The sequence below is a fragment of the Oxyura jamaicensis genome, chromosome 12 (assembly GCF_011077185.1).
Source record: "Oxyura jamaicensis isolate SHBP4307 breed ruddy duck chromosome 12, BPBGC_Ojam_1.0, whole genome shotgun sequence".
NCBI lineage: Eukaryota > Metazoa > Chordata > Aves > Anseriformes > Anatidae > Oxyura > Oxyura jamaicensis.
In genome coordinates this window covers 9,275,371-9,344,647 of record NC_048904.1, presented here as the reverse complement: position 1 = coordinate 9,344,647, position 69,277 = coordinate 9,275,371, and the positions used below count along the sequence as shown (strand labels likewise).

The 69,277-nt window shown below is 51.7% G+C and overlaps 4 protein-coding genes and 1 long non-coding RNA gene across 5 annotated transcripts in view; 3 read left to right on the top strand and 2 right to left on the bottom strand.

The window, feature by feature from the left end:
- Positions 1 to 10,632: 10,632 nt before the first annotated feature.
- On the top strand, positions 10,633 to 11,475 carry LOC118173168. The gene is made up of 2 exons (XR_004754068.1): positions 10,633 to 10,883; positions 11,321 to 11,475. It is a non-coding gene; the product is annotated as an uncharacterized LOC118173168 (long non-coding RNA).
- A 3,855-nt stretch (positions 11,476 to 15,330) lies between these two features.
- On the top strand, positions 15,331 to 22,578 carry ALAS1 (5'-aminolevulinate synthase 1). Its single transcript, XM_035337476.1, has 10 exons — positions 15,331 to 15,616; positions 16,241 to 16,447; positions 17,386 to 17,541; positions 17,621 to 17,843; positions 18,303 to 18,487; positions 19,100 to 19,279; positions 19,453 to 19,617; positions 20,719 to 20,987; positions 21,472 to 21,634; positions 22,195 to 22,578. Exons 1-10 carry the CDS (start codon positions 15,418 to 15,420, stop codon positions 22,353 to 22,355), a joined length of 1,908 nt encoding a protein of 635 aa, XP_035193367.1. The 5' UTR covers positions 15,331 to 15,417; the 3' UTR covers positions 22,356 to 22,578.
- A 4,427-nt stretch (positions 22,579 to 27,005) lies between these two features.
- TWF2 (twinfilin actin binding protein 2) lies at positions 27,006 to 54,570 on the bottom strand. The gene is given in 14 exon segments (XM_035337246.1): positions 27,006 to 29,187; positions 29,898 to 30,019; positions 30,453 to 30,603; positions 30,688 to 30,813; positions 31,807 to 31,863; positions 32,677 to 32,715; positions 32,717 to 32,761; positions 32,764 to 32,856; positions 35,503 to 35,517; positions 36,812 to 36,916; positions 37,744 to 37,839; positions 39,790 to 39,968; positions 44,448 to 44,525; positions 54,432 to 54,570. Coding segments are annotated over 14 exon segments (1,299 nt in total). The 5' UTR covers positions 54,457 to 54,570; the 3' UTR covers positions 27,006 to 29,019.
- A 2,246-nt stretch (positions 54,571 to 56,816) lies between these two features.
- On the top strand, positions 56,817 to 65,189 carry PPM1M (protein phosphatase, Mg2+/Mn2+ dependent 1M). The gene is made up of 10 exons (XM_035337244.1): positions 56,817 to 57,072; positions 58,356 to 58,479; positions 59,461 to 59,715; positions 60,100 to 60,212; positions 60,814 to 60,898; positions 61,226 to 61,344; positions 61,835 to 61,898; positions 62,794 to 62,901; positions 63,420 to 63,568; positions 63,847 to 65,189. Exons 1-10 carry the CDS (start codon positions 56,861 to 56,863, stop codon positions 63,992 to 63,994), a joined length of 1,377 nt encoding a protein of 458 aa, XP_035193135.1. The 5' UTR covers positions 56,817 to 56,860; the 3' UTR covers positions 63,995 to 65,189.
- A 556-nt stretch (positions 65,190 to 65,745) lies between these two features.
- WDR82 (WD repeat domain 82) overlaps positions 65,746 to 69,277 on the bottom strand; it is a 21,776-nt gene continuing 18,244 nt past the window's right edge. Inside the window, exon 10 of the mRNA XM_035337245.1 lies at positions 65,746 to 69,277. Within this exon, the coding sequence (XP_035193136.1) occupies positions 69,248 to 69,277 (30 nt within the window). The 3' untranslated portion in view covers positions 65,746 to 69,247.

The window sequence follows — 69,277 nt, the reverse complement described above, 5'->3', positions numbered from 1 at the left end:
TGTCACAAGAGGAGAGCTGGTCCTTTATGCTTTCAGCCCGTCACCCTGCAGGACTATCTGATACCACCGGAGAAGCAAGTTGTATGTAAACAGATGGCTGATTCACGCTGGGACACTGGTCTGTTTTCCTGTCCCCATACACAATGTCACCCAGCACAGAGAGCTGGGGAGCCGCGTTTGCCTCTCTGCACCCTCAGGACTCCTCTGGCCTGGGCTGTTCCTCTGTGAGGGTGGTGGGCTGGAAGATGCTTTTATGAAAGATGCTTTCTGTGATGCTTTTAAAGCTGGGCCACCCCAAAATTATCATTTCAGGCAGAGAGACCACATCATCAGCCAACTTGAGCCTATCCGTTGGGGTTTTGGGACATGTCCAATGCTGGGCCTGGTGTTATGGCATTACCACCACCTCTATTTTTAATACCACAGAGTACAAGAAGCCACCAGCCAATAGCACACAGCACCCTTCCATACACATCAGAGGTCAGTGTCAGGATGTCAGAGGGAACAGGGGCACAGAAATCAGCACAGAACACCACCCAGGCTCGAAGTGGTATAGCAGGGGACCAAATCCACAGGTTCCAGGCCCACACAAGCCATGCCACAAAGGACAGCGAAGAATTTGAGCCTGGGATTCATCTAGAGCCATCTGAGGACACATTTGGGTAACTGGCTGATATAAATCAAGGCTTTTAGTCCCTGCTGAACTGCTTTCCTCTAGCATAGACCAAAGTAAAAGTGGTGATTTTCAGGTGGTGACAAAGGAGGTGTAGCTGCAAGCCGTGTACAAGCCCCTCCCTGCTTTAAGATGCAGTGGTTAAAAACAAACCAAACCAAAAAAAACCTTGCACAGATTTGTCCTCAAATATCATCCTTACCTACTCCCAGTTATTTTAGTTAATTATTCCCCGCAGCACAGCCAGTTCTGGACTAAGCAGACTAGCAAGCATTTATTTACATCCCTAAAGAAAGCAGCAGCACCAAGTACCAAAGGCTCTGATAACAGCCTGCAAGTGGGTCCCCTGCACAGGCACAAATGTATTTCTCTTGCCCTGCATGGTCCCACCCCAAGCTGCTGTGGCTGCACTGGGCTGAGCTCACAGAGAAGTCAGCGGCCAACAAGAGGCTGCCATCCTTATGGCTTTGTCTGGTTTTAATTAAGCCACGTCATTCTTCTTGAGGTAGGCTTGGCGGGGAAGGTGGCCTGCTTGCTTTGTTTGAAGGTGTCTGAAAATATCTTGTGAACAAGCAGGCAGTGCGTGGTCACTACAGTTTGGCAACACGTGGGGCTACAGAAGCCGTTAAACTGTTATCCTGTGGTTTGGGTGAAAACCTGCATTAGAAAACATCACAACTTATCTTGAGATGAGCTAACTGAAGATGAGCAAATACGTGATATGCTCTTGCAACAGAGAGCTGCACAGAGCCCCAGGCTACGCAGAACATTGCCAGCTCCTCCATCACAAGAAGCTGAGTCCAAGGGCCACCTAGCCTTGTCCCTTACCCTGAGCAGCCCCAGATGCTTCCCAAGAACGTGCAAGAACCCCAGCTTGCTTGCACAGATCTCAACCTGCCCTCCAACACCTTGGGACTGGTTTATGTCTGGACCACAGAACCTGTTAACCCCTTGGGAAAGCATCACCATTCATTACAACACCAGGTTGCCTCACTTAGCACTCAAGAACCTGAGTTAAGACACTCCATCTCATTGTATTTATGGCCTCACCAACTTGTGGACACAATGGGATAGACATAAGTAGGCTCAGTTAATCAATGGCTAAAATGATTTATTTCACAGCCCAGCCACCCTTTTGTTAAGTTCTCCAGTTTTGTGGAAACAAGCCCCAAACAGGCTGAAGATGTTGGGAACAGAAGGTTCTCCCCAGCTGCCATACAATACATACCATTCCTGGGTAGCTACTTGTTGCCATCAATTGTGCTAGAAGCATCACCGAACCCTGTGACACAGAGGATTTGAAGCTTGATTTAAAATAAAAACAAAAGGAGAAAAAAAAAACACTAAAGGCAGCCTTGACAAGATCTGCTTGACTCACCCTGGCTGCGGTATTTAATGTTGTTTGAGAATTGCTCCATGCAGGGAGTGATTCAGAAAAAAGCTCAATGAGGAAGAGCTTGTGACGAGAGAGGCTCATCTGTCTTCCTTCAGAGCAGCTGCCTGGCTGCTGAGGACAGATGCTCTTGGCACGTTTATGGAGATGGCTCATATATAGTAAGTGAGCAACACATTCAGTAACCACACATTTATGAGACAGTTCCTAATCAAATCCTTCCTCCAAGCAAAGATAAGAGCTATCCTCCGTGTTTTCACCATGAGCACATGACAGCTCCAGCTGTCTGCATTGTGCACAGCCACCGCATTGTGCAAGGATCCACCAGGCTGACGTGACAACCCCAGCTCCAGGGCACCGATCACTGCCTAACTGTGAAGGTCTTGTGCTAGGAACTTATCCTCATTCTGCTTCTCGAGTAAGACATCCCTGCTGTCTTTGGTCCACCAGCAGATCACATGTCAGTAGGACTGACAGAGCTGGGACACGCACTTGCTTTCTGGTTTCCTGATGTTCTGCTCCACGAGGGCATGCAAAGCGCAGGAAACTTCTTACTGCGGGTGAAAGACTATCCTTCTGCTGAAGCTGTTGTTGCTCTACTGCTTCCTCCATTGGCTTCTCTACACCACTGTGGTGTGATGAGACAAGGACTGCCTACCCTTGGGTGAGACAGCTACAAGAAACAGGAGCAGTCCTCAAGACTTTCTCCTCGAGCTACAGCTGCCTGCCTGAGCCAAGGGGAAGCATGCTGCATGTTAGTTGGGCCTGCTCAGATAGTGGGAGAAAGTGTGATTCACCTGTCAGACAAACAAGTACATTGGTGCTGCCCTTAGAGGAGTTGAAAATAGGAGGAGGAGGTTTCTTCACTGCTTCGCATTGCCAAGTTGGTGTCTCAGGAGTCAGAGACAACCCTCCGTGGTCTGGATCAACAAGGCAGAGGAACTGAGGTCTGGGGAGAGATCTGCATGAGCTAGAGACCACAAAAATCAAGATGCTGAAGAGGAAGGACAGTCCAGTCAGACAAGTGTGTGTTTTATCTAGACATCACAGCAGATGCCAGTACAAAATGAGGTGTAATGGCTGCAGGAGATGGCACGTGAAAGAAAACAGCTTCACAAGAACTTCTTCCCAGTGAAGAAGTAGCCAGGCTGCAGGGTGTCTCCAGCTTATATTTGGGGGATTTGTGAAGGAAAAGAGGATGGTGAGGGGTAGTAAGAGTTATTACATCACAGGTAAGTATGAGTCAAGTTGGACTTCACCAAACCTCCTCCCAGCCACACAGCAATTTGTCCCTTGCCTAGGTTCCAGTTCCTTCTAAGGGCTTTCTCTCTTCTCAGTGAGCACCACAAAGTGCCGGCTCTGCTGCAGGCAAAGCGGAGCAGCCCCAGACTAAAAGCACTGGGGCAATGCAGAGAGGAATTTTGGTCCAGGTCCCAGTTTTACTATTGGCATCCAGAGGCATCTGCTTATTCCATGTCCCCTTTTTGTAGTGGGACTGTCCTGTCTCCCAGCAGGGACTGCTCCCCCAGCACACATGGCAGAAGTCTCTGCTACGCAGACACATGACGGGCAGGACAGGCCTCCTAATTACTGAAACCAAGCTCAAGGAAGTCATTAAAGGGCAAAAATCCCAGACCACTGGACTCAAGTCCTTGTTGTCTGCCTTAACGCACTGTTCATTCGTACCAGGGGACACTGGATCCTGGGGAGTCTGCCTGCTTTCAGGGTATCACACATCCCTCCAGCTGCAGTTTTCCTCCTCCATCATCCTGAGCAGAGCAGGTGGAGAGGGAAGAGGCCGGGCTGCCTGCCACCACAACTCTCCGTGCTTTTGCAGAAAGAAGTGCTCAGTGGAGGAGCCCTGCTGGATTTCTCCTACTTCTGAAATTGTTTTTTTCCTTTCAGCTGATGATGACCCACATAATAAGCAGGTCACTGGAACATAAGAGATTTTTTTCCGAGGCAGAGGAGAAAAGCTAAACACAATTCCCCCGCTGTGCATGCTTCCAAGGACAAAGCAAAATGCTGCTTCCCAGGGATCCCATTCAGCTCGAGAGCCAGCTCTTCCCATCTGAAATCAGTGGGAGCTGCTGGGATCCCAGTGGGGAGACCACCAGACCCTGCTCAGAACAACAGGCTAGTGAAGGACCATCTCCATGGGGGGGGACGAGGAGAGTCTTGGGAACAAGAGCCATCTTCACATGGGCAGCAAATGTGCCACGTGCAGCCCCTGTGCACGTGTCTGCGAGCCCATGCAGTGGCCTTCCTGCTCGAGATTCAACCCGCTGTGCAAGGCAAACTCACTGAACAAGCAGCAAAGGGAGGGGAGGAGAGAGCAGGAAGATGTGGAGGGGACAGGTCGCCATAATGGTCCTCGTGGTGCAACCCATCCCCAGCTGGAAGAAGGGTCTCATAGCAGTAAACCACAGGAACACAGGACTGAGTCATTCCCAGATGGAACAGTGCCTTGTCTGAAATTCTAGCAGGCAACAAACAGTATTAGAAGAGCCTGAACTTAATTTGCTTCTCATTCTCTAGTCATTTCTGCTCCTTCACAGCAAACCTTTCCTACAGGGTTGCTGCAGTAAAGCATAAACTGGAAATGAGAAGGAACTGAGTAGCCTTGAGGAAGGAAGACCTTGGGATATCCCTTCAGCATGGTTTAAGGCTCGGTAGCACAGAACCGGACCATCCCAAGCCATTGTCTTCAGCACTGCTCTCCCTAGCCTTGCAGCTGATCTCTCCCCACTTTCAGCCCCCCCAAACAGGAGACAACACTGCAAGGTGTAGGCCAGCATCCCTAATCTCCCCTCCAAGCTGGTGCACTGCTAGCAGGAAGCTTGCAGCTCCCTACCCAGCAGTCAGGGGAGATTATCTGTTACAGAAACGGGTGCAACACGATCCCACCTGGGGCTCAGCAACGGTCCCAGAGGGACAGAGCAAGCGGGTAACCAGAACAGAGCGGGGTAAGGAGCTCCTGACAGCTCCAGGAGCTTCGGTAACAGTAGCACCAGCTTGGTAACTAGGTCACAGTTATGATCCTTAATTAATCCTGAGAGCCCCCGTCTGCCATGGGGAAGATGACAGATAAGTTAGCTCATTAAGCCCACAAACAGGCCGGGGGAACGTCATACCCTAGCCTAACCCACAGAGGCATGGGGACACAATCCCGTTTGGCAGCAGTGACTGCTTTGCCCAGCCTGTGCTCAGCCAGCAGACACGCCAGGCTCTCCCTCTTCCCCCTGAGGAAAGGAAGGCAGCCTCTTCACCAGCCACCACACAAACCACACTGATATAAGCCACGAAACAGGAGAGAGCTTGGATCAAAACAAGCCCAGGGGCAGGCAGAGATTGGCTCCAACAGAGGAGCCTTACCAAGTCCCGAGCCCCAGCTCCCTGTGCTGCACTTACCCTGCCACCCCACTCTTCTCCCCACACCTCTGGGTGCTGTGCACCTCCTGGAGCCCTTCTGCCTGCAGGTTGGCTGTGCACATAGGCACAGGTGGCTGATACCTGGGAGAACTGCCCAGGTGCCTGTGATCTGTTCTGCCTCCAGAGCCTGTGCTTTGCATCTACACATGCTTAACGTTAATGTCTTGATCTGCTTAAATCCCCCCCTGCACAAGCAGATAAGCTCAGATAATGCTGATTGAGTTTTCAAGCCCCACTTCTCCTACCTGGGCAATGAAAAAGCAGCCACCATCAGCAAAACATAACAGGGCTTCTGAGGACTCAGCACAGAGCAGGAGTATTAAAAACAGTGTTTTCAAAGAAGCAATGGGTGACTAATAAGCTGTAAACTAGCAAAAGGTGTTAGATGGGGGCAGCTCAGTACTGAAGCCATGTCTCCAGAGACCCTTATTAAGGTGTCACTTGTGCTCACCACCCTCAAAGGCACTGCGTGCAGCAACGTGCACATCTGACAGCACACCAGGGATGAGATGTAACTGCATATGATTAAACCAAAACACATAGCAGGTAGCAGAGTTGCCAAGTAAACATAAAACAGTATTTCTATCCAAAGAAACTTTGAATAGCAGAGCAACTGAGCTCCAGCTGTATGTACCATCCCTGTACACGTGCATTGCTCCCTCTGATCTAAGTGCAGCTCGGTGAGGGGCCACGCTGCTAAGGGGTCGATCCATGAAAACAAGGTCGCTGTCACATTGGGTCACTAGACCAAGAGCTAGTGCAAGGGCCTTAGGAAGGTTGTAAATCACTTCTTCCAATTATAAAGCACTTCTTCTGATTATAAAGCACACTCAGAAAGCAGTTCTAGTTCATTTCCTCTTGTAATTGGAGTTTTAAGTCTCATCATCCTTCATGGCAAATATATCTTAACCGGGAGGTTGCTCTGAAGGAGACACGCAGTTTTGGGAACCACACCAAACATACGAAAGGTTATCACCTTCCTGAGGCAGTCACACAGAGAGCACAGGTAGTGGGGAGCAAGCTGCAATCCCAAAGGCTCACAAGGGAACCAAGAGCTCACCCCCTTTGCTCACCTGCAGATGAGCAGCACACTCCTTTGGTGTGCCCAGCACCAACCTCCAGTCAAAGTGCAATTCCAGGCATTAGGCCAGCCCTGAGGACCTTCTGGATACCAACACACAAGGATCCAGAGGGCTGGCACATCTTTGCATGTTAGAACTGTGGGCTCCTGTTTCATGACTGAAGCCACGGCTGCTCCCTCCCCTCCCAAACACCCCACTTTTCACTACAGGTTCTCATTCCTGCTGCAGGTCAGACAGGATGACCACCAGCCTCATATCTTACAGCCTGGCCTGGTAAGGGCGTGTTGACAGCTGCCCCAAGCAACACCTCTCCCCACCATCCCCACCAGACACCCCAGTTCCCCACCTGAGATTTGCTGCAGCAGGAGGTTGGGCAGCTGCTGCCTTGGCAGGTAGGGAACACAACCGCCTCCACCAAGACATCATCCCCACACAAAATGCAGCTTGCAAGGAGACTCCCTACCTCATACCACCCCAGTAAGAATTAAATAGTGAGTGGCCTGGGAAAAAACTTGGTAATCACCTCCCTGCTTGTTAAACAATGAACTTCAGCTGTGCTGCATTTGTAGACTTCAAAATGTGAATCAATAGAACAGAACAGATCTCAGTTGGTAGGGTCCTACACAGATCATTGAGTCCAACTGTCAGACTGCTTTGAGGCTGACCCGAAGTTAAAACATATCATTAAGAACATTATCCAAAAGCCTCTTAAGCACTGACAGGCACAGGGCATCAACCATCTCACTAGGAAACCTGCTCCAGTGTCTGACCACCTTCATGGTAACAAATTTTTTTCTAAAGTCCAGGCTGAACCTCCCTGGCACAGCTGTGAGCCATTCCTGTGCATCCTGTCACTAGATACCAAGGAGAAGAGACCATCGCCTTTGTCTCCACTTCCCCTCCTCAGGAAGTTGTAGAGAGCAGTGGGGTCACCCCTCAACCTCCTTGTCTCCAAGCTCAACAAACTCAGTGTCCAAGGCCTACCAGCCCTCTAACCAGCATTGTTGCCCTCCTCTGCCTGCGTTCAATTATCTTACCCTCCTTTAAACTGTGGAGCCCAGAACTGTACACAACACTTCAAGTGAGGCTGCAAAAGAAATGCAAATTTTCATTGGGGCTTTTGGGGAAAGAGTTCAGGTGCTGCTTAAGCCCTAGCATCCCAGCACTATCATTGTGCAGTGGAGTTTGTCTGAAAACTTGCTGGTGAGGCTGTTGGCTGGAGAGAGACAGATACCCCTCACCCCAAATTCCTTCTCTGGGTAGGGGCATCAGCCCTCCCCACCACATTCTCTCACAGCTTGCTACTTTCTCCCTGTTTGAGCCAGGAGATAAACTTGGACTGATCAATCAGCCTTTATCAGTGTTGAGGCGGGAGTCTCAGGAGAGATTCCCTGTACTAACATTGATCTTAAAAAATAAATTAATTATAAAATTTCGCACTGGAAACAAGATGCTGCATTTTAAGAATGTAAACTCTGAACTGCTTTTTTAAGTTAAACTTTGAACCACAGACTTGCCAAGACTAGAGGTCAAGATTGGAAATATTTCAAAAAAACATCACAGCTACACTCCAGTTCACCTGGAAGCTCATGGGATGGTGCAGGAATCTTTGGGCAAAGTGCTGTAACCTGCAAGAGACTCTTCTCTCTGAAGAGAACAGATTTTCTAATGTATATTAAAGTTCCCTAGGGTAAACAGAGCTCTATATAAAACCACAGCACAAAGGTCGATCAAATGATCCGTCACTAATGCTAAGCCAGCAACACACAGCAACTCTCCACCCTCCCTTGGTTTGATCCTGCATTCAATTCAACATGAGAAACCGGGCATGGAAGTAAAGAAAATTACTTAACCCTGTGTTTTGATTTTCAACATTTCGGTCTTAATTGCATATCTGATCCCTTTTAACTTCTTTGTTTTACAGTCTTTGCATTTCCATCTCTTTCTAGGACATTTCCGAGAATCAGCTTTTATCTTCCTTGACAAGGGCTGGAGCAATGCACAGTTATAAGAAAAAACAGGTGAACCTCTCCCCATTAGGTGGAGAAATTCCTGAAAGACATTGGAGGCTCCAGTTTATTTACCATGTCCCCTGGAAATACAAGAACAACATGTTAAACCTTTTCCAACCATTACCACCACCCCAGGCCAATACCTGACGAGACTCAGCACACCAAGTCAGAGACTTCAAAAGTTTGTTCCTCTAAGCCACCTAACGTCATAGATCTAAGCTGAAATGGTGTTCAAATCTGCTGCAAAAACACCAAAACATGCAGAAGAGGCTTCCAGCTGGGTCACAGTACCCCAGGAAACTCCCATCCCCAGCTCTCCTGGCTGCTCTTCACTTATATTCCTCCTGGTACTGCCTCTGCTGTTTGGCAGGCAGATTGGCCCAGGAGCCTTGAAAGTAGAGCCCAGAGCTTTGCGTGACTTAGGGTGTTTGTGAGACAGTGCAAACAGAGCATTTGCCAGCTTTTTGAAGAGTTCAGGACAAAGTCAAATGAGGAATGGAAGCCTGCTGTACTCCAGTAACCCAAATACATTGTAGAGTTTTTCTGGTCTGCAGCTCACAATTTGGAGTTATAATACTAATTTCCTTCCTTGATATTCAGCACGGGCTCCTTCTCATCTATTGCTGACACTCTTACCACTTTAATAACTTATTGATGTCCTCTAACCTTATCTGTAATCTTTAGAGCAGGGGGAGGAAATATAAGTCTTGCACCTCAAAGGTTAAGCAACAAGAGCTATTGCAAAACAGCAGAGAAGCCTCATGGGCAGCAGGTACCAACACACTGGGAGATGAAAAGATTTGCAGAAGAAGGGGCTGGACACCAAGCTCATCCTTCCAGATTTCTGCAGGCTAGGGGATTACACAGACTTTTCTCCCACTCATAGGAGTGGGTTTGGCCCTGTGATGTTTTGTGCTCCCATATACATTTGTGCTATTTTTTGATCTCTGGAACATCTCCACTTAGTGAGGCATCCTTCTGCTCTTCTGCTTCGCCACTTTCTATCACCCTTTGGATTCTTTCTTTCAAGAAGCTAATTCAAATTAATTATACAACTATGACAACTTATATTAATAACAATTAAATATAACAACTAATTTTGTAATTATAAAGTTTTCCTGGCCATTGATGGAAACAATAAAAGATTGAAACTGCTTTACACTTCCCTTTGTTTATTGCTTGCTTTCTCCAAGACAGTTCTTCAGACAATTTCAAGACAAGCAATATCCAACACTGGATAAGAGGAAAAGCCATGCAGATAAGGGAGGAGTCCTGTTGCCTCAGTGTGTGCTTGTTCATGGGACAACCCACACTCAGGAACTCATGGTTTGGGTCTAGTCAGGAGGGGTTTTCCATCACTTTCTCATGTCATCAGCAGGTGTCCTGTTCTGATATGCTTCTACTCTTTCCTTCACTGAAATGTTGACTCTTGCAGAAGAAATTAAAATACCAGATGCATAAGAAAATATTGGACTTTTGCTGAAACAAACCTCAATAACTAGCCTTGCTGGTAGGTGAGAGAGGAGCAAACGAGAGTGAGGGCAAATGTGAGGCAAAGCTCACAGCAGATGGAAAGAGCTGTATACGAGTTCCTGCTGCATACTGCACAAAGCTAGACAAACTTGAGGATGCAAGATAAAAACAAGACTCAGATTTCCAAATCTGAAGCAACTTGAGGGAAGTCAAGGAGATATTCTAGAATCAAGATAAATTACCTGGGCTCTAAATTGCAGCAGCCCCCACGAGGGAGTGGTGCCCTGCAGCAGAAGGGCAGGGTACCTGTAAGAGGGAGGCATCAGCTTCTGCAGTCGCAGCTGAGCGTGAGTCATGCCCCTGTAATGGGACTTTGCCAAGTGACTGAACCCCTCCACATTCACGGAAAGCACCTGGGGCATGGCAAACGGGCAAAAATGCCCTGACCCGACACCCTGTGAGGACTCACAGGCCAATCATCAATTTTAAAAGGCATCCAGCACACGGGGGAGAAAAACAACTTGGTGCTTGTTTGCATGAGATGGGGTAAGAAGCTTGCCTCACCTGTGCCTATAAAGCAGGGGTGCTGCTCAGTTACTCGACAGATTGTGGTTACCTCAGCATTCAATAGCTCCTCCAGCCAGATTGAATTCTCTGGTGATCACAGGGTCCTAGAGAGAAATTAGATTTCCTCTGCCATCATGTGAGAAAGACATGGAAGGCACTGGATTCAAATGAGGAAAATCTGCTAAAGAAATTCAGCATGGGAGGAATTGTTACTATGCTACTCCTGCAACTCTAAAATTTTGCCTTAAAAGGTAAAGTAAGTTCTAAGAAATGCTGGTCTCAGCACTGGAGATGAAAATTCTCAGATCTAAGCCTGGAATTTGAGTCTGGATTAAATCCAGATGTCAAGTTCATATCCACTCCCTTAGAAGATTCAGCTCTCAATATAGACAGTGGCTTGTGCGTGGGGAGGGAGAATTGTTTTTCTGTCTTGCCCTCTCCTGACACTGACTGGGTGGGAAAAAAATAAGGAATGTGTGCATCTGAGTTGAGAAGTGGGCAAAATGTTGCATGCTTTCATTTGAATAAGCTGGGTATAGAGGGGCTTTGACTCTTGCTTTTCTCATGAAGTACCTAAATGCTCCCTTAAAAGCATAAAATCCATTAAAATTCCAAGAAAGGAGCTAGCTGCTGACAGATGTGAGACTGGGTGAAGGTTACACACCTGTGCATCACATTTTGCTTCCAGGAATACTTGGAGAACTTACCCAAGAGATGAGGAATGGGAGGGAAGTACTGAAGGTACCTTCCACCTGAGCCTCCCTGATAAACCAGTAGCATGAAAAGAGACCATCTTCCACAGCAACTATTCATGGGCAACTGCAGAAAACCCCTGTGGTAGGGGATTTTTTTTTTTTTTCCATTTAAATTTCAATATGAGAAACACTTTCTACAGCTTCTCATCCATCTTCCAAATCGCTGGAATTTAACCTTTTTTTTTTTCCCCTCTTGTAACAAATAAGAAATGGACAAATCATCAGAATGGAATGAGCTTAAAAAAGATAAAATCAGCAGAGACTCTCGGGGTGTCTGAGCCCTTCCCCTGACCTACACCACAGATCCATCTTCCTCTGCTGAAGCCAGCTGGTACGCAGCATCTCAGGGACTCTTCCCAGAAGGCTGCTCTGAAACATGCTTACAGCTAGGAACTACCCAGCTTCCAACCCAAACTTTTTGAAGGTCAGTTGAGTAAGCTTGTTCTCACACCAGTGCTATCCCTTCAGCCTAAATATTTTTCCTGCTCTATGACATGCTGTTCCATCCTTTCAGAGGCAGCCGTTCCACCTCCCCTGTCTGCCATACCTGCCAGCTCCCCCTGAGCAGGGTATATAAGCCCACCCCCTCACAGGATGGGCTCCCTGTTCTCCAGTCAGCCAAAATGGTGTTGCCCGTTTTGTGGCTCCTCTTTACTGGAGTATGGCAAAGGGTGTTTGTGTGGCAGTCCAAGCTAGTTTCTCCTTAGCCCTGTGGGATGACGGTAACATGTTGCAGCAATAAAATACCATTTAACTAATCCACTGAAAGCCTAAGAAATTCTACTTAATGGCAGCTCTATTAGTATTTACTTTACTTCCAACATATAAACTCTGGCAATACTTGGGGATTGTTGAGAAGACACCCTTTTCCCCTGATTTTCCCATTTTGTTGGTCCCAGAGCTCACAATTATCTCTGTGCGCTGACAACGACATGTTCCTTCGGCAACTCTCCAAGATCAGGGTCAAGTTAATGGCATTCCATTGCTGTTTAGCTCAGTGCAACTCCTGTCACGTACAAGGTTAAATAAATTCACCAAACCAAGCTCTAAAGAAGTGTTATTATGGCATCTGATTAATAGTGCAGATTGCAGGGAAGTCTGACAGGAAAGCCGAGAGCTCTGCTTCACTTGGAGATCCCAGTATTGTAGCCAAGGTCACTGTCTCAGCCTCCAACCTTGAATCAAGTTTGAGTAAAAAGCAGATGTTCTTCAGGCTTCCTACTTGATGTGTACACTTCTGAATACAAAACCAGAAGTTTCTGAATTCCAGCAACAGAACAGACTAATTTACTTCATCTCTCATCCTTGCAACATGCTAAGGTGCTGCTATTAAGATAATCAGGATAAAGAAGCATTATCAGATTTTTGTGGATTGAACCTGCTGTGGCAGGTGTCCACAAGCGATGAGCTCTGCGCTCTGCTGCAGTCCTCTGCCAGCGTACTTGCACAACACCTCTCTGGTGCATATTACAATGAAGCAAGTATTCCCTCTGCCCCTCCTAAGTCAAGCATCATGGTCACTGAATACGGGAGGAGTGGGAGGAGAAAGAAAAATACTGTCAACATACTGTAAATTAAGCTTATGTGACTTGATTTCCATTGTTAAAACCAAAATTAATCCATTGCACAAAAATAATCCCTTAGGTTCAGAGACATTAACTCTGTTCTAGGAATACTTGCCAGATATCTGCACGATAGAATTTTGTGATGTTTCCTCATTTTTAAAAATAACCGATGTGATTCAAAGGTTCGGGGTAGGGCGACAGATGTTGATGGTTGAACATGGAAGAGTTCATGGAACACAGGTTAGGTATCTTTAAATCTGAAGGTATCTTTAAATTTGAAGTGCTTAACTAATGTATTTTGCAAAATGCAAATAGCTAAGGCACGTAACACTAACTGAAAGCCAGTTACAAAAAGAGAGCACTCTCCTTGAGCAAGCTAAGCTAATAAATTGAAGCCTAGTCCTTGTGTTACCAGGTGACCAAGACTCCTGTTAACACAACCACTATACAGACAGGCCAAATGCCATAGCTTTAGTTCAATCATTTACTTACAGAGCAAAATAAAACTGTTTTATGTTGTTTTATTTACTTATTTTAGTTTAATGATGCTCACTGATGAAAGAAAGCTTACTACTTAATAGTAACTTCTGTATTATGTTGTTGGAATAATGAGTTGTTTAAGATCAAGACTTCTTGACTTCTTAAGTCTTCATCAAGACTTATTACACAATGCCATAGGTTCCTAATAAGCAACAAGCAAACTGTGCTTAAAAACTCATTCAGCCCTATTAAAGCCCATATCCCATCCCTCTGCCTTGTAAAGCTTTCTGCTTCCTCAGGGCTGCATGAAGAGGGCAGAACTCCATCCCCTTTTCTAATCCAGAGTTTAGCAACGTGCTGAAGTTGACAGCAAGCCTGTTATTGAACAGCATTTGTGAAGCTTGCCTTCCTCTGGATCTACTTAGACCATATTTACATATTGTGACCAGCACCCTTCAAGCAAGTCAGTAAAAAAGAGAGGAGGGCAAGGCAAATATCCTGCTAGTCTTCCCCCTGCCTTCCTACACAGGAGCTGTCTAAAGATTTATCTGCAGCATGTAAATACTGACCAGTGCTTTCTGTGTGCCTTTTGTACCCAAACTTCAGTTCAGCAGTGAGTTCTATGTCAGTTTTGTGTTTCCCCCATCGCTGTACTAGGAGTGCCTTCTGGCAGCTATGTGATTCGTGAGATACTTGTCAAGTAAAAGCGAGCTTTAGGAGCCCTCCTCAAACCTCTGTACCTGTTACAAAAAGTGCATTGCCTCAAAGGGCCCCAGAGCTGGCTCCTGTCTGTGGAAGAGGTATGTGAGGCTGGGCCTGGCAGCACTCTGCCCAAATCCTGCCTTCTGTAAAACCATTATTTCGCAATATGGGGTTGAGGGAAATGCATCATCTTCCTTCTCTGTTCTTTCCGCACTTCAGAAGTTAGCATACCCCTTACGGGAATTAGCACTATGGCAGCTTGGATAGCCAGATTTATAAGGGGAGGTCCTTTTATCACTACCTGCTTGTAAACATTAAAAATAAAATAAAATAAAAAACTTCAGCGTTCACTGCAAACTAGAGGATGCAAGATTCAACTTTGCTTTTGCTTTGCCACTGCCATTTTCACGAGCGTATTATTAACCTCCAAACCTTGACCGTTGGCACCGTGCCCCAAAAACGAGACAGCCTGAGCATCTCTGCCAGTGGAACGGCGAGGGCCGGGGTCCTGCCGCCACCAGCGAGACCCCCAGCTGCTCGAGGGCACTGCGGGGTGGCGGGGACAGGCACCAGGGGACACCGGAGGTGCTGGGATTCCGCCAACGGCACCCGAGGGCCAGGCACTAGCCCAGAAGCTGGGCTTTTTGCTTTCCTGAAAGGGTTGTGAGGCATTGGAATGGGCTGCCCAGGGACGTGGTGGAGTCACCATCCCCGGAGGTCTTTAAAAGACGTTTAGATGAAGAGCTTAGGGATATGGTTTAGTGGAGGGCTTGCTAGTGTTAGGTCAGAGGTTGGACTAGGGGATCTTGGAGGTCTCTTCCAGCCTTGATGATTCTGTGACTGGGATTCTGTGACTGGGATTCTGTGATTCTGTGATTCTGTGATTCTGTGATTCTGCGATTCTGTGATTCTGTGATTCTGTGACTGGGATTCCGTGACTCTGGGATTCTGCGATTCTGTGATTCTGTGACTGGGATTCTGTGATTCTGGGATTCTGCGACTCCGGGACTCTGTGAAGCGGGGTCACCGCCCGCTCACAGCCGCCCTCCTCTGGCTGCCCCCCAAGCCCCGCCCCCACCCCCTCAGGACGCCCCGCCCCACGCGCTCCCGCGCCTGCGCCCTGGGTGGCGAGGCGGCGGGTTGGCCTCAGCGCGCCTGCGCGGCGCCGGGCGGGGCTATATAAGGGGCAGCGGCGCGGCACCCGAACGGGCGGTGTGCCGGCAGGGCGGAGGCGTCACTTCCGGGCTGCCAGCTGAGGCGAGGAGGAAGCCGAGGCGACGAGGATGGAGGCGGTGGTGCGGCGTTGCCCGTTCCTGGCCCGCGTCTCGCAGGCCTTCCTGCAGAAGGCCGGGCCCTCCCTACTGCTCTACGCCCAGCACTGCCCCAAGATGATGGAGGCGGCACCCCCGGCCGCCGCCCGAGGCCTAGCCTCCTCCGCCGCCCGCGGGCAGCAGGCGGGGGAGACCCCCGCGGCCCAGCCGGGTGAGTACCGGCCCGCGCCCGGGGCAGGCGGCGCCTCCGGGGGGCCGCGATCGGGCCCTTTGGCCGCAGAGAGGCCGAGCTGCCCTTGAACGGCAGCTGTGGCACGTCGCGGGAGAAGCTTCTGGAAGGGCCAGCTTTCTCGATAAGGGTTGCTTAATGCCCCGGGCGCCCGTGGTAATTAAACGCGGGTGCTGTCAGCCTGTCTGGGAGATCAGGGATGGGCAGCTCCGGCGTGGCGACGGCGAGGCCGTCGGCCTCGCTCACGCTTGAGCGGCTTTTTGTTGGACTTGGTACTGTGCCTTGGGTCACTCCTGCCCTAGCACTAAGGACAAAGAGCTGAGGCAGCAAAAGGGTGGCAGGAAACAACTGAAGCCTTCGAAATAAAAATCTGGCCTTTTGGGATGAAGGAAAAATTTTTATCCTGAGAAGGGTATGTTGCTGCATCAGGGATCTGAAATCAGGTGCCCATTGGGTGTTCATACTTCTATAAATTAGATGTGAACACCTGGCTAAATAACCCTTAGTGGCTTGTGCTAAATTATTTGCTAGAATAGTGGATAGGAAAGCTCAAGTCACTCTTAAAATGATGAAACTGAAGTGCTTTCCTTTCTGTGCCTTCCTCAGAGGGCAAAAATGCCAAAGATGTGGCCCAACAGAATACAGATGGATCCCAGCCACCCGCTGGCCACCCTCCGGCTGCTGCTGGCCATAGCTCTGCTATGAAATGCCCGTTCCTGGCAGCTCAGATGAGCCACAAGAACAGCAATGTCTTCTGCAAAGCCAGCATTGAACTTCAAGAGGATGTGAAGGAAATGCAGGCGGACAGGAAAGGTATGTATTGTGTGTGCCAAAGTGTTGGTTCCGTCCTAGAACCTTTGGTGCTTGACTTTCCTCTGTTGTGTGCCAAGTCCGACAGTCGCTGCTTACCCTCTGTGGGTAGGGTTATGGTAAATTGCAGTAAAAACTCGAGGAATGCACGTGTTAATAGCATACCTGCAGTGTTGTGCACTGATAGCCCTCGGTAATCTTGATGCAGGGATTCTTTAGACAGTATTTTGATGCTGTGGTTCTAAATGTGTGAACTGAGCTGTTTGTGCACCCAAAGCAGGTGCTTGGGATTGAAGAGAGCCTTACCAGGGTGCTGGTATAAGCGAGGGTGGTATCTCCAGCGGCAGAAGAAACACTGTCAGGGTATTACACAAATAGCAGAGCAAATCCAAGCTGGCAAGCAAGCAAGCAACTAACTGGTTTTTGGTTTATGGAACTACAGGGTGTTACAGGCTGGCTTGCAATCTGATGTAGAAGGGCTGTCCTTCAAAGGAAGGAACGTCTCACCAATATTTGTAAAACCTTGCTGTCTGTCTCAGAAAGGAAGCCTGTTTTCTTTCTGATTTTTTTTTTTAGCAGAACAAAGTACTAGAATGGAAAGGAAGCTGCCAACCTTAATTCAGCCTTCAATTACCTATGTACTGACTTGCAGATGGGTGCTGTAGCTCTGTAGGGTGGGTTTCTGAGTCATGATGAATCAATTGTGTTATAAGGTAATTACATCAAATGTTGTCATTGATTAGAAAGATTTTCCTTTTGTCTCATACAATGCAAAGTTAGAAGCAGATGCAGTAGCTGATCCCAGCAGGAGTCTTTAGATTCAGGTATGTGCTTTGTAAAGAATTAAGAGTTAAACTACTTAAAATGTTGCAGTGCTAAACTCAACTCAAAAACCTCTATTTTAAACTGATCAGCTCACTGTAATTCATTGATGTCTGTAGGTAAAGAATTTGCCAATGTAGCAACTACTTCCACAGCGAGGAACACTGAGACGGAGGGAGAAGAGCAGAGTGGCTTGCTCAAGAGGTTTAAGGATATTATGCTGAAGCAAAGACCTGAGAGTGTGTCTCACCTGCTTCAGGATAACTTGCCAAAATGTAAGATATATGGCAAAACCCTCACAGACCTGATCCCTTGTGATTTTTTTCCTGTGTGCTGAAGTCTGTCTCATTTCAGCTGTATCCACCTTCCAGTATGATCAGTTCTTTGAGAGAAAGATAGATGAAAAGAAGAAAGATCATACCTATCGAGTATTCAAAACAGTGAACCGAAAGGCACAGATCTTTCCCATGGCAGATGACTACACTGATTCTCTGATCACCAAGAAGGAGGTGTCCGTCTGGTGCAGCAATGATTACCTGGGCATGAGTCGTCATCCCCGCGTGTGTGGAGCAGTTATGTGAGTAGTGCCATGTTAAGGGTCATTTACAAGCCCAGGGTGCTCTGCAGAAGCTTTTGTTGAAAGACATCTGAAGAACTGACCTCTGCACTATGCTACATAACCTGCTTCTAGGGTTGTTCTTGTTATAATCAAGCTCCTCTTGAGCTAGAGTAGACAAATTATTACAGCTGTAGAACCAAATACTATTTACTTGCTGGTCCATGACCTCACTTGATTTTTTTTCCTCAAACTTCCAAATACTACTGGACAAACTGGATGGTATATTGCAGCTGTACTGATTCCTTAGCTTATTGAACCCCTGAGTTGTGCTGGTTGCTCAAAACCTTAAAACTAGCAGCAGTTTTTGACAGCCAGATCCAATTTAAGACAATATTGATTAGGTACTAGAATGCCTTGAGCAATGTTTCTGCTATCTATCTGTGGTGCTCAATAACACTGTCTTTGGGCCTTTTGTAGGGATACACTGAAACAGCACGGTGCTGGAGCAGGAGGCACAAGAAATATTTCGGGAACAAGCAAATTTCATGTTGATTTGGAGAAAGAACTGGCTGATCTTCATGGAAAAGATGCAGCACTGTTGTTCTCCTCCTGTTTTGTAGCCAATGATTCCACTCTCTTCACTCTAGCTAAAATGCTGCCAGGTGAGATCTCAAAGTGCATCTTGTATTTACCACAAAAACTTGCGCTGAGCAGTTGGGAGTACATTTTGCAAATGGCCACCCAAAGTGTGTGGGGGGGGTTCATCCTACTCAGCCAGAAGAGAATATTTTGTTTAAATGCTATAAATTGTGTGCAGCTTGTGCAAGTCATAGTTGTAGCCTACTGAGACTGAGTAGGTTGCTATGAACTGCAGAAGGAATTGAGCAAAAAGAACTGGGTCTTTTACTTTCACTTAAATTCTACCTGAAAATGAGGCAGCAGGGATGTAGTATCCTTACACCTGAGGGTGTGGATTTCTCTCCCTCTGTAGTTCAGGACAGGTGTGCTTTAACTTCAGAAGTTGTTACATAAAGTGTTAAGGATTTGGAAGAACAAACACTTCCACATTTCATGCTCAAATTTCTATTGGTTTAGACACAAAATAAGCCTTAAATGCTATTTTTGCCTTAAGATTTTTTTTTTAACTTTTTCCTATGGTCAAGAGAACTTTCTAGAACTTTCTCTTGCTGCTTGAGCATTTACCGTATGTGAAATGATGCTGGGAATTAGTCGGTGCTTTCTGTACTTGACTTGTAACTGGGTTGTTCCCTCAGGCTGTGAGATCTACTCTGATTCTGGAAACCATGCCTCCATGATCCAGGGGATTCGAAACAGCAGGGTACCGAAACACATATTTCGCCATAATGATGTCAGCCATCTTCGAGAACTATTGAAGAAGTCTGATCCATCTACCCCTAAAATTGTTGCGTTTGAAACTGTGCACTCAATGGATGGTAAGGTGGCATAAACTCCTCTCTCCTTCCAGTGCAGTCAGTACTCCAACCGTCTGTGTTTTGGGTCTAAAAGTATATTTCCTTTATCTAAGCCCTTACAGCGTTTTAGCCCAATGCTTATCCAAGTTGAATACAGGGAATCCTAAGCTGCCTGTTGGTGCCTTGGTCTGTAGGTGCTGTCTGCCCTCTGGAAGAGCTGTGTGATGTGGCCCACGAACACGGAGCAATCACTTTTGTGGACGAAGTGCATGCTGTGGGGCTGTATGGAGCTCGAGGTGGCGGTATCGGAGACCGGGATGGAATCATGCACAAGATGGACATCATCTCTGGAACGCTTGGTATGCATGGCCTGGTGGTTTCACAGCGGCTTATGTATTCTAAGGCAGTAAAGCTTCTGAGCAGCAAAATTAAGTGGGTTAACTCAAAATCAGTCTATTGAAATGAACTTGCTAAGGATTTATGGGGGGGTTAGGTTGGTGTTTTACAGAAAGCCCAAAGGATTTAAGTATGTCCTGCATTTTGGAAAGTATTTAAGCTACTTACCTTGCCTTGCTAATCAGCAAAGGCAGCATTTTTACTTTAACAAGCTAGCAAAAAAAATCCTTTTGTAGCATATTGTACAAGTCCTGAGAAAATTCAGGTGAGGAAGATAATAAGGTAGTACTCTATACTTAGTAGTACTTGGTTCTTTGATATGAAATGGAGTGCTTCTAATCCAGAAACCTGAGATGGGGAGTTACATAAAAAGACTTGGCAAGAACTGAAGCAACTGCTATTATCAAAGTAGAATGCAGGCTTGGGTGTAAGCTTACTGCTGCAAATTAGAAAGGTTTTTCTAAACAGCTTCCAAAACATACAACTTACCAGGAAAGCTCATGTCTCAAACTTACTGACTTGTTACAGCCTAATAAAAGTAGAATTTCTCACCAGACACCATGTTTATATTTGTTGCTCTGTTCTGGTACCTGAGCATTCCCCCCTTATTTGGAAAAGGGGGACTTGTATTCACCACAGTAACAACAACATGTGCTCCTTAGGAGTGTAGGCTATTTCTAGCATCTCTGGAACAGATTACTTTAAATCTGTTGAGAGACTTAGTGTTGATCTTCTAGGGTCACTACAGAAGTCTGTGCTTGATGATTGTACTTAAAAGTTCTTCCCCAAAATTAGAATGTTTGAGATGATCTTGAGCTGGGCTTGCTGTGTAATAACTAGTTCAATTGTTACTGGGATTGGTTTTTAAAACCAAGCTGCAACATGTGCTGAGTAAATACAAGATGGGGGGAGCTGGAACTGTTGCCTGCTGTGGACTTAAGGTTGTCAAAGTAACTAATTCCTTGTAAGTGAAAATGAAGCAAGGCTGTAATACTTCAAGCTGTTCTAATGGGTGGAAGGAGTAAGTTGGGATGTTTTACTTTTCTTTTTTTTTTTTTTTTTAGGCAAAGCATTTGGTTGTGTAGGAGGATACATCTCCAGTACAAGTTCCCTGATAGACACTGTTCGTTCATATGCTGCTGGCTTTATCTTCACAACGTCCCTGCCACCCATGCTCTTAGCTGGTGCCCTAGAATCTGTCCGAACTCTGAAGAGTGCGGAGGGGCAAGTGCTGAGGCGCCAGCACCAACGCAATGTGAAGCTTATGAGACAAATGCTGATGGATGCAGGGCTTCCTGTGGTGCACTGTCCAAGTCACATCATTCCAGTAAGGGTGAGTACTAGGATATCTCTGACACAAGACCACGGTGCCTGTTTTCATGGCTATGATCAGATTGTTTCCAGGTATTAATAAACATTCACAAAGTTCAAACTGCCATAGTGTTCAGCAGTGATGTGCTAGGAGTCCAGCTTACCTTCCTTGTCTCAATAAGGCTGTGATTAAGCAGACTTCTGCCTGATAATGTTGTAATGCACAATGGTAGTGTACAAAACCCACCATCTAACAGTATCAAGAAGTCAAAGATACTGGTAATAAGCCAGTAAAAAGAAGAGGAGTTCAGGTTTTAACAGTTACCTGCTTAGGCCTGGAGGGCACTACAGTAAAAGCTTTTAGTTTTTCTGTCTGATGCGTGTTCTGTTTAGTGGGCACAAGGAAGCCTAGTTGTACTTGACTCATGGCTGGCAAAGTTGGGCCGACAACTCTGCTACCTCACATGTTTTTGTTAATCTTAAAACTTCATGATTTTGAATTTCAGGTTGCAGATGCTGCTAAAAATACAGAGATCTGTGACAGGCTAATGAGCCAACACAGCATCTATGTCCAAGCCATCAACTACCCCACAGTTCCCCGTGGAGAAGAGCTGCTACGTATTGCTCCTACACCTCACCATACCCCTCAGATGATGAGTTATTTTCTTGGTGAGTTGTGCAGTGGAAACTCTGGGCTGTCTATGCGCTCTCATTGCTGAAGACTAGGAAGTAGTTCACATTTAAATTGTATTCACTGGACAATGTCTTCCCACTGCTGCAGTGTACATAGCACACTTCTGTACTTAACTGGCTTCGCGCATGACCTGTGAAAGCCAGCATGCTGGGACCTAGACTAGTGTGCAGGCCCAGTGCAGTCCTACATACAGCTGGTTCTATCCCAGTCATTTCTGGGGATCTGTTTGCATTGTCCAAACCAATCTTGTTAGGAGGGGGAGGGGTGTGCAGAGAAATCTGCTGTGCTCAGCTGAGCTTTTAACCTGTCTTAAACACTGATCTGTATGGGGGAGCAGCTACTCTTGTATCCTGTCAGAAGAGGTAGTATGAGCATAGGTTTTTAAGGTTCAGGCTTTACTGCAGTCCAGTCACATTGTGTCTGACAATTCCTATAGCTTTCTTTGCTAGGAGAATAGGTATGCTGACGCTTCTATTGTGCTGCTTCTCTGAAGTGATTTGATGTTATATGACTTGAACTTTCCTGTTGATAACAGAAAAACTGCTGGCTACATGGAAGGATGCTGGTCTGGAGCTGAAACCACACTCATCAGCTGAATGTAACTTCTGCAGAAGACCTCTACATTTTGAAGTGATGAGTGAACGGGAAAGATCTTACTTCAGTGGAATGAGCAAACTAGTATCTGTCAGTGCATGAAAGTAATGGTGTTAATCTTACTCTCATCTAGTTCTAGTACCCAGTCAGTAGCATTTTTAAATTGCTTATAAGCATTTTAATCATAGTTAAAGCACTAAGCTCTGAAAATAAATTTCTAGAGCCACTGTTCAGCTGTATTTTTATTTTTCATATTCAGCTTCCATAAGATGAATTGTCAGTGGTTAGAAGGGTGTCCCCGGGAATAAAAAGTGATCTACACTGACCTTCATCTGAAGTACTGCCTTCTCAATGAGTGTAAACCCAAACTTTTAGCATTTCCTTGTGAAACCCAAACTCTTAGCATTTCCTTGTGTAGTGTGAGGGATGAGATTATCTATTAAAAGAAGGCTTATAGATACTTAAAGCTCCTCAGGAACTTCTACCTTAAATGTGTTGAGGCTATGCCTAGGCTCCCCTCTGCTTCTCCAAACTTTCACATGGGTTTTGTGGGTGTCTAGCCCTGTGGCACACTCAGGGTACATCCTAATTCTATCTGGGAGCGGTGTAAAGCACTATGCCTTATCCCTGGGCTGTTATTTTTAGTCTGTCTCAGGGCATCTTACATGTTGGGAGGTGCTAACCCATATCAGTACGAACAAAGGTCAGGATAGTGCTGTACTGAAGCTGAGACGGGATGTTCTTAACCACTCATATCGAGCTAGGGAAGGGTGCAACATTCACAACAGTTCTGGCACCACATGGGTGCTATTGGCCTTGCCTCCCCCCGGGCCCAGAGGGAGCAGAACAGCCTGTGCAATGTGGGCAGGGAAGCAGCTCTAGTGTTCACCAAGGCAGCTACAGCCAGCAAGCAGAAATCAGCTGTCAGGTGTTGATAGCCCAAGCACTAATACAGTTTAGGTTTTAGGTGCTTAGGTTTTGCAGTCAGCCAAGCCTCTAGAAGTTGCCCCAGAGCTGTAGTCAGAACTTTAAAGCTAGCAGATGTGTTGGTATAGTACTACGAATGCACAGAAACTGAGAATATTCTTACTTAAGATACAGTGCAGTATGAGCAGGAGAGCATTTAGAAGGGGTTCTGCTAGCTGCTGTTTCCCTCTGCTGCTTTACTCTTGGTTAGCTGTGTGCAGGTAGTCTCACACAGGTGCTCCCACTTGAGTGCTCAGGAGGGTGCTTTTTTGTACCTGAGAAGCATTCTGTTGTTTCAAGAGGGAAATTGCCAAGGGGATTTAATAAGTGGTATTTTGTGACTGCTTGACACAGTTGTTTTTTCTTTAAAAATAAAAAAGGTGGCAGGGTGTAATGTCCTAGGAAGGGAGGGCCTGTATACCATGATATGGATGGGAGGTGAAAGGTTGCTTGTGGTTGCCCAAGTTCTCGCCTGAGTTCACTCCAGTTGCATGTTCTACTTAGATGTGCACTCCGAGCTAACCTTCGGTGGAAAAACTGCTTATCAGTGAACAATTCCTAATAATTCAGGTCTTTGAGAGAAGTAGCTTGTAACAGAATATCAATGCAGCTTTTGCAACCTCTGACAATTTGCATGTCAATTAGGTAACAAGCCTATGTAATGCTTTCATGAATAGCAAGTGCATACTTTAATCAGGGAGAAGTAGTTCCAAATCAGGGAGAAGTAGTTCCAAGTTTGGATGTAGCAGAATGGGTGGATATATGTATTGAGAGGACACTATTGTGATCAAGTCTAGAGCAGAGCACACCGCTGCATGAGAACAGTAGTGTTATGTCCTTTAACTGCTACAGGCAAGTTTTCACAAGCTACTGCGTGACTCTTGTTTCAGGAGGTAACAAGCCCCCCTGGCACTGGTGATTGCTGGTATTATTGCTGTTAATATTGCAGTAACATTACTGTCATGCTACAAAGTCACTTTTGGGAGTTAGACTGTAGTCAATCTGAAGACATCGCTTCCACCCATGAGCAATCACCAGTACTTTGAGTGTGTGCTGAAGGACACTGCTTTGCCTGAAAGAATTCATTTCAAAAGGCAGCCTCCTAAGTTAATGAGTTCAATTTAAGAAGTCATTTGCAAGCTAGGCAAGTGCCTACTGCCTCTGCCTGGCGCAGTGTTGTGCGGAAGGGCAGGAACTACCTGACCTCAGGCATGAGGATTAATATGGCAATTTAGGTCTATTGCTAAACAAGGCAGTTGATAAAGTAGCTTGCTAAAACCCACCTCCAGATTATGGTGTACGCAAGCAGTTTCTTTGCTACTCCGAAGGGATTAGCTTTCACTTGCTGTGATGTTAACCCGATCTTACTAAGGCATGTTCCAGAGCTACTTGAAGAAAAATGTAATGCCCCACCCTCGTTTCCTTGCATTGCAGCAGCAGCCTGTGGCTAAGACTTCATGAATGCGCAGCTCCATTGCCCATCTCTTCTCATTAGATACTAGGTTGTATTAGTAACTTGAGACAGTTGTAAAGCTGCAGATCCTTCAAGATCCTTCAGCCTTTCCTCAGAGTGTCCTAATGCCTAACTTGTACCAACACAGTTTGTGTACCAGCTAATGGAGCCATTTTTTTCCTTTTAGTTCTCATAGCAGGTTCTCCACACGCCTTCAGGGTGCAGGGGAGAAGAAATAAGAGAGAGAGGGCTCCAGCTATCAGAAATCTCAAACACAATTCCAAATTAGTTGCAGGTGAGAATGGAATCCCAAGGTTCAAAACTCGCATTGGTTGCAGTGGCAGGAGCACAAGGAGCACCAGCACCTGGTAGTCAGTCCCTCTGTACCCCTTCATGTCCCATGTGATAACTTATCCTCTAGTGCTGGTAAGCAAGGGGGTGAAGGTAGAAGCAGAGTGCAGTAAGGGACTGGCAGAGATGTTCATCACAACTGCAAAAAGTGACAGAGCCAATGACACATAGGATAGATTTTCTCCATTGAAAAGGACAGGGAATGAATAAACAAACACATATTGTTTCCCAGCAAAGCATGAATGATGGGTTGCATAACTACTGATGGTGACATAAGCACTAGTTTGGCTTCTGGAGAATAACTGGTAAAAGATGTTCATAAAGTTGGGGACAAATAGTCCGTAGCACTGGAAGAGTAAGCAAGCAAGAATGTGGCTGTAAAGACTGTTAAGATTTGTCTGGGGACCCACAGGGGCAAATAATTCATCCAGTTGAGTGTTGCATAGCCTTAATCTCATATCCTCTATTTCTCAACCTATTTACGTAACAGAGAAACTCCAGGCAGTGCAATGCAGTAAAAACATCCTCACAAAAGCGCCCAACACTGGGGCAGTGGTCGGGCCAGCAGGCCCTGGCATCCTCTGCCACCTCCAGCAGCGCTTCCACCACCCCCCCAGCCTCTGCTGTGCCCTGCTCTGGCTGGCCCCAAGGCCCCTTGCTGAGCATGCAGCATGGAGCTCTCATTGCTCATAAAGCTCCGGGGCTCTTGGCTGCCTGCCCAGCCTCCAGCTGTGTGCTGTGGGTGACAATAACCAGCAGGTTCTGTGCTGGAGGAGGGAACCAGCCTCACAAGCTCACGAACATCACGCCTTCAGGGAACTAGACTGAAAACAGCCCCTCAAATCCCACGCGATGAAAACCCAATGCACTTTCTAGGCCTGGAGGTAGTCCCTCTGGTGGGGAGGAGGAGATGCTCGGTGCAGACCTAATGCCACAGCCCCCTCCAAGGCAAGCCACCAGCAGGTGCCTGCCTGGCCAGCGCAGCTGGTCCTGAGCTGCTGCCACGAGGCACAGGCACTATAGAGCAGAGGTCCCACAGGGATTTCCAGCCATAACATTGTCCTTGTCACTGCTGGTGGTCATTTGTGCTGCTGGATGCTGCCTGGGGCCACCTGAGCAAGAGCAGCCCTTGCCTGGGTGTTGAGGCATCCTAGGCTGTTAGAACAGGTCCAGAGGAGGGCCACAAAGCTGATCAGAGGGCTGGCGCACCTCTCCTATGAAGAAAGGCTGAGACAGCTGGCGATGCTCAGCCTGGAGAAGAGAAGGCTCCGTGGAGACCTCCTTGCAGCTTTCAAATAATTCAAGGGGGCTTCTTATAAAATAGATGGAGTGCTATTTTTGCTTCCTCAGATAATTACAGGTTTGGAGGAAATTCTTCACTCAGAGGGTGGTGAGGCACAGGCACAGGCTGCCCAGAGAAGCTGTGGCTGCCCTGGAGGTCTTCAAGGCCAGGCTGGATGGGGCTTTGGGCAACCTGATCTAGTGGGTGGTGTCCCTGCCCATGGCAGGGGGTTGGAACTGGGTGATCTTTAAGGTTGCTTTCACCCCAAGGCATTCTGTGTTTCTGTGAGAGCTGGAGCAGGGTGAGGCAGTGGCACAGTACCCCCCGGCTGGGTGCAGAGGGGCAGCAGTCCAGTTTGGGAGTGCTTGAGCTGAGCCAGGGAATTTCTGCGTGTGCATCTGGGACCAGCTTTTTAACCTGGTTTCCAAACTGCATTTCCAAACAAACTGCATTTTCCACATGCAATAATTGGTGCTCTGCCTGCTCTTTATCCAACTCCTCTCCTGCCCCTGTAACTCTTCAGCACCCTGTTTCAACCTAAACTGGCAGAGGGTGAGTTTGATGCTCTTGAATCCTGCCAGCACTCCAGGGCCAAGGGAACGAGACTGCCGAGCTGGAGCCATCAGAGGAGCTTCACTTCCTGATAAAAGCGCAAATCTGGGGACTCTAGCAGCCCCCAAAGAATGGCAGGGCACCAGACTGTTTTAAAAATACTTTATTCTTTAGAAAATACAGCGTTCAGTACAGTATGCTCTGCTCCCCCCAGGCTTCACACCCCACCTTGCCAGGGCACCCTGGCTCCTGCAGCCAGCACCCCAACACGGTCAAGGCAATGTCGGCACACTCACCGGCGAGCAGGGAAGGGCAGGGGGCACAGCCCCGGTGTTTCCAGTGCCTGGAGAGCGCAGGGGGGAAGGCAGGCAGCTCTTGAGACCTCAGTAGTACCCAGCAGCAAGGCACGTTCCTCCCACACAATCCCTTCATGAAGCCAAAGCTGCAGCACCAACCTCGGCCCTTGGTGGCCAGGGACGTGCACCGTGCCCTAACCCAGCCCGGAATGGGAGAGGGGACAGGGGGACAGCCCCCAGGCTGGGCAGAGCTGCTGAGGGACATGCCAGGGCTGCCAGCCTTCCCCACACCAGGATTTGGGATAGCCCACAGAATTTTTAAGACAGGCTCAGGGCTTTATCCCATCTCCCACCCTGTTTCCTTGCACTTGTCCGTCCATCCCCTCCATCCCACAGGTGCCAGGACCAGAAGTTTCTCCCAGGAATGACAAAACTGAGGATCAGGGCAGAGTCAGGCCAGCCCCAGCCCCTGCTGCTGGCTTGTGATCACACCACAAACACCAAGACCCCCTCCCCATGCCAGTGAAACACAGGGAGGTGGATGAAGCAAATGGGGGAGGCTGAAAAGAACAGGAAGATGGTACAGGTTGCAGGGATGCCACGGAATCAGTGCCAGCCCCCATCCTTAACCCAGCCTGGGCAGGAGGGTCAGGGCTGAGTCCAAGCTGTAACAGCTCCCTCCAAGGGAAAAGAACATATTTGGGTGGGGTCAAAAAGGGATCCAAACACTGCCAAAAGGCAGAATAACCCTTCTCCAGGGTCAAGCTGACCTCAAGACTCATGGAAGACCTTCTGCCTTACCCTTTTCCACCTAAAGAGAGTGATCAGAGGGGGAAACAGAGCCTGGTGCTGCCCTTCCTCCTCCCCTGCCCACCATCTGCATGCACGGCTGTGAAAAACAGGCTTTAAAATCTGCCTCTGTTCTGCCAGCACTGAGGACCAAGCTCAGACCTGAGGGGCTTCACAGCCACCCCAGCATGGGAGGCACTGGGGAGCTGGAGCAGGGCTCAAGAGCAGCACAGGGTGGCTGAGTGGGGCACCTTCCTCTGGGGGAGCCACCAAGGCAGCCACAAGCAGCATCAAGAGCGGGGCAGCTGGAAAACAAAAGCTGTTGCTTGGTTTCCAGTGCTCTGGCCACAAGGGCTGCTCCATATGACATCGGGGAAGGAGAGAGGAAGGGAAGAGACATCTGCACTGCCTGAAATTCAAATCCCGATGAAATAAAGGCTGGCTGTCCTAAAAGACAAACTCTCCTGCCAGACGCTGAGGCCGCAGCAGCAAAGCCCACCCTGGAGGCATGGGTGCTTGGCTGTAACCTGGCAGGGGCTGGATTACCGCAGGACTTGCATAGCAGGACTGCGCACACAGACGTGGTGAGCAAAATCTGTAGGAAGGAGGGAGCAGGGAAAGAAGCATTTCATGTTTTCAGCTATCAAGTCAATGCCAGATGTCATCTCCTTCCTTTGCATAGAGCAGCTTGCAGGTGAGCAAGTCCTTCACTTGGCGCAGGTAAACCAGGGGAAAGCAAGAGCAGTAGCCGTGATCCCAGGTGGGACCAGAGCAGGCTGGGGACATGGTCCCTGCTGCTCCTATCCTCCTCCAGCTGCACCGAGGCTTGCACAAGGACAGGGGGAAAGCAACACAAACACCTAGAACCTGCCCTCTCCCCACCACTCTACCCTTGAGTGAAACAGCCCGTCCTGATGCTCAAAAAGGAATGAGAAAGGAAAAAGGGGGCGAAGGGGAAGGCTGAGATGGAGGGAAAGATCCCCAGGTCAGCAGAAAGGCCTGGAAGCGGAGAGGTGGAAGCCGGGAAACGCCATAGGGATGCTGTCCGTTCACTGCCCGGTCCTGCCCCGTCCAGATCTAACTGTCTTCGCCATTCTCTCCCGGGCCTTTGATCAGCCGCTTCTGTCCCCGTTTCCCCACGGGCCCCTTGGGCTTGGCGAAGGCCTGCTTGAAGGCGTGCTGCTTGGGGTGCACCTCGTCATAGAGGAACTCGGCCGTCAGCTCAGCTCCATCATCGATCTCAATCTGCACACAGCAACACAGCGTTAGTGGCCCCCGAGCTCTCCCCACCATCTCAGTTATCTAGGCTGGAAAAGGCCTTGAAGGTCACCAAGTCCAGCCACTGGCTGACCTACCAAGTCCCTTAAAGTCCCTTAGTGCCGTGCCCACTTGTCTCTCGATTACCTCCTGGGATGGACACTCCACCACCACCCCGGGCAGCCCCTTCCAGTGCTCCATCACCCTCTCCTCTCATCCCCTGTATTGAGGGCACCAAAAGGCCATTCAAAAGGCCATTCCCTCAGGGCCACACAAAATCCTCTCCGAGTTCATTTATAGGTCTGGGCACAAAGGGCAGAAGTGAAGGGGGCCTTCATCTGCACTGAGAAGTGCCACGGCCCTGCGAGAGAAAGCGTTTGGGTCATCTCTCCCCCAAACCTCTTGGGCCACGGAAATCCATCCTCTCCCCCCGGGTAAGGGCCTCAGACCACAGACACTGGGACACCTATTAGGGCTGGGTTGCACAGGTCAGCGCAAGACTGTTCCCCTTTTTCTCCAGCCCTTTGTCCAGGCTGCTTTGAAACGACTCCAGTGACACTCAAGGCTTCCCGGACTTCTCAGAAAGAGGCCCCATTCAAAGCCATGGGTAATGCTGCCACCTGGCCATGCCTTTGATTTGGCCGCAGCATGTTCCCCTGCACAGGTTCCTCAGTCGCCTCCAGGTGCCTCGGACTTACCTTCTTTGCTATCTCCAGACAAAACTCTTGCTCCACAGTGTCAAGCAACCGGCTCTTGCAGCTGGAGTAGAGCATGCGTTCCTTGATGCTGCACTTGTACCCAGGCATGGAGTAGATAAACACTGCAAGAGAGGGGGGGGGGGCTCACAGCGCTGCCCAGGCTCACAGCCAAGGAGCAGCCAGATCCCAGCTTTGTTGTGACTCTTCCAGCCCCCAGAGTCCCAGATTACTCAGGTAAAGAAGCCAAGCCCTCCCACTGACCAGAGACCCTGCCCGGTCAGCCCTCCCCAAACCTTTCCTGGCTTACTGCGCGACACAGCAGGCACCACGCCACCTGCAGAAACCCTCTCCAGCATCTCCCCGATGCATTGTGCTCAGACTCCTGCGCCGTGAGCTCACCACGTTGTTCAGGCCCCACATGGCTCGCTAACACCCATCGTGGGGGGACAGCAGGTGGGAACCCACACAAGATCACCCCGTACCACCCACGTCAGAGGTGCGGGCAGGGCAGGGCCCAGTGCAGCCTGAAGGAGGAGCAGGGCAGCCGCGACTCACCGACAGACTCCAGGTAGTCTCCCTCGTGTGAGTGCTTGTACAGGAAGAAATGGTAGCGAGCTGAGTCCTGGGGGATCCTCTTGGGCAGGTCAGCTATCTCCGTGGGGCTTGTGTGCACCAGGTCAATGGTCTCCCGCTCCAGATCCAGCTTCTGGTTGATAAAAGGGGATGGGGAGCAAGACGCTGTGGCAAGGAGTGCTCAGAGAGGGTAGGAGGAGATGCACCAGGGACTTACCAGCTGGATGTAGTTGATTTTCTTCTGCTTTAGTGCCTGGATAGCCTGCTGCGCGTCCAGCTGCAGGGGGAAGGCCAGGCCCTGCAGGGTCTGGTGCTTGCTCTCCACGCTGATCTCCGTCTTCACCTGGGGACAGAAACAACCCCACGTGTCAGGGCAGAGATGGGCTGGGTGGCACAGGCCACTGGTGCATGCCAGGTGAGCCCAGACATCTGCATCTGCCCCACGGTGTAGCAGCGGCCCTGTGCTTGCCTCTGCTGGGGCCACGGAGGTGCAGGCACAGAGTACAACAAAAACCTGCCTGCGCAGGAGCTGGGAGCATCCCTACCCTCCCACGGAAGGGATCCTGGGGGCAGGACTGCCCTGCCAACCTGTGGTGCCTGACCCAGAGCTGCCTGAAAATACACAGGTTTGACTGGGAGCAGGTGGGACCACGCAAAGCTCCCAAGCAGAGGTGACACTTGGGACCCAGTACACTGTGAACACAGCACTAAGATTTAGGAGGTTAGCCAGCCTCAGGGCTGCGGTGCTTCTCAGAGCGTGGAAATCACCTGGAGCCTGCCCCACGCACTCCAGAGACCCCCAGCTCTGCCCTCTCCCCCTGCACAATTACTCCTAGCAAAGAGCACCTCGACCAGCCCCCAGCATCACCAGGGGTTCCCAGCACGAGGCTGTGTGCAGCGAATTCCCAGCAGGGGACGGGGAGGGGTGCTGTAACCAACCCCACCTCATCCTTTCCAGCCTCATCCTTTCCAGCTGCAACACGCATGCGAGGAGGGCAGGGAGCCCTGAAATCACCGCGTTCGGCTTTGTGCGTCCTGAGCTATCCGTGCTGGGGTTAATGGTTGCAGGCAGGTGTCCCCTGCTCCCACCAGAGTGGGGATTTAGAAACCCGCAGCTCAGACAGGTCCCGTTTTCACGCCAAACCCTGACAAGCAGAGGCTGCAGCCCTGCTTTGCAAACCCCCTTTCCAGAAGACCGAACCCTACGCAGAGAGGAAGAGACACTGAGCAGTTGCATCACCCCAGGCACCTCCACCCCGAACAGAGCTGCCACGGCCGGGCGATGCGATCCCGCGGGAGGGAGCGGGGAGCACGACACGCAGCAGGCACGGCGTACCTCCTCGGGGCCGGGGTACTCTACCAGCGATGGGCAGCAGCAACAGCCCCCTACCATCTGCCACAGAATACAGGGAGACGGAGTCACACCGACGGCAGAGGAGCTCTTCCCACCCAGCCCGCACAGCTCCAGGCAGGCAACTCGCCCCACGGGCAAGTGGCCCGGCAAGCGCTGACCGGGACGCTCGGCAATGAGTGGGGGTTGGTTTCATCTGGGAGCAGGTCAGGGGATTTTGTGCAAAGATGGAAAAAGGCTTTTTTTTTTTTTTGATGGAGATAAGGAAGAAAGAAAAATCAAAACATGCCAAGACAAATTCAGAAGACAGCAAGAGTCTCAAATACAGCTCGGAGACAGCCAGGGAAGTTTGACACGTGAGCAGCTCGTGCCTGAGGTCTGGCTTGCACCAGACAGTGCTCGGGGCATGTGCAAGAGCTGCACTTGTTGGTGCAGGGCTCCCCACACTGGCTCCTTCCCCCAGCGTTGCAGGGTTTCTGCTCACCAAGCTGTCACAGCACTCCCGGGAGGACGGGAGCTCTGGGAAGGTGGTGCCAGGCGCCTGGGTGCATGCTGAGCCCACCCGACCCAGGTGGGCACCCATCACCAGGTTGAAGTATCAAAAACAAAAACAAACAAACAACAACAAAAAAAAAAAACAAGAGTGATCCGATCCCCGCTTCTCGCCCCCGCTTTTATCCCAGTTCAACACAGACCTTTGTCACCAGGTCCCTTGGGGATGGTTTTGGGAGCCTGGCGGCAATCCCGTGGGAGCGAGCAAGGGGCTCGGCTCACCGGGACGGAGGGAGGAGAGGGTACAGGGAGCGGGGCATGCAGGAGAACAGCGCCGGGCAGCGAGCAGGCAGAGCAGCCTACCACCTCCGTGCTCGAGTCCTGGGAGCAGGAGCCCTGTGAGCATGGGGAGAGGAGACACCGTCAGCAGCACCCCAGGCGGGGACGGGCCAGGGGTCTCGTTCGAAACGAGACGGGGGAAAGGAACATGCTGGGAGGATGGAGGCCTACCATGTCTCTGCTGGCAGCCAGGGAAGGCAGGTCCTGGGTGCGGGCATGAAGAGCGACAAAAACGACACAGCAGACATCAGCACCGGGGAGGGATGGAAGGGAGAATCCCCTAGCACGGCATCCCCAGCCCTCGCTGCTAGGCCCACTCGTACCCAGCATCTGCAGGGACATCTCCACCCCTGCCCTACCTCCTGGTCCCTGCTCAGGACGTGGAGATGAAGGAGTTACAGGAACAGATCTGGGGCTGTCCCTCTCCACACAGCGTGCTGAATAGGAGTACACCAAAGGTCTGGGAGAAAAAATGCCCGAGCTCCTTCCCAATCTAAGCACCTCGGAGGATAAGCAGGGAGGTACCTGGGTGTAAACACACAGCTCTTGGGAGATAATTACTCAAGGGTTGACTGGTGAGGGCAAGCAGGAGGTCTGGTTGGCCCCCGAGCTCCGCTTTCTCCAGCCCTGAGGACGCCATGGGCATCAGCAAGGGACCAAAGGCAGGGCAAGCACACAGGCTCACCTTGTCCTACCCTGCAGAGATGTGTGGCACATGGGATTTACCCCTGCCAACACCCCCAGACCTTCACGTTTTCTCCCTGATAAATGCCTTGGAAATTAAACGAGGCTGGGAGGACGAGCAGGACTGACGAGTGAACGCTTCAACACTAAGCACGCTCAAGTCAGAAAACCCCAAGGGGCTGAGGGTTGCCCTAGAAACGTTAACTCTGCCACACGCCTTTGCCATAGTATTCTCTGCTCCTGCCCTTTTTAAAACCACAAACGTCGGCGCCGGGCTCACTTACACACTCCTCACTGCCACCACCACGGGTGCGCACAGGGATGGCCGAGGGCGCGCTGCACCCGCAGCCCCCAGCTCGAGCCCGGCCATCAGCGGCACCCTCAGGCTGTGGGGTTGGCTGGGGGTCATTTTACCTCCTTTTCTGAAGGGTTTTTTCTCCTCCCACCCCCCCTTTCCTTTCTTTCTTTCCTTCCTTCTTCATCTCCTTGCAACAAGGGCTGCTGTCTGCGTGCCCATCAGCACTCGATAAACCTGGCTCCTGGAAGCCTCTGCATGCCTCTAGAAAGACTTCCACCTGCGGGCATTAAGATATCTCAATCTGAATTCAAAAGCCACAGGCTGCTGACAGCTTCCAGCTCAGGAGTGATGCATTTTGTGACTGTTTAAAAATAAATAAATAAACAAACCCAAAGCAAATGGCACGCTCCTGAGACCTCCCACCATACTCCATGCCATGACCGAGGAGGAGGACAGCTCACAACAGCACCTCTTTCTGTGCAGTTTTCAAACCACAGGAGCAGCCCGCCTCACAGGTGAAAGCTCACAGGGCGTCTTGCTTTACAGAAGGCTGTGCAGCTTCCTGCGAGGGACAAACTCCACTTGCAGAGGTGCAATCCGGCTCGATTCCTTCCTCTCTCGGTGTACAAGGCTGCCGAGCTGGCACTGAAGCCGCTGCCACGCAGCCGCCACCTGCACCCTCCTGCTTTGCTGCTGCCTTTTGCCTCCCGCTGCTGTTTGCGGGATCCCAGAGAGCTGCAGCGAGCCCAGAAATACGGGCACCTTTGGGGTGAAAACTGCTAAAGTGGCCGGCACCTTGGGCAGGCGCGCATCAGGAGGATTAGAGAGCAGCGATGAAAGATGCACCAACAGCAGCGACTCCAGGCAAGGGGGGATGTCATGCACAGCAAAGCACTTGCAAGCAGGTGGCTTTTAAAGAAACAGTGTCCCTTGTGTCACTTCCAAAATCCTTACTGATTTGTCAAACTCAGGGGTACGTGCAGGGTCCTGAACTGCCAGCAGTGAGACGGCCAGAAACGCCGAACTGCTGAGGCTAGAGCCTGCTGCCTTCCAGATGGCTGCCAGTCTGGGCTGCTCGCTCACAGCTGTAGTTTTCTCCTCCCAAATGAGGGAGCTGCCCATGTTTCAGCTGCGGAGGGCACAGAGCTCTCTGTCCCCCTGCCACGGTACGTTCGGGTGGTGGGGGGACAGAGAGGGAAGGGAGGAAAGCAGGCTCCAGGGCGCCGCCGTGCTGCAGAGTAAATGCAAGCCAGCAGCAGGGCACTCACTGCACGTGTGATAACCACAGCCCCACATCCAGGGGCCCTCCTGTAGCAGCACGGTTGGGGTTTTGCACAGAGACAGCCTGCTGTCACCCTGCTTCGGGAGCACCACACACGTCCATGCAAGGCACCACGGCACGGGATGCTGCAGGCTGCAAGCTGCTCACAGAGCCCCTTCTCTGCATCGCCCTGCTCCAGAAACAAGCTGTAAATTGAAATTATTGCAGAGTTCAGAGTTCTCTGCCACCCCGGGGAAGTGAGCATGGCACTGGGCCACGGAGCAGTAGCTCCCTGGAACTCTTGCTTGGGGGCAAGGGGACAAGCAGGGGCAGCACCAACACGCAGACTCTTCAGCAACCTGAGCATCCAGGTGCTTCGCACCCTTAAATTCACAGGCAAAATATTGATTTTCCCTCTCTTTCTAGATGCAGATGCCCACTCCCTGCCGTACGGGCTTACACAGGGGACAGCGTACCTTTAAAATGAAACCCAGCCAAACAAAACTTCAGCAGCTCATTCACGCAGGAGCCACAATCACGAGGGTGGGAAGCAGAGCAAAGCAGATCAATCACAAAAAAAAAAAAAAGCACCATGAGCAACACTTACCTGGGCCACTTTACCCTGCAAGACACAGCCAAGAAAAAGCGCTTAATCCTACAGTATTGGCAAGCTGAGAAGCTGGCACAAGCGTGACTGTAGAAGCCCAAAGGAGACACGAAACAAACGGCAGAGTCCAGAGCCGCTATCTCAAGTCACCAGCATCTCTCTCTTCTTCAAACATGGGAAGCACCTTGGATCCTCCGGCACAAATCCTGCCCATCCCCTCCAGGATGGGAGCTGGGACAACTCCACCGAGCTCCATGTGGTGGGGTCTCCCAAAAGCCACTCATCTCTGCCACAGCTGTGGCTGTGACGCCACAGGACAACGATCCCCACTGGTCTCCAGGCTTACAGGGAAAGGAGGTTTTAGACATCACCCAAGAAAGAAGGATGCAGTTCTTGCCCTTTGGTGCGAAAGGAGGGCCAGAACCTGGTTAGTCCCTTCCCAGTTTGTAAGGGAAAGCATGAGTGGGGAGGGGAGGACCGACAACAGCACTGCACTGGGGGAGGCACTGGCCACAGATCTGCTCGGACAGGTGGGAACCTCCCAGCTTGTCCTTGCCACTGTCAACCAGACTGCTGGGCTCCGTGTCTCCCAGGCTTGTCCCAATCCATCTGCAAGCTCCAAAGACCCAGCACAGGAGGAAAAGAGGCATGCTCTTTCCACAACATCCAAATTAAATTCTGCTCCCCCAAAACACAGCTTCTAGGTGGCTTTCCCACCCCACGAACTGTCTCAGCGCTTCCACAGCACCACGAAGAGGTTGGCACGAGTGCCTGGCCCCCATCCAGCCCTGTGTCGCTTCCACACCTCCTTCCAGCACAAAAAACACACAGAGATGTAGGTTAAGACCTCTGCCCTTTGAGCAGCATCCCTCGTGTTTATAGCCCCAGAGGAAGAATATGGGCAAGCACACCTCTGCAGCCAAAAGATGAGCCAGAATTCTTCCTGATTTCCCCCCAAATTCACATTCAACTCCGGGTTTTGCCCCAGTATCTAAAAGACTAGATAACACTGCCTGCTTTCAGCCTCAAACTGACTTCTAATTGCCAATTACAGCAAGCAAAGCAGGTATCTGAGCTTGTGTCCTAGTGAGGAAAAAGTCTGTAAATTCCACTTTACACCATCAAATTGAGCAGGAGACCACAGACACTTGGTCCACTTCGGCAAGTTCAGGAACAGGCTAAAGAGCATAGGTGTGAGAAAGCTTTGTAAGAACGAGCCACCTCCGTAGCCCCAAGCTCAGTCCAGACACGCGCACCCCTGGGCCCCCAGGAAGCCCACGCCGCGGAGCGGGGCCGGGAGGACGCGCACCTCATTGATGCGGATCTGCTGGAGCTCCTGTTCGGCTGCAGTCAGCGGGGCGGGCGCGGAGCAGGAGGAGACGTGCTTCTGGTAGCCGCTCAGGGACACGTCCTCCTGCAGGCAGACAGACAGGAAGGGAAGCATCAGGGGTGGTCACTGCCATGCAGCGGGCAGGGCAGGGCTGGACGCGACCCCAGCCCCGATGGTGTATCAGAGCTCCTGAGCTGGTCTCTGGCATTCTCCTTGCTCCACGTTTGGAGCACACCTGCAACCTTCGCTGCTGCAGCATCGCCTCTCTGGACGATGAGCAAAGCTCATGAGCACAAAAGAAAGAAGGCAAGACGGAGATCACAGCCTGAGTGCAGCAGAGAGGGGCAGTGAAGCAGGGTGGCAGCGGCTGGAGATGCTCAATGGTTCCCCATCAGTACCAGTGCAGGTACCCTAAGATCTAGAAAAGGTCTGACGTCTCAGAGGCCCTTAAAATGCAGTTCCTTCTGCACAAAGCCTATGAAAACAGGAGGAGGACCTCCCACCAACTGCTGCCAGACAGAAGTACAGTCACGTTGCTGGAACTGCTCTGGCTCCACAACAGCCCTCTGCTGGAGTAATGCTGCTGCTGCGTGGTACTTCTTTTCTCTTTAAATATAAAGGGCTGGACTTCTCTGAAGCCTTCCTCCCACCTCTTTCACAATCACAGCCAACCCTGCCACCTCTGCAGCCTCTCCATGCCTGAACAGGCAACCCTTTGTCACACAGAGTGGCAGCAAACTTCCAGGTGACCAAAGCAGCAGGGGCAAAACCTCAGTGCTGCCCTCCCCAAATGCCAGTACCCCATGTCCCACCTGACTTCAGCACTGAGGCTTGGGCAGGCTCCTGAAGCTCAGTTTTTAACCCAACAGGCTTGAGAGGGGAGTGTGACTTTGCAGGAACTGTGTCTGTACCTTAACTGTTCCAAACATCTCGTCCTTTATGTGCCCCCCTCCAAACTCCTTCTTCACCGTTGCTCTGGTTGCGGCATACAGCATCTTCAGCCTGACCTGTGCAAGGAGGGAGACAGCAAACACGGTCAGAGGGAGGTGGCGGGGCTGGAGAGCATCACGTTCACCCAAGAGGCACCCGAGGTTCTCAGCCTCCCCCCCGCCCATCAAAGGCTGCAGCACTGCCTTCCCAAGGCTTAGCCTGCCTGGTTACAATCCCAGCCCGCCACCGCTTCTGACTAAAACCACATCTGATGTTGTCACTTGCTACTTGACCCGTCCCTGGGAGCTGGCTTGCTCCAGGAACTCTGTGGCAGAAGGAACAAGGTCACCTCCGTGCTTGTTGCTTCATGTTCGTTAACCATGGTCTGTTCTGGTTACACACACAAACAAAACCAGAACTGATGCAGAGCATCCAGGTTCTCCCTTGGAGCAGAAACCTCTCAGTAGCTACTTGCACCACAGAAAACCGTACTACAAACCACCTGGAAACAACCCCCTGGTTTCTACCTGAGCCTCACTTCTAACTGCAGAATCTCCAGCTCCAGGGCATTGCTCCAAGTACAGAGTGGGCACAGGGCCGCCAGGAAAACATATCAGCTCTATTTCTGTGACTGTTCACGTATGCACACACGTGCCGCAGCCCTGATAAGCTCTGGCCTCAATCCACAGCCCGCTGGTTTATTCTGAACTTGGCTTTCTTATCACAGAGCTCTGGAACATCAGTCACAACGTTCCTCATGGCACCTGAGTGAGACAAGGTGCAAATACTGCTGGAATCCCTTAAAAGCAGACAGACACCCTGTTGAAGGGTGTCGTGTGGTTCAGCCAGCGCTTCTATGAGGAACAAAGCTCCTGAGGACAGACTGGACACATTGCCCTGGAACTCAGCTGGAAAATCCCACCTGTGAACCAGCAACCAGTGATGAACTATGAGAGAACGGTACTGAGGGGTTTGGTTTTGTTGTTGTTGGGTTGACATAAGGGAACACACATTCTGAATGAAAACTTCCTGCTGACAAAGAAAAACGTTGATTCCATCCATCAGCACTTCTCCTGCAAAACCCTAACTCAGGGAAGAACATTTGCAAGCGCTCCCCAGCTCCTCTGCAACGAGCCCCTCCACGTTTTGTCAAATACCCGTCCAACGACGGTGGCTGTCAAGGCAGCAGGGCAATTTTGTGCTTGCTGGAAGCCCATCAGGGAGATGTGCTCAGCAAAACGGCGTTTTCCAAACAATAAACCATACTTCTGAAATACTCTGCACTAGCATCAAATGCAACTTTGTCCTTTCGCACCCTCTCTCCGATGCTGCCTTCAGGTGTCACCTTCCTGACAAGGGCAAACAAGCAAACTCTCTCATGGTAGCTTCCAGACCGTGAGACGCCCTAGGGACACTGCCGCACGCTGCAGAAACACCAACAACAGCCCAAGAGCCACCAGGTGTCGTTGCTGCCCTACAGTTATGCACCTCGAAGGGAAGCGGCCATTCACGGCCGGTTTAAGGGTGGTTTTTGGGACAGCCCAGTTCCAAGGCACAGCCAAGAGCTTGGGCTGGGAGGCGAGGGCCTGGAGGTGGGCCATGAGCTCCAGCACACCAGGTCTCGTGTCGAGGACTTGGTGCCAGGGCCTGCCCCACGAGCCAGCCCTTCCTAGTGGTGCTTTTGGCCAGGGCAGAGGCGTCCCCTTCCCGGCAGGGCGCCTACAACTCCCCAGGCCCAGCTGCATCGTCACACAGCACCACAGGGACAAGGAGGCAGTCTTGCACACATTGCTGTCTTAAGAAATACTCCCATCCCCAGAAGCAACCTGCGTGGTCTCTACTTCTCTTCAGCTGAGGTGCAGCGATGGAGGGCACAAATGTTCTTCCTCAGGCTCAGCGCAAAGTTGGCTGCCTTGGCTCACATCTCCTTTGCTCCTCACCTCCAGCCATGTCTTCGCTGCCCTCTGCTCCCAGACAAGTAAGTGCCACAAATCCTCACGCACAGGTGACCAGAGAGAGAAGCTTACCGGGGAGTTGTCAGGGGACCAGGAGATGAAGAGCCACTCGTAGCCCTGGGCGTTCTGGCTGTCCAGGCGATAGAGCACATAGCACGGCTGCTGCTCATCCAGCAAGGGCAGCACGAAGGCATCGTAGTCCATGTCCCAGCGCCGGGACAGCTCTTTGTGCGCTCCCAGAACGAGCTGCTCTGGAAGGAGAAGGAAGAAAAGACAGCGTTATGCAAAGGCCAAGCTTAGCTCACCTCCAGGGCTGCAGAACGGCTCGGCCAGGGCTTGCCGTGACTCCAGCACTGAGAATGCCCCCATTCTGCAGAGAACCAGATCAAGCTCGCACACATGTACATTCCTCCTCTGTCTTCAGCTGGGCTTGGTGAGGACCTCAGAAGGAACCACGTCAGGGGAGATTTTGAGTGCTGAGAAAAATAAAATGCCCATAGCAAAAGCCAAGCAAGCTGGGAAGATGAGCCAAAGCTGAGCCAAAGTTGCTCTTACCAGATGCCCTGTAACCTAAGATATGTCAAAACCCCTGCTCTGGGGGAAAAGGAGCCTGTGGTCCCCACTGTGCCCCCCTGCAGCGGGCTGTGCTGCCAGGAGAGCCCAAGTCTCTGGAAGTGACCTACATATTTCACGCACATGGCAGCATCTCAAGTGTCCGGAGAGTATTTTTTCCCTGCTACGCAAGCATCGATGGGGCTGGAAACAGCAAACGAGAGGACAGCAAGCTGGACAGTGCGGTGCTGGGACTTAAACGAGAGTGCAGGCATCATAGAAACAAACACACCAAAAAAAAACAAAACAAAAACAAAACAAACAAAAAAAACATCTGAGAGGACCAAAGCAGAGAATAAAGGGTTTGCCACTCCAGGCCTGGGATAAGTCACTCTCACCCTGCAGTACCATCAGCCAGGGGTGTTTCCCTCCAGGCAGCAGTTTCCCCCTTCCCTCCAAAACACCGCCCTGTAGAGCTGGGATGATTTGTGCAGGGGGGCCTGGTGCTACTGGCAAGGGCCTTCATGGGTATAACGACAAGAACAAAAACAAGTGCAAACTCAAACTCTCAAAACACACTCGCAGCAGATGTGGTCCCACCACCTTGAGCCAACTCCTCAACCAAGACAGCTTTCCCTGGAGGGAGCTAGCTTCTGTCTGCTCTCTCCAAAGCCTACTCACAAGAGCTCTGAAAAGGCAGGAACGGCAAGTTTCTGTGTGCCTGAAGTGCAGCAGTGAGGTTTCGCACTCATTGTGGGTCTGCTCCTGGGTTGCAGGGCACCCTAAACCCAAGAGCTGTTTTTAACAGGTGTTCCCCCATCCAATTTGCAGGTAAGAAAAGAGGCCTCATGCTGCGAGACAGTTCACAGCTTGCCTAGAGCTGCTCTGCCAGCACTGCTCCACAGACTTGCCATCCCCAGCCTGCACTTTTCAGCACAGAAAAGGGTACTGAATATCTTCAACAAAACCACCTGTTTGGAGAAAGAAAGGACAAAAAAGCACAAAAACCTCAATGTACCCTTAAAAACCACAAAGCAGACATGCAAAAGGACGTGGCTTTTTGTAAAGCCCCAAGACCTAGGCTCCCAGAGGCCACAATAAATTTCACCCGGCCAAACCTACTGGCAGCTCCTACCTATTCCCATCTGCTATGTGTCCCAGTATCTTCTGCACAAGGCAATCAGGCCCAGTAAGTTCACCGCAGGTAAACTGGGCTGCGTTTGAGCCAGACCCAGCAGGGTCCTCAAGAGCCAGCAGCATCCAGGTGTTCCCTAGGCAGAAAATGCCAAAAATGCCGTACCAGTGCCAGCAGCAGCACCCACACCCAGTCCTGCAAACTGGAGCTGAATAGCTGCAAGGATTGTCTTAGTCGGCAGATTCTGGGAAACACGGAACTTATTTAGAAATTAAATAAAAAAAAAAAGAACAGAAGTGTGTTTGCACTTCTGACTTCTCTCTGCAGAGCCAGCAGGACTTCCTGAATTGCATCACCTCTCCTCAAAGCCGGTGTGGGCAGGAGCTCTGAGCAGCCACGGGCGATGGAGAGCAGAGCACCTCTGTTACTGCTGAAGAAGGGGAGAGTTGTGGATCGAATCCCAAGTGCCCACCATCCTCAGACAGCACCCTCCACAGGACCTTCTGCAGCATCATCCTTTTCAGCCTCCTTCATTTGCTCTGTGACTTATTCTGCTTCCTCCCACTGGCTCTCTGCAGCTCAGCTGGATCCCTTCAGGGCAAATTTTCCTCCCTAGCTCCTGCAGCAAAGGCTGCAGCCTCCCACGGCTGGCATTCCCATTAGCTTGGGAAGCGTCAGAAAAGGGAAATTAAAAGCTGCAGCACTCCACCAAACTGTCACTGGTAGTGATGGAGACCATTGTCATCTCTTTCTGCAGCATCCTAGGAGCATTGCTGACCCTCGAGAGGTCCCCAGCACTCAGCTGTATGCAGGGAGCTTTGCTCTGAAACGTCTATGCAAAGCATCGGTCCCCACGGGGACATCACAGAAGACAGGCGTCTGCAAGACTACTGCACAGCGCCACTTCTGTGCGAAGAAACAGAAACCTGTTGGGGCAGGAACCAGCAAAGCATGTCAAGAAACCCACGGACACCACGGAGTGACTAGAGCAGATTTCCCCCATCATTTAAAAATGTTTTGGCCCACAAGTCACTCTCAGGCCAGGAAAACATTGCTGAGCCTCGGCATGGAGCTGCTCTGCAGGTGTTTGGCATGTCCAGCTTGCACGGCCTTCGGGTCCTCGCTCGGGTCTCTCTACCCACTCCTGACACACCGAAGCGCCCCATATCCCCTGCAGCCCTGCCCTGCAGGGCAGAGGGACCTCTGCACCGAGGTTACAGAGCAGAGCGGTGGCACGGAGGGGCTAAGCGACTTGTCCCAAGGATCCCCGAGCCATGCTGGTGACTTACCCCCAGCAGACCGAGCCCCTCGGGCACAGAGGTACTCCCAGCTCTCCTGCTCACCGCCAGGCAAGGCTGGCGCACGAAGCAGCTGCTGACAATGACACATCACGCAGATAAATATAGCCCATTCAGCCAGAGCAGGGCTGGTGGGACGTGGTTTCCATTGATGGTAAAAAGTCTTCCTTGCTGCTGTCGTCAGCCACAACCCAAGGCCAACAGCACGAGGCCTCGCACTCTAACTACAGGCTGGGCTTCTGCGATTGATCCTAACAGAACCCTGGTTCACGCTTTTTAAAAGCAAATGGTGACAAGAGAGCAAACTTGTTGAAGATGCTCCTGGCTCCCATCAATGAAGCAGATGTAGCATCCCAGCACACAGGGAAGGAGTCATCTTGCTGAGGACAAAGCCAACGCCGGTGAACTCTGCGGTGGCACTGCTGCCATGTCCCCCACGTTCCAAGCCCAGGCCACATCGCTCCTCCAGGAGGGGCTCTGCACCTCCCAGACCTTCTGAGGGCTGCTCAGGCTCCTCACAACTGCCAGCCCGAGTGCCAACCAGCTCCAGGCTGAAGCACAAATTGCACGTCTGCAGTTTGTGGGGTATTGCTTGTTCTACTCCAGCTCCTAACATCCAGCCGGACACAAAGAGCTGGACACAGGTGTGGGACATCCCCAAGCACAGTGCTGAGGCACCAGAAGAAGGCAGGGTATGGATGTGAAGTCAGCTGCTGAGCTGCAGACCAGCTGATGCCACCTTGGTCCCGATTCAGTAGTGGCCCAGCAGTAAGCAGTGACAGCAGCTCAGCAGGGCTTTAACCTCCGTTCCTTCACTACCAAATCAAGTCATTCATATGTAATTGCACCAGGCTGAGGCTACAGAAAACCTACACCACGGAGGTTCCCTGCTGGGATGCTAAATCAGTGCATTGTTCCACTTGCTTGTTTGATCAATATTGAGGCCAAAGTCACCTTTTGACAGGCTGGTGCCCACCTACAGCCTGCACACTGGGCTACACGCAGCACAGTGGCTGCAGAACAGAGCAGATGATGGAACTGGGGGCACTGCAGAGCCCCCACAGCTCTTCTAAAGAGCCGCAGAGAGCCTGCAAACAGGGCCAAGCACAGCCTCCTGCCCACTTCTGCTTGCACCTGGGGCAAGGCATCTGCTTGCCTGGTTTGGGATGCCACATCCAAGTAGGATGGGACAGCCATGGGACAGGCTGCGCATCGCTCCTGAACGTCCTTGGACCCTCTCCCTCATTGCAAGGGTCATGGGCTGCTCCACTGCTCTGGGAGGCTGCCATCCCCTTCTCCTGTGTCTGTGCCAGCACAGCAGCCTCTCGCTGGGCTCCCCAAAACAACATGCTTCAGTAAAAGCTGCCCAGCACCCAGCACCGACTCCCTTTAGCAAGAGAAGGCACCAGCATTGAGAAGAGCTGGTCCAAAGTCAGCGGAAAGCCAAGTCACTGCTTTTCCCAAGCTACAGAACGCAGCAAAGCCGCTCTGGCAGAGGCTCTAAGGCTGTCGCTGCCAAGAGCTCGCTCACCAGCTCACATGAATTTTCTGCTTGTTTTTCACCCCAACCCCGCAGCGGTCTGCTGTGTGCCAGGAAGCCCCGGCAGGATTTTGTACGGTGTTTCCAGAAATGCAAGCTCTGCTCTGGCATGTTTGGCCACGGTGACAAAGAGGAAAGAAAGGAGGAGAGGCGAACGACAGAGCTGGTATAGTGTGAATCAAAACACTTAAAAAATGGAGCTTACCGTCCTCAATGACGACCTTGATGAGCCGAACCGAACCATTTCGGGCTCTGGCAAAAAAGTCCCTTAACTCCGTGGTGGCTGAAAGAACCAGAAACATTGTGATCAGATTTAACAGACAAAGCAGGCGCTGCTCGTTGATGGGCTGTGGGGACAGGCAACTTGGCAGGAGAGAAGTTGAAAATAATAAAAAATAGTAATAAAAAAATCACTGGTGCCAAAAGAATTTTAATAAAAACAGTACAGCAAAATCCAAACAGCTGGCCTCATCAGTGCAAGTAAAATGCTGCGTCTCCCAGAGGCTTCAGAGTTAAATAGCAGCTGGGAGCACATGTGATCCAGATAACTTGATACTTGGCCTGGGTGAACATAATCACCCAAATTTAGATGATGGCTTGGCTGGTGCAGGCGGGCAGAGCTCAAGTGACAAGTTTATTAACTTTACAGAGCTGCGAGGTTTGCATACAGGGTGGCTGGAAGATGTCACAACAGGCAGAGCTCCGACGTCCGGGGCTCACGACGCGCAGCAGGGATGCTGCTGAGCCCTGATGCCGTGCACCAGGATGGGCCCAAACTAGAGACACCAGTTTGAAATCCTCCAGCAGGTAAAGAACCTCAGGGCGCTCCCCGCTTGCAAACCTGCAGTGGCAGGCGACAGCACCCTGCAAATTTTGCTCCAGAGCCTGCAGGGCTTTGGTTACAAGGCTGTTGGAAAACTTGGTGTGGAGCCACACTCCTCCTTACCCCCCTTGACAGCTGGAACAGACAACTTCGTTGTCCCATCAGGAGGGACCATCAGGCTCTGGCAGCAGACAGGTATCTAAGTGGCAGCCCACAGCTGGCATTACTCAACCTGGAAGCACCATGGGCACACGTCTCCCTACCCCACCAGGGATATTCTACCTGCAGGCCCTCGGGCAAAGGCAATGCCAAAGAGATGCAGCTTGGAGAGCAGAGCCCCAAGGAACAGAGCATCTCCCAGCCCCAGAGACGGGGAGGTCTGCAGGGATCCTGCCTGGAGAGCTGGGACCAACAGGGTTTGAACCTCACCTGGAACCCAGGCTAAGGCAGTCAGTGCCTGCCTGTCATGCAGAGGTCTGTGGGAGCACCAGGAGGCTCACCAGGGCAGCACGTGGAAGTGCAAACAGTACTCATTTTCTGGGCTTCTTCTTACCTGCCTCTGTCGGCAGCACCCAAATTTGCCTTGCTGCCTGACGGCCTCAGGCTCCCTGAGGACCCCTGGAGCCACTCACTCATTTCAGCCCCCATCAGGCTCCCACGTGCAACCCAGACTCTGCACTTCTCTCCAGCCAGGTCCCTGCTCGCTCCTCCCACCCATGCACTCCGTATAACAGACCCTTTCGTGCTGGTGCACATCTTTTTCCCCAGCTTTGCTCTGCATGCACCCATTTTAAAGAAACAGGAACCCTGTCAGGGTGTTGGTTCCAGGGCAAGCTGGTTGGAAGATCCCATCCCGTGACTTGAAAGCTGCAGAGAGCTCCAGCACTTACTAGAAATACTGCCGAAACCAGCAATGCATAGAAAGAGATGCTTCTCCCCAGGCAGACACCCCACTTAGGCTGCACCAGGACCCATGCTTGGACCCAGCAGCAGCACCGAAATGGGATATCCCACGGAGCCCCACAGCTTGTGTGGGCCACCAGCAGGGTTGCTGGTGCAGGCTGGTTTCCCCGCCTCCTGTGTGACAAATCTGAGCTGCATCTGCTTCACCAGCTCAAGAACCGTCCCAATCAGAGATCTTGAGGTTCTCCCTTCCCTTCTTCTGCACTGAGAAAAGGCACGAACGGAACCAGCTCCCAGACCGGTGTTCTGCAAACAGCAGAGGTCACAGAGAAACCCAGAGATTACATCCAAGCAGGACCATTTTAGAAAAACCACCCTCTCTTTCCCCCCTGTCAGCATCAAGGCACGCAGGTCCCCCGGTTTGCAGCACGCCTGCCCAGACCTTTATCTTCTCCCAGCAGCAGCTCGCTGCTCAGCCCGCTCCCACCAGTACCACCCAAAGCAGCTCGGTTATTTTTAGCCCTTTCCCTGATGAGACAGGCTGTTTCCTTCCGGCAGCATCTGTGGTTGTTGCAAATACAAGAGGTTTCTCCCAGGGCGGAAGAGGAGGAGAAAAAGAGGTGTTTATACACCCAGCAAACCTAGCACAAGAGCCAAAAGCTCCTAATAAGCAATAAGCTTCACTTAATGGCACTGCCAAAACAGGAGAAAGGGAATAACAACGTTGGCCTTGGATATTCCTGCAGCATCAGCTGCTGAGAAGAGAGACAAACGCCCTGCGGTGCTAACAGGCTTGCAAGTCCCTGCAGACGGACCCACCCCTTCTAGAGACCAAGGGCGTGCAGGGCTCGGGAAAGCCAGGAGACTGGGCAAGTATACCCCTCCTGCCCCTGGCAATGGTGGGACTGGCAAAAACCATTGCACTGACAGACCAGGCACCGGGACTTTCTGCACAGACGGAAGGATTTAAGCAGGTACAGAAAAGCACGCGCGCTTCCGGAGGACCCTGCTGCCCAACGGGAAGCACCACGAGGTCTGCCAAGAGGAGCACTTTCCAGAGAAGACAGCATCAGAACCTTAAAACAAAAAAAAAAACAAACAACAACAAAAAAAAGAATAGACTTCTGTTCTTTAATTCTTCTGAAAAAAGTAATTTTCATTAAATGAAAAAAATCACTGAGGTGTCTTTGACATTCCCTTCTGTCTCTTGCAACACAGAGCAAGACCCAGGGAAGAGGGAGAGGAACAAGCTGGCTGTGAAGGCTTTCAGCATGAACTCAGCCACTGTTTCATTACAGCATGATTATGACTTAATTGGCATGGCAGACTTGATGAGACAGCTTGCGTGCCTGAAATATTAATATAAAAGTCCACATCCTGCTCTGGTAGAAAAGCAGGGTGAAGGGAAGAGGCCTTGCCCTGGAGATGGAAGTGAGCAGCACCTTTGCCCCAAGGTGTGGGGTGACACAGAGAGCAGGGGAGTCTCTAGGATGCAATTCAAGGGCTGAAAACCCTGCATGTAATCGAACAAGAGCATCTGCAAGGCATCTGGAGCCACAGGAGGTCAGAGGGGCAGGAGATGGGTGAGTATGGAGGCAAGCCAGGAAAGATCCTTACTGTGGGCAGTTCCTCAGAGAAACCACAGTTTGTGCTCACACCTCGACACTTTCCCCATTCGGGATGGGAAGAGGCCAGTCAGGGTAAATCACAAGAACTGGCTTTACTCCTGAGGCTTCCCTATCTGCATTTGACAATGAGACAAGGTGGGAGAGGAGAGGAAGGAGAAGATGGACACACACCAGCACACCCGACGTCAGCCAGGATCTGCACCAATACCCGCAGTGACGCGGCTGCTGGGGCGAGCCGACGGCGTGCAGGCAGCGAGCCTGGCTGATGCCCATGGCAAAGAGGGCACGATCACGGGGAACGGTGGCTTAGAGAGCGCTCAGGTGAGTCAGGTGCTTTCCAGCTGGCTGGAGCTCGCGAGCTGCGCAGATTGCAGAGCTGCATGTCAGGGAAGGGAGGAGCAACGGAGCTGAGACAGGGGCAGGCTGCACACATCTGCCTTAGGAGGGGAGGGAGGGGAAGGGGCAAGCAAACTCACCCGCTTAGCAGGGGTTCCTGGAAAACCCCAGAACAAACCACCAGTCCCGAAACAAACACGCTGGGCTGCAGCCAGCAGGGATCCCTTGAGGACAACTTGCATCACATCAACCTAACTTCTTCCAGCAGAGCCACCAGCCTGCAGGCCAGGCAAAGGCAGGGGGCTTCGAGGATCGCAGCTTGCTATGTGTCTTGAAGTTTCACAATCTCTGGTGTTGGTGAACCCCTACAGCACCAGCACAAAACTGTGCCGACAACTCGCTCTGAAAGTTACTAGAGGCTGGATCAAGCAAGAACTCCCGGGGATCTGTTGTGGGTCCGGTTACAGTCCACACTTCCATGATCAGCTCTGGCAACTGTAATATTTTCTGCAGATGAAAGTTGGGAAGCTAGAGGAGGTGCAAGTGTGCACTGGAAGACAAGGAGAATTCCCCGTTCTCTCAGTAGATCGGAGAAACAGGCTGGAAAAAAAGAAATAGGATGAAACTCAATAGGAAGCAAAACACCACAGTAGGAGAGCAGCCTGCAAGGACAGAGGGTCCAGCCACTCCGGAAAAGAGAGGGTTACGCTGGGTTGCAAGCCAAATGCAGGTTAATTGCTTCATGTCACTGCAGGCAAAGTCATTCGCCAAGGCACAAACAAGAGCGTGGCTCTCAAGCACAGCCGTGTTATTTGGTGCTGACAAGGCTTTGGGCTCAGCAGGAACAACACGTCCAGGCTCGGCATCGTGCAAGGAGAAAGGCACAGGCACACCGTGAGTGCCCAACAGATGGCAGCTATGGGAGCGCAGAGTGCAGGGCAAGCCTGAAGGAACCGGGGTCAGTCAGCTCAAAGAAAAATAGTGAGCAGCAAATTGTACCAGGTTTTCAACCCGAACGGCCACATGATCTGAGGTCCCACCTCAGCATCTGGGAAGTCTCGTAACAGTGGTGACCAAACCATGATACCTCTATCCCTGCCCAGCCTGAAAAACCTCCAGAAACTGGCCAGGGATGCTGCTGCTTTGAGGCAGGGCAGGCTCAGTGGCAGCTGAAGAAACCTTCTGGTCTTTCTCCAACAAAGCCCTACCATGGACTCTCCTCACGGAGAGCCCACTTTGACCAGGAGCCTTGCAGAAGGCTAAGGGCGGTGCGAGTGCCCGTGCCTCCCCCTGCACCTCTCACCACATGGGACAATAGGTCAGGCCTCGTGTTTTGGTGAGCCCAGAAACTGCCTCCGGCCAGACCGAGCCATGCAACGCCTCCCTCTCCCATCTGTCTGCGGATGAGCTGCCCACATTGTGTTCACGATGTGCTGAAACGTTCACCTGTCAGCACAACACACTGGACATGCACCGCGGCCACGTTGTTGGGCCTGCTTGGCAAACACGCCTCTCACAGCCTGACTGCGCTGTCCCGCAGAGATTTTAGCGCTGGGCCTGATGTCTTCCATCAACTGGAAATGCTGACAGGCTGGGCACCGCCCCGAGACGGGCACAAAGTTGATCCTTTCCAACGTTTACAGCCCCAAACAGCTTATCTGAGAAGAGCCAGGCTGTAACAAGGCCCAAGGCATGACACGCCACAGCTCTGCTCCCTCTCCCCGGGACCACCGGCAGCCCGAACCATGAGGGCAGGCACCGCTGCGTGATGCCAGCCGGTCTCCCCCTGCGGACGTGATGGCGTTAGAAGAGCCACTGCCTGCACAGCACCCCGGGGAGTCCCATGGGACCGGACCCACCGGGGTTAGAGGTGACGGAGCTCCATGCTCACCCCAAAGCTCTGTGTGCTTCAGCCCTCCCGCTCGTCCCCTGTCTGCACGATAGTTCAGTGCTGCCAGATCAATAATACATGCTCCCTGAAACAGATGCCTCTCTGAATATGCCGAGTCCCCTTCGTCCTCCTGACAGGAAACCCGAGCCTCTGGCCATCAATCTTTCATCCTCCAGACATAATCCTCAAGTTGAAGCAACTCCAAGCGGCTGCTTCCCTTTCAGCGCCGCAGCCCCTCCGGCCAGGGGCACAGCACCTGCAAGTTCCCCACGTGGCATGGAGGCCAGCCCCATGGAAGTGCACAACTGCCACAGGCACAGAATCGCTGCTGCTGCTGAAATGGCTCCTGTTCAGTCCATTCCAGCCTAACTCCATCGTGCCCCACCTGCTCAACCTGCTTGTTACTGAGCGCTTTCACACTGATAGGCTTGGCTGGATGGCTGAAGCACTAAGAGGATTTTATTTCTCACCATAATACATACATATATATATATATATATATATATATATACACATCTCCTTGCAGATACTCTTATCTGGAAAAAAAAAAGCTACGGACATCAGAAGAAAATAGAATGAAAGGGCAAAACATTCTGAGCAAGAGAGGACACAACGAAAGCTTGTTCCAATTTTCCATGATGCTGGGCTCTGCTCCACAGAAGGGTTTCATGCGGATGAGTCCTGGCTGTATTGCAAATCCCGTCTGGGGACTTCCAGCCACTTGCTCACCCCTGTGAAGCCATTCGCCTCTCAGCACCTAATTTTCCATGTGTGTCCCTGGGAAGTCATCTTCTCTCCACTCCAGCATCGCCCAGTTTCCGATCAGAGCCAGGCCTCCCCCTTGCCACCCTGGGGTCAGCAATACCAGGCAGAGGGACCTGCTGGGGATGGGCAGGAGACAGCCCAGAAGCCACGCCATCGCCATCCCCTGCCAGGTGTGGTGTTGCAGGCACTGCTCACAGCTTCAGGTAGGCCAGGAGGGGCCACGGCCAGGGAAGGTCCAGCTCTCTGAGCCCAGTGTATTTAGGAAACAAAGCAGGATAGGAGACATGCCTATGCTCCCCATTTGCTCCCCAGTTTCACAATTACCCCCCCCACACACATACACAGAAGTAGGTGGGCATGGGAAGGCTATCCCCATGCTCCTACAGCCCCACGTCGTGTCCCTCTCCAAGAAGAGCAGGAACCAAACTCTGTTTGTTTTGGTTGACCGAACACATGCATTTGCAGTCTCCCACAGAAACTACAAATCTGATCTCCTCTCTTTTCAGATGAAAAAAAAAAAATCACCCCGAAGTAACTTTTTCTCTCTGGATAGAGGTTAAGAAAGAGCAGCCAGAGGTAACCAAAAAACAGTGGGTAACTTCCCACCCATGTCAAAGCCTCGGTTCAGCACCTCTTCACTACAGCACAACGGCCAGTTCTGCCAGGACAGAGGGTGTTGTCCCCATCTATCACAGCTCTGGGCAGAAGAGACAGCAAAACTACTCAGTAAATCCTCATAGTAGCTAAAAAGCAGGTTTCCAGCCACAAGAAACCCACAGCAACCCTTGCCAGCTTCCTAATGCCCGCAAGAATATGCTTTAACTTCTGGTTAGCCCTGAAGCGGTCAGTCAGTCGGAGGGGATAATCCCCGAAGGTCCCTGCCAACTGAGCTGCTCCATGGCATCCTCCCAGCCGGGCAGTCTCTGTGACAGCCCAGTTTTTTCATCAGCACCTTTGAGAGAGGTGCCACAGATACCTGAAAAATTAGCCTTTAACGCAGAGACAAGAGGCTGAGCCCTGACCAACACCCCAAACCTGCAGCTCTTCACCCTTGTGTTCCCGCAATCTGAGCAAGCGCCGCTATCGCCTCCCTCTCCCCAGGACCAAATATTTTTTACCAAAAAGTCAGCACACACACAGTGGTGATGCTCCTCCCTCCCCATGTCCCGTGGCGTGCCTGCTTCTTGCTGCCAGCTGTGCAGGGAAAAGGAGGTCATTCGAGTTTCTGAGGCATGCAGACCCGGCCCTCCCCCGTGCCACTTACACCAAATTCTTGCTTTTGAGCTACCACTGAAAGCTGGGCTCACAGAGGGAGCTGGGCAGATTATCCACAACGTCTTCCTCAGGTGCCCGCTGGATGCTCTGATGCTGGAGGCATCCAGAATGCAGCGAACAAAGCTTTTATTCCTACAGAGCAAGAGCAACTGGAGGCAGACTGGTGCCACTGATGTCAGCCACAAGCTGAGGACAGGAGGAGACCTCCCACCCACCTCCGCATGTTGCCCCTCAGCTCCACCTGCCCCACGGATACAGCTCCTGCACCACCTCCAGCCCCCCAAGCTGGCTGGGGTGTGCCATCCTAGTTCCCCTGGGTGGCAGATGCCTTCCTGTAAATGGGAGAGGGGAAAAAAAAAAAACAAAAAAAAAACAAGCAATGCATACTCCAAAAATCATAACGAGGCCTGTGAAACTGGGAAGAGCTGGAAAATCCCTCCTCCTTGGCAAACAACAGAGCTCAGACGCTCAGCAGAGGAGAAGAAAGCAGCAGTGGGATTGCTAGTTCTCATCTGAGAGTGAGTCAGCTTGCTGCCAAGGGAAGGAGTTAATTCGACCACTGTGCCAGGGCAGGGAAGACCAAAAGACACCCAGACCATTTGTGGGGCTCCCCGATGCGCCGACTGCCTCTGACCCAGCTCTGCATCGCAGGCGCTCACCCAGCAGCTTCAGGCAGAGAGAAAACTGCTTTGCCTGGAGGACAGAGCGCATGGCGCAGGCAGCGAGCGGCTTCGGAGAGCCACCGGCCCTTTTGTCCAAGGTAAAGAAAAGGGACAAAGAGGCAGAACGAAGAGGAACACCGCAGAAAGTGCTGGATGGCCGCCTGCATCACCACTGCCCGTTTCTGCTGATGTTGATCCCAGAGCAGCATGCCAGTTCAGTTATAGAGATGAGCAAAACTGCATCAGAGACCTGCACATCCAGGAAGACATCAAAGATGCTGTGGGAGTGAGACCACCCAACGCAAGCTGCTCTCTCCCAAACCCTGAATGGGCAGGGAAGTTTTAAGTCCATCTGTTTCCTCCCCAAGGAGGGAACATGGTACGGGGGGCACCCACCCACACCCAGCCCAGCCTGTGGAACCGTCCAGGTCCATCTCATCCTGCACAGGCTGCAGCTCCCGGTGAGGAGCACGAGTCCCTTCCCCTTTCCACCAGAAAGCTGCTGACAGTGCACCTGATGAATTACAGACAACAATGACCCAAACCAATGATCCCGGTAGGGTTTTCCAAGCACTGTGCTGCAGGAACGGGATGCAGTCACCTTGCTGCCCCCCGGCCAGTTCTCCCTGCGATGGGCAGGGCTTAACTAGAGGCAATGGGTCCGAACCCAAACGTTGTCAGCTCCCAGCACTCTCAGGCAAAGCAGGAGAAACACCTCAGCACCATCCCTAGCTACTCAGTGGCTGCTCCAAGAGCATCTGAAGGGGAAGGATGCTCCCGACTGTCCTCAAGCAAAGGGAACGTGCACAAAGAGAGAGAGAGGTGGTGCTGTGAAGGAACAGCAGCCGTAAATTTGCCACACTTGCAGACAGACGTCTGCCATGAGGAAGGGCGCTGCGATGCCCACGCATGCCTCTGCCCATTCTCCTGCCAGGAGCAGCGGTGCTACGTTCACACCCGACCTGGCACAGCTCAGGCCGGCATCTCTCACATCTCTGCTCGCATATTGATTCACTCCCATCAATTATGCAGCACCTCTAGTCCTGATTAATGCTGCCAAGTGAGCCGGCAGGCGGAGAACAGGGGGGAAACGTCAAGAAGACGCGCGCCATCGCATCCAGCTGCACTCGCAGATCCAAGAACAGTCATCGCTGCCTCTTGGAGACCCTCCCCAGTTATTTTTCCAGAAATCGGCCTTCTCCATCCGACGTCAAAGTTTCAGAGACCTCTCTGCCGTGCTTTCCTTCCCTTTGTTTGAATGCACTCCTCCCGCGCTGAGGTGGGAGGACGTGGGTGATGGTGGGCACGGCGGGCAGGCTGGATGCTGGCACCCTCGTGCTCCCCCCCTTCCCTGCAGCAGCTGCTTTTGGCTGTCCCAGCCCAGGCCCCCTACAACGGGGAGCACCTCCGGGAACCCGCTTTGCGGGGCCGAGCGGCCGGAGGGAAGCAGACCTGCCCCGCTCACGGAGTTGCCCCAGCAGAAGGCGGCTTCGTGCCAGAGCCGAGCTGCGTTACAGCCTTTTTTTACCGAGCGGCAGCCAGACAAAAGGATGCGCGAAGCCACCGACACCGGCAGCGCCTGCGGATCAGCCGAGCTCCCCCAGCCGCCTCCCCGCAGGGCCGGGCTGCGTGAGCCGCCCCCGGGCAGCGGAACCCGCCCGCGGCTTCGGGAAGCTCCGCGCGGTGACACCGGCACCGGCCTCCGGCGGGGAGCACGGTGCCGGCCGCCGGGGCCGGAACGGGCCCGCGATGCTCGGGGCGCGGCCCCCGGGGGCTCCCGCCCGGGCTTCGGCGGAGCCGCTCCGCGGTGCGGCCGGGGGGGGGGGGGGGGGGTTGGCGGGAGCGGCCCGCCGCGGGCCCCGCCGAGGGGCGGCGGCGGCCCCCGGGAGCCGGCGGCCCCGCTTACCGTGGATGCCGGTCTGGTGAGTCATGGCTCCGAGCCGCTCCGCTCCGCTCCGCCGCGTCCCGGGCAGGAAACGGCTCCGCCGGCAGCGCCGCCCGCTTCCGGAGCCGGAGCCGGAGCCGGGCGGGGCCGCTGCCCGCACCGCCCCCCCCGGGAGGAGCCGCGGGCGGCCGGGGGCTCGGAGTCTTGCGGCAGCGCCGGGTGTCCCTGCCCGCCGTGGGGAGGGGACAGCCCCCCTCCAAAACCAGCAGTTCCCCCCCAAATAAGCAGCCCTCCCAAATCAGCATCCCCCCTCAAACCCAGCAGCTCTCCCCCAAAAAACAGCAGCCCGCCCCCCCAAACCCAGCAGCTTCCCCCCCAAACCCAGCAGCTCTCCCCCAAACCACCAGCCCGCCCCCCAAACCCAGCAGCTCCCCCCCCCAAACCAGCAGTTCCCCCCCCAAAACCAGCAGCCCTCCTCCGAAGCCCCAGCTCTGTACACGCTGGCGTGCCTGGCGTCTGACATGCAGCGCGTAGGTGCGGAGCTCAGTGACATGGTTTAATGGTGGGCTCGGCAGCGCTAAGTGAAAGGTTGGACCAGATGATCGTAAGAGGCCTTTCCAGCCTAAATGATTCTGTGAAATGCCAACTGGAACAATTCTGTGATTCTGTGAAATGCCACAGCCTCCCTCGGCAGGAGCCCCGAGCCTGCAGTGGCAGAGCCTGCAAAGCCCTGCACAGGAGCTTGCACTGCTGTGATGTGGAGCCCACCCGCACGCACCCCTCCCCATTGCTGCTAACGTGCCACACCACACAGGTGGCGTTTGCCACCAAAGATCCTGTAGCAAGGCCAGAAATAGAAACGGGGTTTGCCCACGGTGGCTTCTCGATGTGTTTGCAGGCACCAACTCCTCCCTGCCTGCAGAGCATGCAGGATCGGGTGCTTGTGTTGTGCTGGCTGAGAGCTGCCCAGGGAGCAGGCAGCCAGGCTGCGTGGGACTCACCAACATCACTGACTCAGCTGCAGCTTCCAGCAGCTTCCTTCTCCTACACGTGCCGGTGACATCTGTGATCGAAGCACTGCTGCCACAGCTTGGCCAGCGCACGCCGGTGACTGTATTTGCCAGAGCAACCCCCGGGCGTGGGCCAGGCTGCGCTTCCCTCGAGCTCACTCTGGAGAGGAGAGGGGCTTTGGGGCAGAGCCACCAGCCGGCACCGGGGCCGTGAGCGGCCCCGTGGGACCCGAGGACATCGGCACACGGCGGTATGCAAAACAAAGGGCAAAGGGGCACCGCCACTTCCTCAGCCTTCACTTGGGCCTGTACAGATAACCTCAGCGCAGAGGGAAAGTTACCAGCAAGCGCCTAGCACCACCCACCTGGGAGAGGTCTGATTCAGACACAGATTGCTTTTTAGATTGCCTTTTTTTTTTTTTTTTTTTTTTTTTTTTTTTGCTAGTGACTCAGTTTGGACCCTGCAGGCAGCTTCTGTTTTTGCCAGCAGGGACTTTCACTTCCTGCAGCAGCACAGGGCTGGACAGGGAAGAGACCAGGGACGGGTTTTCAAGCCAAACAGGAACAAGGCAGCTCTCTAGGCCGGTTTTGCCATTCCCTCTCTGGCCTTACCCACCCTGGACAACGTTTTAGGGGGGCTCTGGGGCTGCTTGTTCACATCTCCAGTGCCTTTGTGCGTCCTTTCCACCAGCCCTTACCAACATGTCTGTGGGCTTTCAGTTCTGTTTCGGTTCTGTCTTTCGGTGAGCTCTGCAGAACCCACGAGGGCTCCGTGACTGTGGTGCGTGGCCCCAGCCCACCTTTGGAGGCCCAGACGCTGTTCTGACGGCCTCTGGTCCGTCGCCGTGCTGAAACTGGACCTGGGGAGTAAGTAGCATGAGACAAGGGGCCGTGTAAGCGATCCAGCACGGAAGAGCTGGGAACCTGAGCCCCGCTCACCGCCGGGATGTGCTGACCCGCAGCAGGCTGCTGCTCAGCGCACCCAGCAGCTGCGGCGGGACACCGAGCACACCACAGGGTCGCTGCCAAGCCCCGCTCCTGGCTGCCGGGGCTGCCTCTCCCTCGCCTTTCTGTGCTCTCCTCAAGTATAGGAGGAAAATCGTTGAGACCCCGCGCTAGCCCACCCCCGGGCCGCTTTGGGTAGCGCTGCTCGGGGCTCCGGCTCCGCCAACCCCGCGGCTCCAGCCTTGGAGTCCCCAGCTCCGAGCAGAGGCGACGCGGGTGCCGTGAGGAGCCAGCCGGCAGTTACCCCGCTTCGCCCCGGCCCTGGGAGCCTCCCCCGCGGCCGCCTTCCCAGCTCGCCCCTTCCCTCCCTCCCCCGGCGGCGGCGGCGGCGGAGGCCGGGCCAGGGGGCGGGCGTTGGGGCGGGCCGGGGCCGGGGCCGGGCCGGGCAGGGAGGCGCTGCAGGCCGGGCCGGCCCCTCGGGGCCCGGTGCCCCCCATGTCCGCTGAGTGGCTGCGGTGGGTGCGGCGAGGCGGCCCCGCGGAGCGGCCCGGAGGCAGCCAGGAGCCGGGGCCGCGGTCCCCACCCGCCGCTCCGTGCTACCGCCGGCCCAAGTTCCTGCGCGGCGGCGAGGAGAGCCCGCGGGGCGGCCGGGCCGTGCGGGGCACCGGGCCCGAGCGGCCCCTGCCCTGGGGCTCGGGCTACGCCGAGTGAGTGCGGCCGCTGCCGGGGAACGGGGACGCGGGGGGGGGGGGGGGGGGGGCGTGGGGCCGGCGCCGGGGGGCGGGTGGCGCGGGGGCCCCGCGGGTCTCTGCGGGATGCGAGGGGGGCGTTGAGCTGTGCACAGGGGAGCGGGGCTGTGGGGGCAGCCTGGGCACGGCCAGGGAAAGGCCGTGCTGCGATGAGGGGAGGCCCTCGGCCTGGATGGCCCCGCAGCTTTTCGGGGATCCGAAAGCAGGATCCCGGCTGCTGCTGCTTCGGTGAGGAGAGGGGCAGAGGCCGGGAGGGTTCGTCCCGGGGTGCGTGCACCCTCCCCCAGCCGATTGCCCGGGCACAGCGGGACGCAGGCAGCGCCTTGCCCCCTGCTCCTTCTCCCCGTCTGTGGCCGGACGCCCACCCGCTTCTGCTGGGCTGCTGCCAGCCGCCCACCACAGCGCTCGTACCCAGCACTTGGTGGCTGGGGCAGCCCCAAAAGCAGCGCTGGGGCAGCAGCAGATCAGCTCGGGCATCTCGTCCCTTAACCCAACCCTGTGATTTCACTGCTAGTACATTGCCTGTCTGCTGTTCCGCGCTCCTGGAGCCACGGGGCTGCTGTGTTAGGCAGCAGCGAGGAAAAAAAAAACTCCCCCTTGTCAGGGGAAGGGATTTCTAACCATTGAGTATGAGTCACTGCAGTGTGCCTGAGGGCCAGGCTGCCAGCGCTGCCTGGAGCAGGTGGTGGGGAACAGCTTCCCGGGGCAGGCGGCACCGGAGAGCTGTCCCCTGGCTCCTAGCAGGGTGCCGTAAAAGCAAAGGGAAAAGCAGAGTATCAGAAATCTCTGGTTTTGCCTCATTTATGGGCAGAGAGGCACGTTGTGGTAGGCCCACGGTGTGACATGGTGGCAGTGGGGATGCGATGTGCAGAGCGATGAGCTGTGCGAGGAGATGAGATGTTCACCTGGGGACCAACATTAGCAAGGCTAGGACACTGCCAGCAGGCGTGCAGCTCCCTGTGTCACCAGCACAGCCCAGCTGCCTTGGCTGCCAACACGGGCTGACAGAGGCAGGAGTGCTTCCAAACCACTTCTGCCCCATGACTCACAGTGTCCCTGGCGGAGGCTTTTCTCACCGTTGTAAAGGATGTGATGTTTATGTTGCTACCAGCAAAGAGATCCTTGACTTTGAAAGGGAGCAGCGAGCTTGGAGCTGGAAGGAAGCAGCGGGGGATCATTCCCACATACATCTGTTGGATGGGCAGTGCTTCGTGCCTAATCTGGAGTGTTTGAACCTGCAGGGTTATCAATGCTGAGAAGTCGGAGTTCAATGAGGACCAGGCAGCATGCTGCCAGATCTCCATCCGCAGGAGGGAGCTGGGCCTGGAAGAGGACAAGGAGTGGCTGATCCTGTGCTCCACACAGGTATGGCCCATGGCCAGGCTGTGCTAACGCTGCTGCCAGCCCTGCTTTGAATCCAGGGGCCCGGGTATAGAAAATACAGAATTATGGAATGGTAGAATGGTTTGGGTTGGAAGGGACCTTTAAGGATCATCCACATCCAACGCCCTGCCACAGGCACAACACCTTGCACCAGCCCAAGCTGCCCAAGGCCCCATCCAGCCTGGCCTTGAGCTCTTCCAGGGATGGGGCATCCACAGCTTTTCTGGGCAGCCTGTGCCAGTGCCTCACCACCATCGTGGGAAAGAATTTCTTCCTGGTGTCTAATCTAAACCTACCCTCTTTTAGCTGAAAGATGTTACTCTTTGTCCTCTCACTATATTCCCTGATAAAGAGACCCTTCCCAGCTTTCCCATAGGCGCCCTTTAGGTACTGGAAGGACAGTGTGGTTGCCATATCAGTCCTGCACACCCCCAAGAAACCCTTTATTGGATGTGTTTAGGGGAGTTGTGACTGGCCAGCAAAGGCACTCTGCCTGTATATACCATCTCTATTTCCTTGACCTCTTGCAGTGTTTGTGATTGTCCTAGCCCTTTACTATATTCCCTAAGCTTTCCTTTTACTTGCTCTGCTTCCAAAGACCGCACGTTAGTCATTATCACTTGGGCACAACAGATGCTCTCACCTTATAAAGACTGGGAGCAGTGCTGCCTTTTCTCCTGTAAATAGAAATTCACCAAATGAGGAGGAGGAATAGCATGTGAGGGTGTGCAGCAATGCCTCTGGAAGCTCAGAGCTGAGCTGGCAGGCCTGATGGAGCAGCACATCCATCAGCGTGGTCATCATATGAGTTGGAGCTGTGCAGGGGATTCACCAGTGGTGGGGAAGGGTGGCTGGGATGGAGGAGCCAGGCAGAATACATTCAGCACACCCTGACTGTGTGCCCACTGTCCATATGGCCTCTCTCCACCTCTCTTCCCCCCATCTTCACTCTTTTCGTTGCAGTTTTTGACTGGTTACTACTGGGCACTCTTTGATGGCCACGGTGGCCCAGCAGCTGCCATCATTGCCTCCAACTATTTGCATTACTGCATCAAGCAGAAGCTGGAGGAGGTGGCGGGGGCCATCACAGAGGTCCATCCCCCCATGCACATGAGCGGACGCTGCGTTTGCGACAGTGACCCCCAGTTCGTGGAGGAGAAGCACATTTGCGTGGAAGACATGGTGGTGGGAGCCTTGGAGAACGCCTTCCAGGAATGCGTGAGTTCTCCGGTCCTGCTGACAAAGGTGGACAAGTCTGTCCCTGCTCCCTGCAGGCAAGAAGCTCCCTCGTTCTCAGCTCTCTCCTTGGGAAGTGCCCGGGCACTGGTCACCCAGGTGCTTTAGCCTGCCACATGGACAAGGCTTGGCTGAGGGCCCAAATTGGTTCTGCGGCCCAAATTAGTTCTGCAGCCTGTCCTTAGCTTCTAGTCCAGTAGCAACAGCTTCATTGGCTACACTGAAGCAATGCTGTCTTTGGCCTTGCTGATTTTCTGCTGACCATTTTCCATCAGTTTTTGCTCTAGATTTCTGCTAGGAGGCACAAGGCAGCTGCAGAAAACAACACCCCGATTCATGTCATTCTGAACTTGTTTAAACCAACAGGATGAAGTCATTGGCCAGGAGATGGAAGCCACTGGCCAGACAGGAGGCTGCACTGCTCTGGCTGCTCTTTATCTCCAGGGAAAACTGTATGTGGCTAATGCTGGGGACAGCAGGTGAGCAACAAGAAAAGGGAGAAGTTGCTTGGGACCAAGAGCTGGGAGATGAGCAGAGTTTCCAGCACCTTACATAATCCTCCAGAAGGTGAACAGGCAGCCCCTCTGTGCCGCAGCATGGCTGCCTGCCTGCTGCAGGAGCTGTTGGGTAGATGGACGGATGGATGCTCTCATGTCTTCTAGATGGGCTTTCAGCTTTCAAAGGACTAATGCTGCCTGGCCATGGGGCAGTGCTGAGGCCTTAGTGCAGCAGGAAGCTCACCCAGGCAGGAGTTCAAAAGTGGGAGGTGATTTCAAAGGATCTTAAAGAGCTTACTCATCTGTCCTTGGCTACCATTCCTCTGAGGTGTGCCATTGTTAAACCAGGCAGGCTCAATTCTCTGCTGCGACAGCAGAATTGCAACTGAGTCATTTAAAACACACCAGCATTTTTAAACATTCCTGGGTGCGTAGCTGTTCTCTGGGATTGCTCTGCTGTGAGTTGTACTGCTCCCACAGCTGGCTGACCCTGGTGCTAGCCTCAGTAAGGGGAGGTCAACAGAGATGGGGCTACAGTGATGTTTGTATGGCAGGGGACAGATCAGCTCTTTGCCTCTTGTAGGGCCATTCTTGTTCTGAAGGACACCGTCGTGCCTATGAGCTGCGAGTTCACGCCTGAGACAGAGAGGCAGCGACTCCAGCACTTGGTGAGTGACTCCTTTCACACATCAGACAACCAAGTTTGGTCCAGCAGAGCTTGTGACGAGAGCATCACTTGCTTCCTTAAGGACTGTAAGCACTGTGGGGCCAGAATGTCATTTGACACCTGCCATGGAAGGCTGTGAACAAGATTCAACTAACAGCATTTAGTATGGGAGAGGCTTACGTCCAGCTTGTCCCTTTGTTTTCCTGGTTTTGTTCCCATTCTGCAGCCAGGGGTGCCAGTCCCAAGGCAGGAGCAGAGCGCGGGCTTGGTGCTCATCTCTGCTGAAGCGAAGCCTGTCTTATCCTCGTGCCTTTGTTCCCTCCTTCAGGCTTTTCTCTTCCCCAAGCTCCTGGATGGAGAGTTCACGCGCTTTGAGTTTCCACGGAGGTTGAAGGGAGATGACGTGGGTCAGAAAGTCCTGTACCGGGATTACTTCATGGAGGGCTGGTGAGTCCTTCCTGTGTGAGGACAGGGCAGTGGCGCAGGGCAGCTTTACCTGCTAGTAGCAATGGGAAGGTGAAGGGAAAGGGACTGTCTGAATGCAGCAGCAGGGAACGTGAGAGCAGTGGGTGTAAAACCGTGTTATCTAAGTCAAGGATGCTGCAAGCAGCCTCCCAGCAGCAGCTCTGCCCTGCCTGAAAGACTGGGACCAGTGGAGGGAGGTCAAGGAACTTCTGTGAGAGATGGTCCTGGGCTCTTACAACCTCAGGCAGTGAGCCCCAGCTTGGGGCAGGTACAAGGAAAGGAAGGGGAGAAGGAGGAACAGTTGGGCATTCAAAGGGGCATTCTTTACTGCATCTGCTTCAACAAGTCACCATCTTCAGTCAGCTCCCTGTGCATGGGGACACCAAGAGGGCTGAACCACAGTTGAAATGCTCAGACTGAGTTGTACCATCAAATGGACAAAGCTAAATCAACACTGAATCCTCTGTTCTAGGGGCTACAAGCTGGTGGAGAAAGCTGACCTCAAGTATCCTCTTGTCCATGGTCACGGGAAGCAGGTAGTTCAATGGTTTACACGCTGGGAGGGCAGAGACAAGCCTGCTGGGTGTTCGCAGAGCATCCCAGTCACCCACATTCATGCTCTGAGGCTCTCCAGCATGGCACAGACTCACAGCTCTGCGCAGTGCTGACACAGCAGCTTCCATTGCAACAAACTGCCTGTGAGCAAGTGCAGAGCAGGAGGAGGTGTGTACCAGATCCTCCAGAGCCAAGAGGTTTCATCCTCCTCCAAAACACCTTCTAGTGGAGCGGACAGCAGCCCCAATCTGGCCTGGCCTTCCCTCCTCTCCATTTGCACACAAGAAACCATTCCAGCTATCATTTCCTGTTGCTGTCAAAAGATCCCAACTCAGATGTTAACCTCCAGCTCTAACCAGGGCCTTTCCCAGAGGAGCAGCTGAGGAAAGGAGTCTGGAGAGGGATGCAGGCGGGGAGAAGCAATGACTGCACACATCCAGTGCTTGCCCTGCCACCACCAGTGGTGCAACCAACGTGCTGACCCTTTGCAAAGATTCAGTGCAGAACCTCCTTTGCAAAAACAAAGGACCATTTATTTCAAGCCAGCCTAATTCTCTTTGTTGCCATCTCAAATCAAAAAACAGGTACCACCATGGGCTTCCTGAGGTCTGTAGTACACACTACTGACTCCAGAGCACACCATGGGCCATCACCGTGAGCTACTACGGTGAGTGGCCATCCATGTGCTGGCTGTCCATCTCCACGCTCACATTAGGCCATCACTTCTAATCACTCCTCCATCTCTGAAGATTCCAGGGGCGGCTCTGGGTGATATTTGGATAAAGGTTCTAAAGGCAATGCATAAATCATTCAGGACAAGTCGTGCATCGGGCTCTAAAGGTGTCATATTCTTATATTTGCTTTCTTTGGGGCCAGGCTCGCTTGCTGGGGACTCTGGCTGTCTCTCGAGGTTTAGGGGATCATCAACTAAAAGTCATCGACACCAACATTGAAGTGAAACCTTTTCTCTCCTGCATTCCTAAGGTTAGTCACAGCATGTGGGAGTTGCAGGATGGTGGTGGAATTATGCTGCTCCTCCCCTCTAGCACCCACGTTTTGGAGACCAGGCAGGTCTCAGCCACGTCCTTTTTCCATCTTCCTTCTCTCTGCATACTGCCCAGAGAATCCCCAAGGCAGAATAATCTAGAAGCACAGCAGCAAGGGGACATAAAACATTGAAAGCACCCTGATGCCCCTGTCAGTCATCTCTCAGAAGTCACCTTCCTTACCCCTCCTGTACGTTGCAGCAATTGAAGTTACTGTCAGCATCCTGACCAGAACAGAATACACTCACCTGCTAGAGGAGGTTTTAGAGGAGGTATACAATCACCTCCTTGGAGGAGTTTTGCAGTCTGTGATTACCCTCACACAGGGAGGCCAAAAAATCAAAGCTGTTTGATGCTTCCCAAAGCCAGGTGCAATCTGGGAAACATGACAACCCTTGGTAAATACCCGGAGTTTTCACGTGTGAGAAAACCCCGATTTACTCCTGTGCCTTCCAGGTGAACGTATTTGACTTTGCTCTGCATGACATTAAGGAAAACGATGTCCTCATCATGGCAACTGACGGCCTTTGGGACATTTTGTGCAACAAAGAGGTGGCCCATATGGCCAGGAGCTTCCTTGCAGAAAACAGGACAAATCCCCACAGGTAACAACAGTCTTTTCATCATTTCCTTTTCATCATTTCCTTTTCCAAAGAACCTGTGTGGACCAGCAGGCTGAGATCACTTGGCTTCTAGGTCAGCCCCAGCATGACCAAGTGCTCTTTCTGTGACTCTGGCAGGACTGGACACCAGTCTTTCCCACTCCTAAAGAAGCAGTGACAAAGCTGGTGTCTTAAATCTAGTAACACAAAGCCCCATCCAGTGTTGTTCTTGAGAGGCAGCGTTGTGTTAGACCAAAACTCACTTCTCTTTCTACACACAGATTTTCAGAACTGGCCAAGTGCTTGGTATGCAGGGCAAGAGGAAAGAAGATAGGCCACCAGTGGATGCTGGATGACAGCCGTGAGGCATCCTACGATGACATCTCTGTATTTGTCATCCCACTACACAACAGGGATGAGGACTGTTAGCTCGATGTGCAGCATCTTGGTGCCCCCCTGCTGCAGCACTGTTCAGCATCAACGCAAGACGGAGGGATTTCTGCTGTGCGTGCATACTCTTCCAGTAAAACCACCTGGTACAGAACCTGAAAATGCACAGCCAGCCTTTTACGCAGAGGATCAACAAGAACATGAACTTCTTATAAACGCACAAGAAGAACAGCTGGCAACAAGTCATTCCTCCTACTCCCTTTTTTTTTTTTTTTTTGTTGTGCCAATGACAAATGGCCAAAATGGCCACACAAGCCAAAGAGCAATATTTAAGGCCTTTGCAGGACAATGAGCCTCAACTCCACATTTCTAGTGGTTCTAGTGGCCTGTCCTCCTTTTTAATATTACAGAACGAGGATCAAGTAAGATCCAACCAGTCTTGAGTGCTGGATTTTATTCAGACTTGAACTGAGTTTTGGAAAACTGGATGTATAAGCTACAAGTGTCCCTTATGTCCATTTGCTGCAACACAAGATCAACTAAAAACAAAAATAAATAAATAAAATAAATAAATAAAACAGAAGCTGTTGCTAGGACAGCATTACATACAGCAGTGGCCCAGACCTCTACCAGTTGAGAAAGTTGTCATTTATATGCAGTACCACCTCAAAACAGATGTTATCAGATGGAGCTACGCATCAGTGCGCAGGAGCTTCCCCTGCAAGGGTAGATGCCTCACTTATTTAAGAGCCTTTGTGTAATGTGCTACCTACCCAGTGTACCGATCTCTACAAAATTTTAGTCCAGAACACTCACTAACACTTTAGAAGTCATTTCTGCCACTGACAGTGAGGCTGGTTTCGTAGCAGTAGTGCTGATGAGAACTGAAGTGTTTAAATACAGCAGCTAATTACTTAGAAGAGCTCCAAGCAAGATGGAACTGGTCAACTTTGTCTGGAGTGCTGAACCACAAGTGCTATGCTCACTACAGCAGAAGACAAGCCCAAATGAACTGTGCCCTAAACTTTTATGATCTGCTCTTAACCTGTTCAGTAGCCAGGTGAATTCAGGTCTAGACAAGCTTCCCATCTCCTCAAGTCCTCACTTTGTTTTTGTTATTCATTGCACAAGTTGCAGTGTTCCCCAGTGGAGTGGACAAACCCACACATCTTTGTTAACTGCTTGAGTTCCATAAGGATGAAAGACCTTAATAAAAGAAAATTTTCCTACCTTCTTCCAGCTTTGTTCCTGTTCGGTTTTACACAGACCTGACATGAAAGAAAAATGGCCTTAGAAAGCCACAGGGGAGCTTTTGCCTCAGAGTTGTCTTTTGCCCCTAACCTAGTTGTTGCTAGAAGTATTCCCCAAGCAGTACCACCCCAAAAGGCTTGGTGTCAGATGATTTCTTGCAGTACAAGGCCTGGACCCAGGAAGGAGGCAGCCTTCTAAGGTATCTGCTCATTGTTTAAGCAAGCAGTATAAGAAAAACAACCAACCAACCAAAAAAACACACCTCTCCAGCTTCATATCCACATCAATCTCCTGTGAACACTCCTCTACCTAGAGCACTGTACCTCAACAAGACTGCTTCCCTATCCCAATACATTTGTAGGCAAGAAAATCCTCTTAAGGTTACACAGGCATAGCTTTAGAGCCTCACAGATTGCACTACACAACTTCTGGCTTTCCAAAATAAATGAGATTTTAAAAATAGATTTCTCCCGCTCCCCTCTATGAAACCAGCAAGTCATATCACACCAGACAAAGGCAGAAGTTACAGCACTCAGCAATCTGTCTACAAAATATTTATTGGTAACAGCCACAATATTGAATTTTCCACATATGTAGTATTTCGTGACAAAGAATAATTTGACTTCATGTATTTACACTCATCTGCAGATACCACCTAGCAGTAAAATTTACAATACCAGCTCATAACCAAAGAGACCAGCTTCTTCTCAACAGGAGACTCTTAAAGTGCAAATACCGTCAGAAGCAGCACGGGGAAAGATACACTGCTGCTTCCAAATTTGTTCTCTCAAGTGCTTCCATGTCTTCCAGAGCAGTAGCTGGGACATGAACCAAGGATGTGGGAGCCTCAAGAAGTCAAAGACTAACAGTCTCCTACAGCCCAAGCAGATGAGCTCAGCCAACATCACTTGTTCAGGGGTGGGCTGTTGAGTCTCACTTCCCCCTCATTTTTATTTCATCCCCAAAAACAGAGGGTTCCTCTTAAAGATCTCAAATTTGGGTGGTGGGGCACAGAACGCCGTTTCCTGCTTGGCTTTACAGAAGTGTGGACACCGCTGTATTCAGGAGTGCTGTTTTTAATGAGGTATGTTTCTCATTAGCTGGGTGCCAGGAAGAGCATGGGAAGTACAGTCCTGATACTTTTAGAGAAGCATGTAGAAGCTGGAAACCAAAACCTTTATTCACCTAGTCTAGAAATGCACGATACTGAAGTTTCTTGACAATCCTTGGCACATTTCCCTCTTTTAAAGGCAAATGGAAAACACTTCACTACTACATCAACCAATAAAGATGTCTTTACCACTGTGTGGGTGGCAGCAGGCCTTGGGAAAGCATTCAGTTTTTAACTTTGAACTGAGCATCAGTGTGGTGTTGTGCATAAACCCGTGAATTTACCATCACTCCAGAATGCCACTGATATTCTTAACATGTATGTCCTTCTAGATTGGTCCTTTGGTCCTCTTTTTAAAACATTTCATGCCGCAATGCACACAAAGTTTACAACACTGCAAGCAGAAGAGAACTGAACGTTTCTTAGACGAGCACTCAAACCACATCAGCAAAGAACATTTTTAGAATAACAAACTTCCAAATGCTTCCCTGTTAAAAATAACAGGAAAAAAACATCTGGGGGGGTATCCATTCACTTCTTCAGGCATCAGACTTTAAAACCCTGAAAGACCATTTGCTATTGAAAGTCAAACTGTTAAAATGCACTACAAATCCCAAACAGCTGTATGTTACAAACCACTGCAAAACACGGCTGCTTACAGGAACACTGACAATGGTAAAATAGCACCAAGCAGCCTGAAGTGCAACAATACTGAGCTTAAGAGGTGGCTGTGGAAACCTTGTCAACCGTGAGGACTGAGACACCCATCTCCCTGGGCATCCATAGGTGCTGGTGGGACAGTGCACGCTGGGAAGAGGGATGCTGGTGCGGCAGCATGAATCTCTCACCTGCAACTCTAACAGCCGAATAGCTTGGTGAGATCGCAAGCACTGTTCTGTTGTTCCCTTCAGGCCTCCACTCTGGGGGAAGGACACACTCACGTCACAGGTGATGCCATTAGATATGGCTGTAAATACGTGCAAGAGCATTAGGGTAGGCAAGCCACAAAGCCTAAGCAGAAACCAACCACAGCATGGATTCCAACATCAAGTTTATCAGGCTGCCTTGTGCACAGCAGTCTGACAACTGTCACAGGCAGATACTGCAGCTCGGTGTGCACTGCTGCTTTAAAGGAACCAGCAGTGGAGAACGCTCGTTCCAAATCCCCAGCTCTTAGCACAGCACACTTCCACTTGACAAGGGCTAAAAAAGAAAAAAAAAAAAAGGGGCGGGGGGGAGGGGGCCAAGGAAAAGCAAACCAGAAGCTGTTCTGTAAGCCAGTTTACTGGTGGTGAGAGACATGTTCTGAATTATATACAGGGCCCCACAGCTGAAATGAGCATTGGTGTAATACAGAAGACACAGACAACTGACCTAAGGCAAAATGCTGGAGCACTGTTTTCCAGTACAGACTGAAGCTTGAGAGCAGAGAACATGCCCGTTACTGTTTGCCACCTCGCCAGCATTTTGCATTTGGGAGAGGGCGTGTGCGTGTGACAATGAGGGAAAGAATGGACTTTCCAAGCTGTGACCCAATATATAAAACCAAGCACACTGAGAAAGGTAAGAACGAATAATGAATGCCATGTTGCTGAGCCTGTCGTGGCCTACCGTTGGATGCATCTGATCAGCAGTGTTTCAGGAGAAAGAACCTGGAACCAGGCCTGAAGACTGCCTTGCCAACACCTCTGTACCATTTGCCACCGAGCCCCTCTGGAGCAGGAAAGCACGTCCCTCCCATCTCCCTTGGTGCAGGGACACAGCAGAGCGAAGCCACCAGGACTGTGTTAGATTTCTTTTAAATGCAACTCCACCTAACAAAGGAGGCATCGCTCTTTTGGGGCTGTAAACCTGCAAACCCTGTTAACAAGATGCATAATGAACTAACCGCATGCTGTTGGCGTCAAAGGGATACAGATCTAAGCCCAGTTGGGGCTTAATTTAATTGAGCTTATTTACAAACCAGGAGGGGAAAATTGCATTGGTAGGTAGGTAAGGTAAACAGCCTAGACACCCCACAATACTGGCCCACATCAAGTTCTTTAATATCTAAAAGTAAAAAAATATGGCCCATTCCCACTGCCCTCCCCCCATATTATTTACAAGTAAGATCAGCCAAGATGATACATAAGGAAGATACACAGGCAGACTGTGCTTTCAGTCTCAGTTTGGTTTCTCCATCTTCCTGCTGACAGACTCCTTTATTGCTTGGGACACTGACCAGACCTCATCAGTACTGTGTGCGCCCTTTGGGATGCTGGCACAGCAAACAGCAGGGAGGCTTCTTCAAGCTCTGGCAGTGGAAAAAAAAACTGCACGGTTTGTTGCACGCTAAATCACCAAAAAAGGATGATAGGATGTATGATGTAAATTTACAGTCACCCACTCTCAGCATGCGTTCAACTGCAAGAGACTTCAGCATCTGCTATTTGAGTTGAAAATTGTCAGTGTTCGCATTTGGCACAGAAGTAACTTTCCATCCGTAGACTGCAGTGAAACAGAGATCCCAGACATAAAGAACGTGTACTTATGGAAAGTAACTGCACAATCCACCTCGGAACATCAATTGCCTTGTGCACTTACAGAAGAACAAACAATTACAGCTTAAAAACTGCCGCAAGCATTTTGTAAATACAACAGTCTCCATTGCTCTTAGAAATAATACTGTGCCAGTTCCAACTTCAGCTGAAGCCTGCTGGGCATGGACTGGAAGGTAAGAAAGCATTGCATGGTACACTTCTGAGCACACTAGGAGGTCAAGTGGAGGAGTCCTTGGAAAGGAATGCAGCCAATAATGTAAGACGTACGGAAACATACATAGGAATGGGAGCACAGTCTAGGAGATGTAGGCAATTCCAATACTATCCTTGCAAGAATATGCTGCTGTTAGCAGTATGGAAAGTCATCTGACAGTAGCCGCAGTGTAGGAATTAGTCATCAATAGTTGGCAACCAAAAGGC

Bases quoted from the DNA above. Each gene is read 5' to 3' on its own strand.
- ALAS1 (XM_035337476.1), top strand. From the start codon at position 15,418: ATGGAGGCGGTGGTGCGGCGTTGCCCGTTCCTGGCCCGCGTCTCGCAG. The intron at 19,618-20,718 runs GTATGCATGGCC...TTTTTTTTTTAG, and splicing joins CATCATCTCTGGAACGCTTG to GCAAAGCATTTGGTTGTGTA. The intron at 21,635-22,194 runs GTGAGTTGTGCA...TGTTGATAACAG, and splicing joins GATGATGAGTTATTTTCTTG to AAAAACTGCTGGCTACATGG.
- PPM1M (XM_035337244.1), top strand. From the start codon at position 56,861: ATGTCCGCTGAGTGGCTGCGGTGGGTGCGGCGAGGCGGCCCCGCGGAG. The intron at 60,899-61,225 runs GTGAGTGACTCC...TCCCTCCTTCAG, and splicing joins GGCAGCGACTCCAGCACTTG to GCTTTTCTCTTCCCCAAGCT. The intron at 61,899-62,793 runs GTAGTTCAATGG...CTTTGGGGCCAG, and splicing joins TCCATGGTCACGGGAAGCAG to GCTCGCTTGCTGGGGACTCT.